This window comes from Pseudophryne corroboree, chromosome 5 (assembly GCF_028390025.1).
Source record: "Pseudophryne corroboree isolate aPseCor3 chromosome 5, aPseCor3.hap2, whole genome shotgun sequence".
Lineage (NCBI taxonomy): Eukaryota > Metazoa > Chordata > Amphibia > Anura > Myobatrachidae > Pseudophryne > Pseudophryne corroboree.
The window spans coordinates 317,135,378-317,207,466 of NC_086448.1; the positions used below are offsets into that span (position 1 = coordinate 317,135,378).

The window sequence follows — 72,089 nt, forward strand, 5'->3', positions numbered from 1 at the left end:
CCGCAAACCTCAAGAAGGCTTGATGAGGAGGGTATATCGGGACGTGCAAGTAAGCATCCTTTATGTCGACTGACGCCATAAAATCCCCCCCTTCGAGGCTGGAGATCACAGCTCGAAGAGACTCCATCTTGAACTTGAAAATTTTCAAGTATGGATTGAGGGATTTTAGGTTCAGAATCGGTCTGACCGAGCCGTCTGGCTTCGGCACGACAAAGAGACTCGAATAGAACCCTTCCCCCCGTTGGGACGGGGGGACCGGCACAACGACCCTCTGTTGACACAACTTTTGTATCGCAGCCTTTACCACTTCTCTTTCGGGAAGAGAAACTGGCAAGGCTGACACGAAAAAGCGACGGGGGGCATCTCCTGAAACTCCAGTTTGTACCCTTGGGACACTATGTCTAAGACCCAAGGATCCAGGGCTGATTGAAACCAGACCTGACTGAAGAATCGGAGACGGCCCCCCACCGGTACGGACTCCCGCAGGGGAGCCCCAGCGTCATGCAGTGGACTTGGTAGAGGCGGGGGAGGACTTTTGGTCTTGGGTGCCTGACACTGCAGGCAACTTCTTTCCCCTTCCTCTACCCTTTGAGGCGAGGAAGGACGAGCCCTTTCCTCTTTTGTATTTATTAGGCCGAAAGAACTGCATCTGCTGATTTTTGTTGTTGTGTGGGAACATAAGGAAGAAAAGATGACTTACCCGCAGTAGCGGTAGACACCAGGTCAGCAAGGCCGTCACCAAACAAGACGCTATCTTTAAAAGGGAGAGCTTCCGAGAGGCGTGGCCACGGCAGCACAGGAGTAGGAAGCAGATCCCGGGAGCTCCCTGGATTAAACATCCTCCTGTAATATCCTGACCCCTTTGGTGTGCCTGAATACCCTGCTTTTCTTCCCTACGCTGCAGGGCACCGGCAGGCGTTTTCCCCGCTCTCCCCGGGGTCCGTACGGCCGAGGAGACATACATCCGGTTTTGCGGCCTATACCTCCTCCGGATCCCCGGCCTCAATTTTTGAAGACTCCCGGCCGCGCTGTACACGGGGCCTCAGAGACGGGCCGCTGTCGCTGCTGGACGCCGCGGGGCAGCCTGGGGACGACGGCTGGTCACCCTCATACTTGTGGGCTGCAGATCGGGGCCCTGACCTTATGGAACGTACCCAGCAAATCCTGGAGGGGAGAAAAGGGCACTGTGTGTGGCGGCCATTTCGTGGATAGCTGCATGAATGGCCCCATTGCTCTGGACTGCGGATTCCAGTCATAGAAGGAATACTCTCACTTAAAGGCTGCCTGGTATGTAACTGGTGAGTGACTTCTACCTCCTGGGATCAAATTGCACTTTGACTTCAGTTGCTGTCTTATTTTACATACTAAATAACTGCATCGCTCCTGCTCTCACCTATATTCTGGGACGCTGCCAGTACTTTCTTTTACATTTGCCTACTACTTTGGAGTCCAACTGCGGATGTGTTTCTGCTTATTACAACCCTAAAATTCACTCATTGCTGATATCTCCTTCTACGCTTTTGATCTGAGATTGTACCGGAGTGTCTGTTACTACCTATTGTCCGTCATGGTTCGGGACGGCCAGCGTACGGCTGCGGCGAAGCTGGAGAAATTTGCCAGACAACCTAACCCACTAAACCAACGGGCCTCGCAAGCCGGTTCGCAGGGAGCCTCTCCGTCCCACTCCTACTCCCCATCTGCAACAGCTGCTGAACCCCCTAACACACCCGCAGCTCCATCCCTTCAACAAGTGCTGGAGGCAATAGCTGGATCGGAACAGCGTCTTTCAGATAAGATGGAGAAAGTGCAGTGTGATCTCTCACTGCTTCGGCAGGACGTCCAGCGCATATGAGAGAGAGTGGGAGAGGCAGAAACCCGTGTCTCGAATCTGGAGGATATGTGCGGTCCTATGAAACAATCTATCTCCACGGTAACCCAGCAAGTAACATCCCTTCAATCCAAATTACTAGACATGGAGGGAAGGCTGCGTAGAAATAATGTGCGTTTTGTGGGCCTGCCGGTGAAGGAGGAGGGCTCCCAGCCTGAGGTCTTCCTGGAGTCATGGCTTAAGGAACTTTACGGCGCTGAATCCTTCACGGCACAGTTTACGGTGGAGCGTGCACACCGGATACCATCTCGTCCTCTACCTCCTGGCACCCCTCCGCGCACCTTCATCGCCAAATTTCTGCATTATAAGGATCGTGACTCGGTCCTTCGGTTGGGACGCACAAAAGGCCCCCTTACCAGGAACGGGGTTACCGTGTCTGCTTTTCCTGATTTTGCCGCGGACGTCCAGAAGGATCGAGCCCAGTTTATGCCTATCAAGAGGCGCCTCAGAGACCTGAACCTCTCCTACTCTATGCTATTCCCCTCCCAACTCCGGGTGGTAGCGGACGGGGAAACCAAATTCTTCAATTCCCCTAGAGAGGCGGCCCAATGGCTGGACAGATATGCACCGGGAGCGCTCCAGATGGCACCAGATTGAGGCCCTGCACTTTCTAATGATCGGTTGGGACCACCAGAGGCATCTACCAATTGTCCAGGGAGCCCCCCCTTGGCGTTGGTGGCTCAGGACTTTTCTTTTCTTTCTCTTGATCGCTTGATTTTGGTTAAGGGTTTTGCTTAGTATTTAGCCCTTGAGAGATAGAAACGGTAGTTTGGGATTTAAGTATGCCGAAGTTAGGGGTGGTATACGGGGAGGGGGGGAGAGTTCAGCGAACAGCTTGTTGCTGTGCCTTACACAAGTTTTTTTCTTTCTATAGTTTGTTATTTTTCTCATGCTTAAATTTGTTTTGGAGTACATTTATTTTGATGTGGGAAGTATGTCTGATGCATTGGATACTGTCGATTAAGAATCAGGGATTGAGTAGTATAGCACTGTTATTACCCTCACTAACAATTTCCAGGAATATTCGCTGGACTGTATCTTTAGGTTACTATATAGAATATTACCAGATCTATGGCTAATTTGAAATTTCTGACATGGAATGTTCGAGGTTTAAATAATAAGATAAAGCGCTCCTTAGTTTTAACTACACTTCGGAAATATGGCCCGGATGTTGCATGTCTCTGCGAGACTCACTTGGAGGGGAATAGGTTACTGTCACTTAGAAGACCCTGGGTGGGCTGGGCCTATCACGCTTCTCACTCCTCTTCCTCCAGGGGTGTGTCAATCCTGATAAAGAAATCGGTCCAATTTGAGCTGGTATCGGTCAAGACTGATAAATACGGTCGATTTGTGTTCCTTGAATGTAGACTAAGTTCCCAACCCTACTACATACTGGCGGTTTATATCCCCCCCCCCCCCCATTCTCGTACGATGTACTACAGCAAGCCGCTTCATTCATGGCCTCCTCTCCGGACACCCCGGTAATCTGCTTGGGTGACTTTAACAATGTCATGAATTTAGCTTTAGACAGATGGCGCTCTCCGCAGGCTACCGGGGTCCGCTCTAGTCCTACTAAATTTGCAGATTTTCTGAATAATTTGCAGTGGGTGGATGTGTGGAGAGTTCGGCACCCTACGACTAGACAGTTTTCATGCTTCTCTGGCACGCATGGCTTGTTCTCCAGGATCGATCTGACCTTACTCTCCCCCGTTCTTCTCCCTAGGGTGGTTGACGTCCAGTACGAGGCCCGGGGTATATCTGATCACTCCCCTATGGTGTTGACTCTCGCTATGGTGAGCCAGAGGGGTCAATCTTATTGGAAACTGCATCCTTCCTGGCTGCTGCAAATAGGTGACTGTTCAGACCAGGTGACTCAGTGGAAGGGATACTTTACTGACAATGTAGGCTCGGCCCCCGGAACAGTGGTTTGGGATTCATTTAAGGCTTTCCTAAGAGGAACGTATATTAGACGTATTTCTGCCCTCAAAATGTCCTGCAGGGAGAGAGAGCGAGCCCTTGAGAGTGACGCCAGGGATTTGGAATCTAGATACTTGGTGGATGGCACCCCTGCGCTGAAGGTACGCTGGCTGGCGGCCCAGTCGGCATGGGTGGCTCATCTGTCTGATAAAAACTCACGCTCGCTTCTATTTCAGGCTACTAATATTTATATGCAGGGCGATAGGCCAGGTGGCCTGTTGGCTCGCTTGGTGCACAGTGACCGACCAGGTTCTACAATTGCTCAGATGACCAGTAGCGATGGCGCCCTTGTGAACACCACGCCGGAAATTGCGCAGCTATTCCGCTCCTACTATGCTGAGGTCTACAGTTCACAACTGGTAGACTCATCATTAGACCTCTCCGCCTACTTAAGTAATATTCCCCTACCCACACTCCCCCCGGAGGCCTCTGAGATGTTGGAGGCACCCTTGACTCTGGAAGAGGTAACGGCGGCTATTGGCTTGTCTCCCAGCGGCAAGGCTCCGGGTTATGACGGCATCCCCTCTGAGGTGTACAAGACCCACATTGATTTCTTCGGTCCTAGGCTTCACGCCCTGTATTCTGATATTTTTGTTAATGATCAACTTCCCCCCTCTATGGCGGAGGCGATTATTATAGTGATCCCGAAGCCCGGAAAAGACCCTAGATCCCCAGAATCCTATAGACCGATATCATTGATTCCCACTGACGCTAAGATCCTGGCAAAGATTTTAGCGGTTCGACTCAACACCGTAATTACTTCCATTATCCACTCCGACCAGACCGGCTTTATGCCAGGGATGTCCACTTCTATTAACCTACGTAGATTATATACCATCTTACAAATCCCATATGACTTCCCCTCTGACTCGGTAGTGGTCTCGCTGGATGCCGCTAAGGCATTTGACAGTATCGAGTGGTCCTATCTATGGGAGGTCATGACAGCTATGGGTTTCGGGCCTAATTTTATAAAATGGATTAAATTGCTTTATCAGCACCCGACTGCCAGGATCTCAGTAAATGGCTATATCTCTCCCTCGTTCCGCCTGTTTCGCGGGACCAGGCAGGGATGTCCTCTGTCCCCAACCTTGTTTGCCCTGGCCATCGAACCCTTGGCCTGTCTAATAAGGTCCCATCCAGGCGTGGTGGGCATTCATACCGGCCCTCGTGAGGATAGGATTGCCCTTTACGCTGACGACATGCTGTTGTTTCTGCAGGATTACACCAGGTCTATGCCTACATTGTTGCAATTGATTGAGGAGTTCGGTGTATATTCAGGCCTTCATATTAACTGGTCTAAGTCCTCTATTATGCCCGTGATTGCCCCCCCCCCCCCTGCTGTTCCTAAAATCTCCCTACCGCTATGTTGGACGGCGAAATTTAAATATCTTGGGATTCAGGTAACCAATGATCCCTCTGACTTTACGCCTTTGAACCTTGATCCGATCATGCAACAAATTACTCGTAAATCCAAGACTTGGTGTAAGCTTCCATTGACTGTATCTGGCAGGGTCAGCCTAGTAAAAATGATAATACTACCTAAGATTCTATATGTGATTCTGCAATCCCCTGTATATATTCATCCATCCTTCTTTAGAAAATTGAATAGTGTCCTGTCTTCTTTAATATGGGCTAGCAAACGTCCTAGAATACAACTGAACACTCTCACCAGGCTGCGCAGCGACGGAGGTCTGGCCTTGCCAAACTTTCAGATGTACTACTATGCCGCTCAGCTGTCTCATATTGGTGCATGGGTGCAGGATACTGGCGTCACTTCTCTACACTGGGTATTTGTCCAATGCTACTTCCCCGACTTATCCCCCCTGCAGGTGTTGCTGAGTGGGAGCTTGGCCCGGTTCCTCCCTCCCCTTATTTACCAAGCCATGAAGGTGTGGCAGGCACTAAAAATTCTTTTGAAATTTGATGGATTGGACCCGGACACCCCCCTCTGGTATTCTAAATGGCTCCCTGAACTGTATGCGCTTGAGGGGAGGGAAGTTTGGGCCCCTAAATCTGTGATTTCCATAAATCATCTTTATACGGATAATACGCTCAAATCCTTCCAACAACTAAAAGATGAGTTTAATTTGCCTAACTCCTATTTTTTTAGATACCTCCAACTCAGACATGCCTTGCAGTCCCAATTCGCCAATTCCCCCCTAAAATTATACCATTTCCCATTAAGACCTTTGTAAGTTTGCTGGGTCGAGTTAAGATGATTTCCCATGCTTATGGTTATCTACTTGCCAAACTCCATATAGATCCTTTAACACGTCTCCGTGTCAAATGGGAGCAGGATCTGGGCCCCATAGATGAAGAGAACTGGGCCCTTGCTTTGGAAACTCCGTGCACGGTTACCAAATCCATCAGATATCAACAGATACAATACTTCCTTTTGCATAGAATATATATGACCCCGGCCAGACTGGCCAAATTCGGGACGGGTAGAGTCGGTGACTGCCCTAAGTGCGGGATGACTGCAGGTACTTTCTGGCACCTCATTTGGGATTGTCCGGTGTTGTGGACTTTCTGGGCGGGGGTCGGATCGATTCTGGGGAACACAGGGGTGGACGAGGCCATGCTTACTCCGCAATTTTGCATCCTGGGAATAGGGGGCTCTGACTTTGTGTCTGGTCCAGAGGGCCTATATGCTCGCAACATATGTGCAATGGCGAAGGTGAGCATTGCGAGGCTATGGATGGCCCCTAAGGGCCCTACACTCCCCGCTCTTAAGGCACTAATAAACGACACTGTTTTTAAGGAGCGATACATTTATATGAAACAAAATGCCTCCGCTAAATTTGAAAGAATTTGGTCTCCATGGCTGTAATCCATATACTCCGTCCCAGACCCTACAAGTTAATGGTGATAGGGTTACTAACAGGTCCTGGATTTGCCAAGTTATGATCTTCTAGGGCCATAGGCTTCCCTCTCACCCATTGGGTTGTGTATGAGAGGGTGGCTCTGTGCCCAGCTAGACAGGGTAGGAGCTAGAGTGCTAGTATCCCCCAATGCGTCCTCTTCCCCCTAATGTTTTTTGTCTCTTTGTTTTTTATTTTTTATCTCTGGGGTTCTCTGTGTTTGGTTTCTGATTGTTTTTTATTTTTATTTTTTATTTTTAAAGGTTTTACTCGGACGGGTTGTCCGTAAGTGTTATATTTGAGGGGGGGGGGGGGGGGGAACAAAACAAAGTAAAATGTGATTTCATGAATACTAGAGTGTACGGATTATGCAAAATAATGGTATATATAACTGTACATTCCTATGCGCCTCTGAGCAAATGACATAGTATGATAATAAGTCGAAAGAGAATGCTGTTCCCCGATGAGGACATGTCATTACGTGTTTATTGTGTTCCTGTTATGCAATGTCTGTATGCAAACTACTCTCCTTCGAAATAAAAATTACTTTATTTAAAAAAAAAAAAAAGGGAGAGCTTCCATATTCTTCTTGGAGTCGGCATCAGCATTCCATTGATGAATCCACAACGCCCTCCTGGCCGAGACCGCAATGGCATTGGCTCTTGATCGCAAGAGGCAAACATCCCTCGCCGCATCCTTTAGGTAATCTGCAGCGTCCTTGATATAACCAAGAGTCAAAAGAATGTTATCCTTATCAAGGGTATCCATATCAGAAGCCAAATTATCAGCCCACTTAGCAATAGCACTACTCACCCATACCGACGCCACAGCAGGTCTGAGCAATGCACCAGTATTAACGAAAATGGACTTCAACGTCGTCTCCAGCTTGCGATCTGCTGGGTCCTTGAGAGCAGCCGTGTCCGGAGACGGAAGCACCACCTTCTTGGACAATCAGGATAGAGCCTTGTCCACATTGGGAGACGACTCCCATTTACCCCTGACGTCAGAGGGGAAAGGATATGCCATCAAAATTCTTTTGGGAATCTGCCACCTTTTGTCAGGCGACTCCCAAGCCTTTTCACAAAGCGCATTAATTTAATGAGAGGGGGGAAATTTTACCTCAGGCCTTTTCCCTTTAAATAAACAAACTCTTGTGTCAGGAACGGCAGGTTCTTCAGATATATGTAAAACATCTTTGATGGCTACAATCATGTACTGAATACTCCTAACAACCCTTGGATGTAAAGAAGCCTCATTGAAATCGACATCGGAATCAGAGTCCGTGTCAGTACCTGTATCTGCCATCTGGGTAAAAGAACGCTTTTGTGACCCTGAGGTGGTCTGTACATGAGACAAAGCCTCCTCCATGGATTTTCTCCATGTTTGTGTCTGCGAATCAGATTTATCCAGTCTCTTAGACAATAAAGCCACATTTGCATTCAGAGTACTCAGCATAGTCACCCAATCAGCAGTCGGCTATGCCGACAGAGTCATACTCAAATCCCTCTCTGCGCCCCCAGTAACTTCCTCTGGGGAGGAACACTCAGCCTCAGACATGTCGACACGGAGTACCGACACACCCACACTCACACTGGCCAAAAACAAGGGGACAGACCCACAGGGATGCCTGTAGAGAGAAACACAGAGGGAGTATGCCAGCTCACACCCCAGCGCCCATATACTAAAAGATATAATATATGTGACCAGCGCTGACTACAATATGATAAAAGCACCAAATTTTATGTGCCCCCCCATTTTTGCCCCCTTATTACTTGAGGGAGCTTGGAGGTCCGGGCCAGCATCTCTGCAGCACTGTAGAGAGAGAGAGAAAATGGCGCTGGTGAGCAATGTGCGTCTAAGCCCCGCCCCTTCCCGGCACAATGTAGCCCGCTCAATTTCAAATTTATTATACTGGCGGGGGTATTCTATACGGTGCCCGGGCACCGTATAATCCTTTCGGCCAGTCCTCAGACCCCAGCAACTGCTGCCCAGGGCACTCCCCCACAACGCCATGCACCCTGTGAGTGCCGTTGGTGAAGTGTGAGCGCTGTACCGTTACTGAAGTCTTCTGCCGTCTGAAGTCTTCGGTTCTTCTAATAATCACCCGGCTTCTTTCTTCTGGCTTCTGTGAGGGGGGTGACGGCGCGGGTCCGGGAACAAGCAGCTAGGCGAACCAAGTGATCGAACCCTCTGGAGCTAATGGTGTCCAGTAGCCTAAGAAGCAGAGCCTTTAACTAAGAAGAAGTAGGTCTGACTTCTCTCCCCTCAGTCCCACGATGCAGGGACTGGAGCCTGCAGGTCTCCCTGAAAATAAAAAACCTAACAAAAGTATTTCTAGAGAAACTCAGTAGAGCTCCCCTAGTGTGTGTCCAGTCTCTCCTGGGCACAAAGTCTAACTGAGGTCTGGGGGAGGGGCATAGAGGGAGGAGCCAGTTCACACCCAGTCAAAGTCTTTTTAGTGTGCCCAAGCTCCAGCGGATCCCGTCTATACCCCATGGTACTTTTGGAGTCCCCAGCATCCTCTAGGACGTAAGAGAAATTTAATTTTCCACAAGAATATACAAGTAAATTGTTTAAAAATCATACAATGTGATTTCCTGTTTTTTTTTTTAGATCGTCTCTCACAGTTGAAGTGTACCTATGATGGAAATTACAGACCTCTCTCAACTTTTTAAGTGGGTCATCTTGCACAATCGGTGGCTGTCCAAATACTTTTTTGCCTGACTGTGTGTGTGTGTGTGTGTGTGTATATATATATATATATATATATATATATATGTATGTGTGTGAGTGTGAGTATGTGTATGTATATATATATATATATATATATATATATACACAGGTTGAGTATCCCTTATCCAAAATGCTTGGCACCAGAAGTATTTTGGATATTGGATTTTTCCGTATTTTGGAATAATTGCATACCATAATGAGATATCATGGCGATGGGACCCAAGTCTAAGCACAGAATGCATTTATGTTTCATATACACCTTATACACACAGCAGGAAGGTAATTTTAGCCAATATTTTTAATAACTTTGTGCATTAAACAAAGTGTGTGTACATTCACACAATTCATTTATGTTTCATATACACCTTATACACACAGCCTGAAGGTCATTTAATACAATATTTTTAATAACTTTGTGTATTAAACAAAGTTTGTGTACATTGATCCATCAGAAAACAAAGTTTTCACTATGTCACTCTCACTCAAAAAATTCCGTATTTCGGAATATTTGGATATGGGATACTCAACCTGTATATATAAAAAATGAGTTTTATGGTAAGAACTTACCCTTGTTAAAACTCTTTCTGCGAGGTACACTGGGCTCCACAAGTCTGGACAATGGGGTGTAGAGTAGGATCTTAATCCGAGGCACCAACAGACTCAAAGCTTTGACTGTTCCCAGAATGCACAGCGCCGCCTCCTCTATAAACCCACCTCCAAGCACAGGAGCTCAGTTTAGTTAACCAGCCCAATGCAGTAGCAGGAAAAGAGACGACAACGGTTAGTAGCCACATACACCACACTCTCACGACAAGAGAAGTATCAGCGGCTAATGCCATATCAACCCTAAGAAGCTAAGTGCGTCAGGGTGGGCGCCTTGTGGAGCCCAGTGTACCTCGCAGAAAGAGTTTTAACAAGGGTAAGTTCTTACCATAAAACTCGTTTTCTGCTGCGGGGTACACTGGGCTCCACAAGTCTAGACAATGGGGATGTCCTAAAGCAGTTCCTTATGGGAGGGGACGCACTGTAGCGGGCACAAGAACCCGGCGTCCAAAGGAAGCATCCTGGGAAGCGGCAGTATCAAAGGCATAGAACCTTATGAACGTGTTCCCGGAGGACCACGTAGCCGCCTTGCACAATTGGTCAAGGGTCGCACCACGTTGGGCCGCCCAAGAAGGTCCAACAGACCGAGTAGAATGGGCCGTAATGTGAACAGGAGCTGACAGACCAGCCTTCACATAAGCATGCGCAATCACCATTCTAATCCACCTGGCCAGGGTCTGCTTGTGAGCAGGCCAGCCACGTTTGTGAAATCCAAACAAAACAAAGAGAGAATCAGACTTTCGAATAGAAGCAGTTCTCTTCACATAGATACGGAGAGCCCGTACCACATCCAAAGACCGCTCTTTGGGAGACAAATCAGGAGAAACAAAAGTTGGAACCACAATCTCCTGATTAAGGTGGAACAAAGAAACCACCTTAGGTAAATATCCGGGACGAGTCCTAACAACCGCCCGGTCATCGTGAAAAATCAGATATGGGGAACTACAAGACAAGGCACCCAAATCCGACACTCTTCTAGCAGAGGCAATAGCCAGCAAGAACACCACCTTAAGGGAAAGCCACTTAAGGTCAGCTTGAACCAAGAGGTTCAAATGGAGGCTCCTGCAACGCCTCCAAAACCGACAAGTCTCAAGGAGCCACAGGCGGGACATAGGGAAGTTGAATACGCAACACACCATGAGTGAAAGTATGAACATCAGGTAAAGTCGCAATTTTTCTCTGAAACCACACCGACAAGGCAGAAATATGAACCTTGAGGGAGGCCAGACGCAGGCCTAAATCTAGGCCCTGCTGTAGAAAAGCCAAAAGTTTGGCTGTACTAAACTTGGAAGCGTCATAATGGTTAGATGCGCACCAAACAAAGTAGGAATGCCAGACCCGATGGTAAATCTGAGCAGAGGCCGGTTTCCGGGCCCGCAACATAGTTTTAATGACCTCTTCAGAAAAACCCTTAGCTCTTAAGACGGAAGCTTCAAGAGCCACGCTGTCAAAGACAGCCGGGCTAGGTCCTGGTAGACACAGGGGCCCTGAACGAGGAGGTCTGGGGGTTGTGGAAGTAGAAGTGGACGCTCTGACGATAGGCCTTGCAGGTCTGAGAACCAGTGCCATCTGGGCCACGCCGGAGCTATGAGAAGCAGATTTCCTTTTTCTTGCTTGAACTATCCGAATTACCCTGGGCAGGAGTGACACCGGAGGGAACACGTACGGCAGCCGAAACCTCCACGACACTGCCAGCGCATCCACGAATGCTGCTTGAGGATCCCTTGTCCTTGCTCCGAAGACCGGAACCTTGTGATTGTGTCGAGACGCCATCAGATCCACATCTGGAAGACCCCACCTTTCCACGAGGAGTTGAAACACTTCTGGATGGAGGCCCCACTCGCCGGCATGCACGTCCTGACGACTGAGAAAGTCCGCTTCCCAATTCAGGACTCCCGGAAAGAATATTGACGATATTGCCGGTAGATGGCGTTCTGCCCAACTTAGAATCCGTGAGGCTTCCTTCATTGACAAACGGCTTTGAGTGCCGCCTTGATGATTTATGTAAGCCACTGTAGAGCGAAGGGTTTCCATACGGAACTTGGAAACCTTCACAATTTTGTTCAGTGCCTTGAGGTTGAGAATGGGCCGGGAGGACCCATTCGGTTTCGGGACTAGAAACAGCGGAGAATAGTACCCCCGGCCCCTCTGAGAAAGAGGCACCTGTACTACGACTCCTGTATCCAGAGGGTCTGTACCACCGAATGCAGCGTGTTTGCCTTTGTCTGGTCCAACGGGACGTCTGTCTGGCAAAATCGATGAGGGGGTCGGTTTTTGAAGGCTATGGCGTAACCTCGAATGACGACTTCCTGTACCCAGGCATCTGAAGTGGTCTTCAACCATTCCTGGGTATACCCTAGAAGCCGGCCCCCCACCCTGGGATCCCCCAGGGGGAGGCCCGCCCCGTCATGCGGCAGGCTTATCGGTCTTGGCTGCTGGCTGACAGGCAGCCCAGGCTCTTTTGGGCTTCGGCTTACCAGGTTTGGAAGTGCGGGCCTGCTTATGGTACGCCTGACCTTTTGCTTTACCTGAAGGACGAAAGGGGCGAAAGGACGTGCCTTTTGCCTTCGACACAGAAGGAGCTGTATTAGGCAGACAGGCAGTTTTGGCAGTAGCCAAGTCAGCCACTATCTTATTTAAGTCCTTCCCAAACAGAATAGCCCCCTTGAAAGTGAGTACCTCCAGGGTTTTTCTAGAGTCCAGATCCACAGACCAGGATCTCAGCCACAATATCCTGCGAGCCAGGACTGACGTAGTAGAGGCCTTGGCTGCTAGGATACCGGCATCAGAAGCCGCCTCTTTAATATAGCGAGAAGCTGTGACAATATATGACAAGCATTGTCTAGCATGGTCAGAGGAGATTTCAGCCTCTAACTCCAAGGCCCATGCTTCAATAGACTCTGCTGCCCACGTAGCTGCAATAGTGGGCCTTTGTGCAGCACCCGTGAGGGTGTAAATCGCTTTTAGACAACCCTCAACACTTTTATCCGTAGGCTCTTTTAGAGAGACGTGACGGTAGTGACAGGTAGAGCTGAGGAAACCACCATCCCAGCCACATGTGAGAGTCTGCTGGAGGAGGCGTTTCCCAATTCTTAGGCAGCTCTGGCGCGAGGGGATAGCGAGCCAGCATCTTCTTTTGAGGCACAAACTTCGTAACCGGGCTTTGCCAGGGTTCCTGACGTATATCCACTAGGTGGTCAGAGTGAGGTAAAACTTGTTTAATCACCTTCCGACGCTTGAACCTATCTGGTTTCTTAGGGGGAACGGATGGCTCGGGATCATCCATAATCTGCAGAATTAACTTAATAGCCTCCAAAAGATTAGGAACATCCACATGTGAACTACCCTCCCCATCAGCCGTATCAGAGTCAGAACCTGTGGGGTCAGTGTATGTGCTGTCTTCATCAGACGAGGTGTCAGTGACAGCAGTGGATTATGAGGAGACAAGCGCTCGCTTAGAGGACCTCTTGGACTTAGGCGAGCGTTGGTCAGACTTTTTAGTAGTCAGGGACTGGTTCAACTTCTTTAATTGAGCAGATAAATCGTCCGCCCACGGTGGGTTAGCTGCAGGGACCACATACGGTTGTACCGGCATTGGGGGTCCCATAGGGGGTATTAGTTTATGAACTAGCATATGCAGAAGCGTGGAAAAAGCGGCCCACGGAGGGTCAGTATGTGCCTCCGTTGCCACAGTCCCACTGGGGGGCAAGGAGCCCCCAGAACCAGAGCCCACAGCTGCTATATTCTCCCCATATGTGCCTGTGGCTTCAGCAACACCAGCAGTGTGTTTCGCCCCAGAACCGTTACCCTCAGAAGCAGACATGATATAACTTGCAGTATGAGGTAACACAGTACAATTATTAGCAGCACTATATCCCTAAACCCAAACCCCTGCGCAGTGTAGTCAGCACCAGAGAAAAATATGTAATACAGTATATCTTTGTGAAAATCCTATATTAAATAACACCTGACGTACCAAGCCCCCTCAGGTTATAGAATATAGGGATAGCAAGTTGAGTGAAAGACACGAGATGGACACCACTCAGCTATCAATACACACACAAATAGTCACAGTTTGTACAATGCAGAGGTTATTACAGACAATAATACTGCACTGGACTAGCTTACACAGCTATATAGTCAATAGATCTAACACTACACAGTAAGAAACTGGATGTATATCACAGGGTAATTGTACTATAAACCCCTGACTAAATGCACTCTTTCTTACTAACACTGACTAAAAAGGCAGGTAGAATACTTAAGTGTCATGTAAAGTCACAGCACTGACAACCAGGCGGCTTTACATAGGAGGATTTGCCCAAGCAGTCCCAGGAACAGTGAGCTGAGGAGTAATGGCGCCGCAGACACTGACAGGGAGTGAGGAAAGACAGAGATGCAGCTCCAGGACGGGAACACTTGCTGGAAATGGTGCCCTGGGGCTGGGGGAGGGGCTTCAGGTCTAAGCCTTATTCCCCTTGCTGGCAAAACTACCGGGTATTGTGGGCGATATTAAAATCGGTTTTAAGAGAAAACCTGATCTGCGCCCATGCCCTGGTGATCTAGTGGGATCGCCTGTATCCACAGTGTCCACTGCCAGCGCGCGCGGCCCGCCTCCCACTGACCGCGCTGGATCACGATAAAGACCTCTTGAGATCCTGGAGAGCCCCAGCCGTGTGTGCCTAACGTAAAGTAAACCGGAGCCTCCGCTGTAGGTACCCGGCAACCAGGGCTCGGGAGTGCACAGCGCCGCTGGGGAGAGCTGGAGCAGTGAATGTCAGAAGACATTTACCCCTGCTGCTGCCATTGAAGTCTTCACTTTTTACCTCATAAAAAGCTTTTCTTAGGGCTGCCTGGAGCAGCCCCTCTGTTAAGTGCCTGCTTACTGCAGCACCAACTGACAAACTGAGCTTCTGTGCTTGGAGGCGGGGTTATAGAGGAGGCGACGCTGTGCATTCTGGGAACAGTCAAAGCTTTGAGCCTGTTGGTGCCTCGGATCAAGATCCTACTCTACACCCCATTGTCCAGACTTGTGGAGCCCAGTGTACCCCGCAGCAGAAATATAACTTCCTTTCTACTCAAGCATTCCCATAAATGTCCCTTTAGTATCTCCATGCTTCTGTATTTTCTGAAAAGCTGTTCTGTACTTCTTATTTTCTGTACTATATTATGCTATGTATCTGTTAAGCGCCTTGAGTCCTATTGGAGAAAAAATTATTATTTAAAAAAAATAATATATATATATATATATATATATATAATATATATATATATATATATATAAAAAAAAAAAAAATATATATATATATATATATATATATATATATATATACTTCCCAAATGGGACTGGCACTCTCCTGTCAGGCGTCTCAGACCTCGGTGCCTTCTGTGGTGATGATGCAAGCTTCCGGAAAGAAACAGCGGCACTCGAGGATTTTGTAAATGGTAAAGAGTGTATTCAAAATCGTTTACATGAAGCCGACGTTTCGGGGCTCACATGCCCCTTTGTCAAGGTGTGTAACAGTGACTGAGTGTGCAGACTTACCTTATATCCCAGTAGAGCCCGCCAGTGCACGGTGTGCGGCCGGAGACGCGACGGAGCCGCTGTACTTCCGGTCGCGGCATAGTGACGTGATTGTGAGTGCGTCCGTTGCGATAGCAACTGAGACGCCAATGTCCAATATAAACAGCGGTGACGTAACATAGATAACATCAGTGCCAGACGTGTCAGTGAACGTGAAAGTAAAAGTGCCAGAAACCTCAGCACCGGAGAAACCTGTCCCCTCTGTAGAGCACGGTGTGACATATGTGTAGGGGGGCCAGGGAAATACATGGTGAATGGATGAACTTGGTAATAAAGGATGCTGGTCACTCCGTTATTGATGGGTGTACGGGGTTTGAGAGCCTGTTAAGGGCTGCTGACATATCAGTCAAACAGCGTGCCTGGGCTATAACTGCTGTTCGCACCATGCTGGCGCTTGTGGTTATGATGCCCACCAGTGATTTAACACTGAGGCACTTGAAACGACAATTGTGTGGAACTTCAGGTGGAAGATCCAGAACCATGCAGTTAGCCTTAAGACTGGACAATAGAGAATCAAATAAGTGTGGCCAGCATCCATTATGCCAAAAGGGCCGAAGAGCACTCCACCTTATGCACATGTGACCGTGCTATGTGACATGCCGACTATGAGTGGCTGTGAGAAGGTACTGGGCTGTCAGGGAGGGACCGGGCAAGTGGACAGTTCATTGCTGGCTTATAGGAAAGTGTTCCAGGAAAATTTCTCATTCAGACCCCCTGGGCTGATGGTTCCCAATTCGTAGATCCATTTGGATTCAATATGCAACAATCTTCGATCTCTGTCTCCTCCTCGGATGTTGCGGGGCACGTGATCGATGATCTGATGCTTAAAGTCGTTCAACGAATGGCCCATGAGTGCGAAGTGTCTGGCCACGGGTTGTTCGGAGGGTTTGCCCATCAGAGCCTGCTTGATTGCGGACCTATGGAGGGCCATCCTCTCTCTGAAAGTTCTGATAGACTTGCCCACGTATACTAGGTGGCAGGGGCAGGTGAGTGTGTACACGATATGCACCTAGCCCCCCAGGGTATAGAATATAGTGATAGCAATATGTGAGATACCCGAGGATGAAATCCACAAAGCAGCTACAGGCGCGCTCAGTCACAGGTACAATGCAGAAGTTATTAGAGATAAACAATAAAACTGCACTGGACAAGTAAAACTACATCATTTATTTATATATATATATATATATATATATATATATATATATATATATACATACATATATACACTGCTCAAAAAAATAAAGGGAACACTAAAATAACACATCCTAGATCTGAATGAATGAAATATTCTTATTAAATACTTTGTTCTTTACATAGTTGAATGTGCTGACAACAAAATCACACAAAAATTATCAATGGAAATCAAATTTATTAACCCATGGAGGTCTGGATTTGGAGTCACACTCAAAATTAAAGTGGAAAAACACACAACAGGCTGATCCAACTTTGATGTAATGTCCTTAAAACAAGTCAAAATGAGGCTCAGTAGTGTGTGTGGCCTCCACGTGCCTGTATGACCTCCCTACAATGCCTGGGCATGCTCCTGATGAGGTGGCGGATGGTTTCCTGAGGGATCTCCTCCCAGACCTGGACTAAAGCATCCGCCAACTCCTGGACAGTCTGTGGTGCAACGTGGCATTGGTGGATGGAGCAAGACATGATGTCCCAGATGTGCTCAATTGGATTCAGGTCTGGGGAATGGGCGGGCCAGTCCATAGCATCAATGCCTTCGTCTTGCAGGAACTGCTGACACACTCCAGCCACATGAGATCTAGCATTGTCTTGCATTAGGAGGAACCCAGGGCCAAGCGCACCAGCATATGGTCTCACAAGGGGTCTGAGGATCTCATCTCGGCACCTAATTGCAGTCAGGCTACCTCTGGCGAGCACATGCAGGGCTGTGCGGCCCCCCAAAGAAATGCCACCCCACACCATTATTGACCCACTGCCAAACCGGTCATGCTGGAGGATATTGCAGGCAGCAGAACGTTCTCCTTGGCATCTCCAGACTCTGTCACATGTGCTCAGTGAGAACCCGCTTTCATCTGTGAAGAGCACAGGGCGCCAGTGGCGAATTTGCCAATCTTGGTGTTCTCTGGCAAATGCCAAACGTCCTGCACGGTGTTGGGCTGTAAGCACAACCCCCACCTGTGGACGTCGGGCCCTCATACCACCCTCATGGAGTCTGTTTCTGATCGTTTGCGTAGACACATGCACATTTGTGGCTTGCTGGAGGTCATTTTGCAGGGCTCTGGCAGTGCTCCTCCTGTTCCTCCTTGCAGAAAGGCGGAGGTAGCGGTCCTGCTGCTGGGTTGTTGCCCTCCTACGGCCTCCTCCACGTCTCCTGATGTACTGGCCTGTCTCCTGGTAGCGCCTCCATGCTCTGGCCACTACGCTGACAGACACAGCAAACCTTCTTGCCACAGCTCGCATTGATGTGCCATCCTGGATGAGCTGCACTACCTGAGCCACTTGTGTGGGTTGTAGACTCCGTCTCATGCTACCACTAGAGTGAAAGCACTGCCAGCTTTCAAAAGTGACCAAAACATCAGCCAGAAAGCATAGGAGCTGAGAAGTGGTCTGTGGTCACCACCTGCAGAACAACTCCTTTATTAGGGGTGTCTTGCTAATTGCCTATAATTTCCACCTGTTGTCTATTCCATTTGCACAACAGCATGTGAAATTGATTGACAATCAGTGTTGCTTGCTCAGTGGGCAGTTTGATTTCACAGAAGTGTGATTGACTTGGAGTTACATTGTGTTGTTTAAGTGTTCCCTTTATTTTTTTGAGCAGTGTATGTATGTATATATGAGTGTGTGTGTGTATATATATATATATATATATATATATATATACATACAAACAGTGCACAGTAGATACTGGATGTATATCTCAGAATCCTTGTACTAAATATTCAGGTAGAAGTACACTTGTTCTCAACTAACATTGTCAAAAATGACATGGTGAATACTTAAGTGCCTGTAAAATCACAGCGCTGATGAGACAGGTGGATTTACAGAGGAGACAATGACCTGCAGGCACGGAGATCAGCCGCAGCTGCTTGTGCAAAGATGGAGCCAAAATCTATGCCAGGGAGTGAGGGAAAGTGAAACACAGCTTCAGGGCGGGAACACAAGCAGTAGTTGGTGCCCGAAGCTAGGGGAGGGGCTACAGGACAGCGCCTTATCCCTTATGCTGGTCCTCACCACCGGGTACTGTGGAGCCAATGTAAAATGGATTTTTGTCAAATCCAACCTGTGCTCCCTGCCCTGGTGGATATAGTGGGGTGCTTGTGCAGTACAGTGTCCACGCCAGCAGTGCAGTCAGTCTCCTGGGACCGCAATTTACCGGCGGGTCCCACCTGGGGGACCCTCTTACCTCCTCCCTGATGTGCAGCCATGCGATCCAGGAGAGCGTCAGCGCTGGTGTGCCTGTGGACCGCTGCACCTCTGCTGCAAGTACCCGGGAACCGGCTGTGGGAGTATGCAGCTCTGCTGGGGAGGTGATGGAGCCGCAGCACAGCATGTCATAATGACACACAGTGCTGCGACCCTTGAAGTCTTCTTAAAAAGCTCTTTTCAGGTCTGCTTAGCGCAGCCCCACCTGTTAAGTGACCTGCAGGCACCAACTTACAAACTGAGCTCCAGTGTCCGGAGGTGGGGGTTATAGAGGAGGCCATGCAATGCATCTTGGGAACAGTCAAAGCTTTAGCCTGTTAGTGCCTCTGGATCAAGATCCAACTCTACACCCCCGATGTATTCCCTGTGGAACACAGTGTACCCCGCTGCAGAAATATATATAACACAGCATGGTCCTACACCGGAGGTATATATCAGAATATCTGTACAATATATCCTGTAATAGGTACACTTTTTCTTAACGAACGCTGTCTGTATAAAGACATGTAGATTACTCAATTGTTTGTAATGTCACAGTGCTGTATATAATAGGATTTTAATACCTACCGGTAAATCCTTTTCTCCTAGTCCGTAGAGGATGCTGGAGACTCCAAAAGGACCATGGGGTATAGACGGGATCCGCAGGAGACATGGGCACACTATAAGACTTTGATTGGGTGTGAACTGGCTCCTCCCTCTATGCCCCTCCTCCAGATCTCAGTTATAGGAACTGTGCCCAGGGAGACGGACATTTCGAGGAAAAGGATTTTTGTTACACTAAGGGTGAGATACATACCAGCTCACACCACAAACACACCGTACAACTGGATCAGCAGGAATACCAGATAACAGTATGAACGAAAAACAGCAACAAGCTGAACATAACCGATACACAACCTTCATGTAACCGAAAACAACAACTAACAATACAACTGCAAGTAACAGTCCGCACTGGGATGGGCGCCCAGCATCCTCTACGGACTAGGAGAAAAGGATTTACCGGTAGGTATTAAAATCCTATTTTCTCTTACGTCCTAGAGGATGCTGGGGACTCCAAAAGGACCATGGGGTCTATACCAAAGCTCAAGACCGGGCGGGAGAGTGCGGACGACTCTGCAGCACCGATTGAGCAAACATGAGGTCCTCATCAGCTAGGGTATCAAACTTGTAGAACTTAACAAAAGTGTTTGAACCCAACCACGTAGCTGCTCGGCAAAGTTGAAGTGCCGAGACCTCTCGGGCAGCCGCCCAAGATGAGCCCACCTTCCTGGTAGAATGGGCCTTCACTGACTTCGGCAACGGTAATCCAGCCGTAGAATGAGCGTGCTGAATCGTATTACAGATCCAGCGTGCAATAGTCTGCTTGGAAGCAGGATTTAAAATCTTGTTGGAAGCGTACAGGTCAAACAGAGCCTCCGTTTTCCTAATACGAGCCGTTCTGGCGATATAAATTCTCAAAGCTCTTACGACATCGAGAGATTTTGGCACCGTCACGGCATCCATAGCGACAGGCACCACAATAGGTTGATTTATGTGAAACGAAGACACCACCTTCGGCAGAAATTGTTGACGAGTCCTCAATTCCGCTCTATCCTCATGGAAAATCAAATATGGGCTCTTGTGAGACAAAGCCGCCAATTCCGACACCCGTCTGGCGGACGCCAAGGCCAAAAGCATGACCACTTTCCAAGTGAGAAATTTAAACTCAACCTTTTGCAAAGATTCAAACCAGTGAGACATAAGATATTGTAACACCACGTCAAGATCACACGGTGCCACGGGGAGCACAAACGGAGGATGGATATGCAGCGCTCCCTTCACGAAAGTCTGAACTTCAGGAAGGGCGGCCAAGTCTTTTTGAAAGAAAATAGATAAAGCTGAAATCTGCACTTTGATGGAACCCAATTTCAGGCCTGCATCCACGCCTGCCTGCAAAAAATGGAGGAAACGACCCAGCTGAAACTCTTCCGTAAGAGCTTTCTTGGCTTCACACCACGACACATATTTTCTCCAAATATGGTGATAATGCTTCGCCGTGACCTCCTTTCTAGCCTTAAGGAGAGTGGGGATGACTTCCCCGGGAATACCTTTTCGAGCTAGGATTTGGCGTTCAGCCTCCACGTCGTCAAACGCAGCCGCGGTAAGTCTTGAAATACGCATGGCCCCTGCAGTAACAGGTCCCCCCTGAGAGGAAGCGGCCACGGATCTTCTATGAGCAATTCCCGAAGATCCGGATACCAGGCCCTCCGTGGCCAATCTGGAACGACGAGTACTGCCGGAACCCGCGTTCGTCTTATGATCCTCAACACCTTTTGGAATGAGAGGAAGTGGAGGGAACACATACACCGACTGAAACACCCACGGAGTTACCAGGGCGTCTACTGCACTGGCTTGGGGGTCCCTTGACCTGGAACAATACCGCGGAAGCTTCTTGTTGAGGCGAGACGCCATCATGTCTATGTGAGGAATTCCCCAATGCCTTGTCACTTTTGCAAATACCTCTTGATGAAGTGCCCACTCTCCTGAATGGAGATCGTGTCTGCTGAGGAAGTCTGCTTCCCAGTTGTCCACGCCCGGAAGGAAGACTGCTGACAGAGCGCTCACGTGTTTTTCCGCCCAGCAGAGAACTCTTGTGGCCTCCGCCATCGCCGCTCTGCTCTTTGTTCCGCCCTAGCGATTTACGTACGCCACAGCTGTTATGTTGTCCGACTGAATCAGGACAGGTAGACCTCGAAGTAGGTGTTCCGCTTGCAGAAGGCCGTTGTAAATGGCTCTTAACTCCAGAACGTTTATGTGGAAATAAGTTACCTGGCTTGACCAATTTCCCTGTAAACTTCTTCCTTGAGTGACTGCTCCCCAGCCTCGGAGACTTGCATCCGTGGTCAGCAGGACCCAATCCTGGATCCCGAACCTGGGTCCCTCTAGAAGGTGAGAACTTTGCAGCCACCACACTAGAGAAATTCTGGTCGTGGAAGATAGACTTATTTTCCGGTGCATGTGCAGGTGAGACCCGGACCATTTGTCCAGCAGGTCCCACTGAAACACCCGGGCATGAAACCTGCCAAACGGAATGGCTTCGTAAGCCGCAACCATCTTCCCTAGCACCCGAGTGCATTGATGAATCGACACTGTTGCCGGTTTCAGAATCTCCTTGACTATGCATTGGATTCCCAGAGCTCTTTCCGTCGGAAGAAACACTCTCTGCAGTTCCGTGTCCAGGATCATGCCCAGGAAGGGCAGCCAAGTTGTCGGGATCAACTGAGACTTTGGCAAATTTAGAATCCAACCATGATGTTGCAGAACCGTCAGGGAGAGTTCCACATTTCTTAGCAACTGCTCCTTCGATCTCGCCTTTATCAGGAGATCGTCCAAGTACGGGATAATTGTGACACCCTGCTTGCGTAGGAGTACCATAATTTCCGCCATCACTTTGGGCTTTCCACGGCCCCGAGGGTCTTCACCAAACGGCAACGTCTGAAATTGGTAATGATAATCCTGCATCCCAAATCTCAGGAAAGCCAGATGTGGAGGCTATATATCGGGACGTGTAAGTAGGCATCTTTTATGTCGACTGACACCATAAAATCCCACCCCCCCTTCTAGACTGGAGATCACTGCTCGAAGAGATTCCATCTTGAAGTTGAAAGTTTTTAAATACAGAATGGGGGGGAATTTTAAGTTCAGGATCGGTCTAACCGAGCCGACCGGCTTCGGCACGACAAAGAGGCTCGAATAAAACCCTTTTCCACGTTGGGACGGGGGTACCGGGACAATGACACTCTGGAGACACAGCTTTTGTATTGCAGCACTCACTACTTCCCTTTCTGGGATAGAAACTGGCAAGGCTGATTTGAAAAATCGGTGGGAAGGCACCTCCTGAAACTCCAGTTCGTACCCTTGGGACACTATGTCTAACACCCAAATATCTAGGCCCGAGTGAAACCAGACCTGACTGAAGAGTCGGAGACGCGCCCCCACCGGGACGGACTCCCATAGGGGAGCCCCAGCGTCATGCGGTGGACTTGGCAGAGGCCGGGGAGGACTTTTGGTCCTGGGAGCCTGAAACAGCAGGCAACCTTTTTCCCCTTCCTCGGCCTTTTGACGCAAGGAAGGACGAGCCTCTTCATTTTTTGTATTTATTAGGCTGAAAGGACTGCATCTGATAATGGGGTGCCTTTTTCTGTTGTGCTGGAACATAAGGAAGAAAAGATGACTTACCCGCTGTAGCGGTAGACACCAGGTCAGCGAGGCCGTCACCAAACAAGACACTACCTTTATAAGGGAGAGCTTCCATAGCTTTCTTTGAGTCCGCATCAGCATTCCATTGATGAATCCACAACGCTCTCCTGGCCGAGACTGCCATGGCATTGGCCCTTGATCTCAAGAGGCCAATATCCCTCGCCGCATCCTTTAGGTAAGCTGCAGCGTCCCTGATATAACCGAGAGTCAAAAGAATGTTATCCCTATCCAGGGTATCCATGTCAGATGCCAAATTATCAGCCCACTTAGCAATAGCACTACTCACCCAAGCCGACGCCACAGCAGGTCTGAGGAGTGCACCCGTAGTGACATAAGTGGCCTTTAATGTTGTTTCCTGCTTACGATCCGCAGGATCCTTGAGGGCAGCAGTGTTGGGAGACGGAAGCGCCACCTTCTTGGACAGCCGGGACAGAGCCTTGTCCACATTGGGAGATGACTCCCACTTTCCCCTGTCGTCAGAGGGGAAAGGATATGCCAGAAGAATTCTTTTGGGAATCTGCCACCTTTTACTAGGCGATTCCCAAGCCTTTTCACAAAGAGCGTTCAGTTCATGAGAGGGGGGAAACGTCACCTCAGGTTTCTTTCCCTTATAAAAACATACCCTTGTATCAGGAACTGCAGGTACTTCAGAAATATGTAAAACATCTTTAATAGCCACAATCATGTACTGAATACTCTTAACCAATTTCGGATGTAAACTGGCCTCACTGTAGTCGACACTGGAGTCAGAGTCCGTGTCGGTATCCGTATCAGCTATTTGGGTAAATGAACGCTTTTGTGATCCTGAGGGGGCCTGTACCTGGGATAAGACGTCCTCCATGGATTTTCTCCACGTTTGTGTCTGAGAATCAGATTTATCCAGCCTCAGACAATAACGCCACATTTGCATTCAATATACTCAACATATTCACCCAATCAGCAAACGGCGGTGCCGACAGAGTCACTCCCAAATCCTTCTCTGCGCCCCCAGTAACTTCCTCCGGGGAGGAGCACTCCGCATCAGACATGTCGACACACCGTACCGACACACACTCTCACACTGGCAATAAGGGACAGACCCACAGGGAAGCCTGTTAGAGAGAACACAGAGGGAGTATACCAGCTCACACCCCAGCGCCCATATACTACTGAAAAAAATAGGATTTTAGTACCTACCGGTAAATCCTTTTCTCTTAGTCCGTAGAGGATGCTGGGGACTCCGTAAGGACCATGGGGTATAGATGGATCCGCAGGAGCTTGGGCACACTATAAAGACTTAAACTGGGTGTGAACTGGCTCCTCCCTCTATGCCCCTCCTCCAGACCTCAGTTAGAAAACTGTGCCCAGGAGAGATGGACATTTCGAGGAAAGAATTTATAAACACGGTGAGTGTCATACCAGCTCACACCACGAACATACCGCAGAACGTGGCATTCAATAGAAAACCAGCCTGCGGCATGAAAAATACACAGCCGCATGCTGAGAGAATATGTAACACAACCTGTGTACCAGCACAACCAATAATAAGACACCTCATGCCATGGCATGAAAAACGTCAGCAATAGTCTGACAGAGAAGAAACACCACTAAAGTGTAACCAAAAGCAATAACTGCAGACACAGTACGCACTGGGACGGGCGCCCAGCATCCTCTACGGACTAAGAGAAAAGGATTTACCGGTAGGTACTAAAATCCTATTTTCTCATACGTCCTAGAGGATGCTGGGGACTCCGTAAGGACCATGGGGATTATACCAAAGCTCCAAAAACGGGCGGGAGAGTGCGGACGACTCTGCAGCACCGATTGAGCAAACATGAGGTCCTCATAAACCAGGGTATCAAACTTGTAAAATTTTGCCAAAATGTTTGAACCCGACCAAGTATCCACTCGGCAAACTTGAACCGCCGAGACTCCTCGGGCATCCGCCCAAGAAGAGCCCATCTTCCCAGTAGAACGGGCCTCCACCGACTTCAGTGACGGCAATCCAGCCGTAGAACGAACATGCCAAATATGCTCACAGATCCAGCGTGTAACAGACTGCGTAACACAGTCACCCAAACCCTGCTGGGGACAAACCAGACAAACAGAGCCTCTGCTTCTCCAAACTGATCCAAATTGGCGACCTAAATATTCAAATCCCTGGCTACATCGAGAGAATTCGAATCAGCTAATGCCTAAGTAACCACCGGCATCAAAATAGGCCGATTTCTGCTAAAGCCAGAAACCACTCTTGGCAGAACTACTAACCGAGTTCTCAATTCCTCTCTATCCACCTGAAAGATCAAACAAGGCTCTTGTGAGACAAAACCACCACTTCCGACACTCGCCTTGAGGATGTCAAAGCCAAGGGCATGACCACTTTCCAAGAGAGAAATTTTTGTAAAGAAATTATTAGGCCACACTGCACAGAAATGGAGCCCAACGTTAGGCTTGCATCCACACCAGTTTGTAAAATATGGATAAGAACTGAAAGCCTTCCTGGATATACATCAAAACACAGAGTTACGCCAACTACGGTGGTAAAGCTTAGCCGTTACTTCTTTCTTAGCCTGAAGAATTGAGGAAATGACGTCACAGGGAACACCCTTTCGGCTTAGGATATGGCATTCAACCGCCACAACGTCGGACGCAGCCGCGGTAAGTCTTGAAACACGCCCTTATCTTGTTGTAACAGATCCTCACGTAGATGAAGAGGGCAGGAATCTTCCATGAGTAATTCATGAAAAACTGGATAGCAAACCCTCCTTGTCTAGACCGGATCCAAGAGGATCGCCTGAACCTTTTTTCATCTCACATTGATCACCTTCAGAAAAAATGAAAGCGGAGAGGCCACATAGACCGACTAAAAGCACCCACGGTGTCCCGAGGGTGTCCACAGTTATAGCTTGAGCGTCCCTTGACCTGGAACAATATTCCTGAGGCCTCTCGTTGAGGCGAGACGCCAGCATATCCAATTGCGACATTCCTCAAAGACTTGTCACGCCTGTGAAAACTTCTCAATGATGACTGAATTTCTGCCGGATGGAGATCGCGCCAGCAGAAGAAATCAATTTCTCCGTCGTTCACCTCCGGAATGAAGACTGCTAATACAGCGTTTACCAGACTTTTCACCCAACGGCAAAACTGTGCATCATCTGCGATTGCCGCTTTGCTCCTTGTTCCGCCATAGTGGTTTACTTACGCCACTGCTGACAAGTCGTCTAGCAGAACTAACACGGGCAAAACATGAAGAATACGTTTGTCGAAACTAACTCTTAATTCAAGAAAGCTTATAGCAGACAAGCTTTCCAACCTGACCTTATCCCTTGGAAACACATCCCTTGCAAGTACTGCTCCCCCGTCTCAGAGATCTGTATGCACGGACACCAGGATCTACACCCGGAACCTTCATCCCTCTAGAAGGAGAGAACCGAGCAGACACCTCAGGAGCGATGTCCTGGCCGTTAGGATTATATTCAGGTGCATGTGCAGGTGAGACCCGGACCACATTTCCAACTGGTCTCTTGAAAGCCACTCTGGCATTAGACCCGCTCACCAAAAAAGGCCTCTCAGGCCGCACCCAAACGGTTTAGTAACGGAACACATTGATGAAGTGTCACAGTAAAGCCGATCCAACTCTGGATCTTCAGACCTCATTCCCCATGGAAAAACACCGAACCTCAACCGGTCATTATCTACTCTGAAACCCACCTCCGACCTCTGTGTCGTTGGAAACAGCCAATCCCTGTGTCGAAGAACAGTCAGAGAGAAACAACGATATGCACCTTTATAGAGGGACAACCGGACAATGTCCTGATCTTGACGCACCTTTGTATGGCGTTGCGTACTATCCTGCCTTCCAGAGTGGAACGGCAAGAACTATTAGAAAAACAGCAAGGGGAAATAACCGTAACTCAGAATGTTCCCCATTGGATTCTATAAATAACCCACAGGTCCTAGTCTATTCCTGGACCAACTGAAAATTAGTAAACGAGTCCCCACCGGAGTGGGGACCAGCCCTATAGACTCAGCGACAAGTGGTGGATGTGGAGGAAACAGAAAACGACATCCACTACTGCGAACCTAACAAGGCTGCAGAACTCTTACCGTTTCAACTTCCACTGTCTGCACAGAAAAGGAAAAAAGAACGGTATCGAACCGGTCAAAATGACTGCATCCCACAAAAGAATGCGTCACCAACCGTTGTGAAGGAGACTAACTCACGAAGTTAGACTTACCAGCGGTATACGCCGAGATTGACTGAACAGAGGCTACACCAAACAGCTGTATACCTCCCTCCAGCATCTCCCGGAGACATCCTCAGCATTTTTCCGGTCACACCTCCTGCTGTCACGTGGCAGCCTGCTGTAATGTTATAAGGTAGAATCAACATAGGCAAGCCTACCCACTCTGGGTAGGGTAATTCTATCGGATGTCTACCCGAATACAACACTCCCTCAAGTGCATACAGTGCCAATAAGGTCAAAGTACAGAAATAAAATTTCACTTAGCTGCCTGTGTATGATCCTTGCGACCGGGCTCTGCGTCGACCAGGAGTTGACTGTTATAAATTTTTGTCCGCGTCATGAAGAGAATAATATTCGGACTCCTTGAGAGGATCGAAAACCAACTCGTCACGGCTAATCTAGAGCTTAACCAACAGAGCGACCAGCACATGATAAGAATACCATTATTTCAGCATTCATGGATATACATCATGTAATACACAATAAAACACATATATCCTAACCATGCATATATAAACCTATATCTACATATATACACATATAGATATAACCTATACGCAAGTGGATTGTCCAGACCTGTCAGGTCCCTAGTGACAGTAATGTGTTGTGAATGTGTATGACCATGTACTGACATGCCCCCGATGTGGATCTACCAGGAACGTTATGGTCGACAGAAACTTAGTAAATGTCGACAGCAAGGAATAGTAAGCGGGCAAAAAATAATAATAATAATCTTGGAACCCCGAGGGGTCTGAGGGAAGCATACAAATACAACTTTGATAACACTCCCCCCACATATATATATATATATATATATATAAAACTGCAGGGGGTACCTTCAATTGTTGTCCATAAAGAAGGAAACCAGGCGGCACTCCAAGGATTTGTTGCAGGCAAAATACTTTATATTAAAGTGACAGTGCAAAATAAATTAGTACAGCATAGTGCGAGCCACCGACGTTTCAACGCCCCTCCGGCGTTTTCTTCAAGGTGCTATGCTTACAAAGTGCAGCGTGATAAACAGCAATAACAAACATATGTTTATCACGCTGCACTTTGTAAGCATAGCACCTTGAAGAAAACGCCGGAGGGGCGTTGAAACGTCGGTGGCTCGCACTATGCTGTACTAATTTATTTTGCACTGTCACTTTAATATAAAGTATTTTGCCTGCAACAAATCCTTGGAGTGCCGCCTGGTTTCCTTCTTTATGGACAACAATTGAAGGTACCCCCTGCAGTTTTATATCATTTGGAGGAGGGCACCCAGGTGGATGACAGCATGATTGGGAGTGCCATAAAAATATAAGGATATATATATATATATATATATATATATACAGGAAAAGAAAGAAGCAGCGGCACTCCGTTGGTATAAACAATCAGATGTGTATTCAAGTCAAATACATAACAGTGGTCACATACAAAACCAACGTTTCGGGGTCCTGAGACCCCTTTGTCAAGGCGTGAACGGTGAAAGAAAGAGACCCACTTACCTTTATAGCACCCTGGTGAATCCCGCACGTGGGTGAAGACACAGGGCCGGGCGCCGTCAATCACGGGGGTCGCCGGAAGTCCTCCGGCGTCTCCAGGAGATGACGTGGTGACGGGTCTGCGGCGCGGTTGCCATGGTAACCAGCGGCGCTTCCCGGAGCACCCGCGCCGGCTCTGTGAGAATTAAAGAGTGCAGCAGTGAAGTTAAAATGTAGCAGCCATAGCAGGGGCACAGTGTAAAATGAATACATGGGGGGCAGAGCTGGAAACAAATAGAGGAAAAAAATATAATCCCATGCAAAAATAATGCATGAGCCTGTTGTGAAACTGCATGATGAGCACGCTTTGTGAAATCAGTAGAATCATTATGATACATGTTGGAAGAAGCAGTTGCCAGGGGTACAGAAAGGGGGAATTATCAAGAAAGATGGAAGGAAAGATTAATAGTAAAACCATGGGACAATCTTAGTGAAGCAGAGAGGAGCCGACGGAGGGGGTAAAAAAGGGTTAGCGCAGTGAGGACGGAGAAAGGAAAACTGACAGGAACAAATTAATGAGAGAAAGAAAGGGGGGGGGGAATCAGTTGTGTACTGCGTGTAGAATAAAGTTGGGACGTGGGAAACTGAAAATAGGGGGTTACGTGAACCCAAAACAATGGGGAGAAAAGAAGGGGAACTGTGACGAAGAGACGTGTCATTGACCTGCTGTGTAGTGTACTAAATCAATGTGTAACTGTAAAGAAATGGAGATGTGGTAGGCGTGATATGCACAAGAAGAGTGTGAGTGGGACAGTAAGACTGGGAATGTAAAGTAAAGGGGTGAGTCCTACCAAAGTGCAGGACAAGAAAAGCTAGGGCCCACATGCATCTGGAAAAGGGAACAAGATAGGTGCTAAAAAGCCTAACCGTGATTAAAGACAATATTGTCCACATGTACATTAAATCTAGACCGAGTTGGGCATAAAATAATTATCCGAATTAGAGACTGTTCCACTGGATTTTGTCGTTGAGACCCTTAGGTGGAAAAGTTTCCAGTTTGAAGATCCAGCGGGCCTCCAACTTCAATAGAGCACCGCTCCTGTCACCTCCTCTGAGATTTGCTGGAACGTGATCGATGATAAAATGTTTTAGTTTATCTGCTGAATGTCCCTTGGCTACAAAGTGCTGCGCCACTGGTTGACCAGAACTTCCCTTCTTGATAGCCATGTTGATGGCTGATCTATGTTGAGCCATCCTCGTTCTGAAGCTGGTGATGGCCTTGCCGACATATCCTAGCCCACACGGGCAGGTGATGAGGTATACCACATAAGAGGACGTGCAGGTCATAACATGCTTTAAATGGAACACAAAGTCCTTAGATGGATGTTTGAAGGATGATCCACTGATCATATTCTTGCAGGTAGTGCACCCCAGACATTTATAACAGCCGGGCTGTTTGGTGAGGAAATGTGACGGTGCAGGGCTGGTAAACCCCGTGATGTCAGCGTGCACGATGGTGTCTTTAATGTTTCTGGCCCTCATGAAGCAGTTCACGGGCCTCTTGTTTTTGAAACAGGCAAGTTTTTCATCAGTGGCCACAATGGGCCAAAGCGCCCGAGTGGCCCGTTGGACCACCGGGCTGGACGTGCAGAACTGACTTTTTCAAGGTATTATACCTTCTTTCCTTCTTACTGTTGGGTGCAGCAGATCCTTCCTATCCATCATCATGACCTCATTCTTGTGCTTCAGCAAATCAGCCTTATTATAACCTCTCTGGAGAAATTTGTCAATGACTTTATCCAGTTGGACTCCCAAAGTGTTATGAGTACTGTGGATCCTGGCTGTGCGTATTAGCTGCGACCGAGGTAGACCTCTTATGAGGGGTTTGGGGTGATGGCTGCTCGCCAAAAGCATCGTATTTTTATCCGTTGGTTTAATATAGATGGAAGTACTGATGTTGTTGTTGTGGATAGTGACCTGTACGTCCAAATAGCTGATAGTGGACGTATCGCATTGGTAAGTGAATTTGATATGGACCGCTGCTTGATTGATGTCTTCGGACCGCTGCTTGATTGATGTCTTCCATCATACTGGTAAACTCATCTTTGCTGCAAGTCCACAGCATGAAGACATCGTCGATGTAACGACAGTACGCTAGAATGTTCTGGGAATATGATGGATTAGAGAAGAAAATTTTCTGTTCTTCTTTGAACATGTAAATATTAGCGTATGACGGCGCCACATTACTGCCCATGGCGCATCCCGTTAATTGGAGATAAATTTTCCATCAAAATAAGATTTTACTCACCGGTAAATCTATTTCTCGTAGTCCATAGTGGATGCTGGGGACTCCGTAAGGACCATGGGGAATAGCGGCTCCGCAGGAGACTGGGCACAGCTAAGAAAGATTTAGGACTACCTGGTGTGCACTGGCTCCTCCCACTATGACCCTCCTCCAGACCTCAGTTAGGATACTGTGCCCGGAAGAGCTGACACAATAAGGAAGGAATTTGAATCCCGGGTAAGACTCATACCAGCCACACCAATCACACCGTATAACTCATGATATGATACCCAGTTAACAGTATGAACATAACAGAGCCTCTCAACAGATGGCTCAACAATAACCCTTTTAGTTAACGATAACTATATACAAGTATTGCAGACAGTACGCACTTGGGACGGGCGCCCAGCATCCACTACGGACTACGAGAAATAGATTTACCGGTGAGTAAAATCTTATTTTCTCTGACGTCCTAGTGGATGCTGGGGACTCCGTAAGGACCATGGGGATTATACCAAAGCTCCCAAACGGGCGGGAGAGTGCGGATGACTCTGCAGCACCGAATGAGAGAACTCAAGGTCCTTCTCAGCCAGGGTATCAAATTTGTAGAATTTTGCAAACGTGTTTGCCCCTGACCAAGTAGCAGCTCGGCAAAGTTGTAAAGCCGAGACCCCTCGGGCAGCCGCCCAAGAAGAGCCCACTTTCCTCGTGGAATGGGCTTTTACAGATTTAGGGTGCGGCAGTCCAGCCGCAGAATGTGCAAGTTGAATCGTGCTACAGATCCAGCGAGCAATCGTCTGCTTAGAAGCAGGAGCACCCAGCTTGTTGGGTGCATACAGGATAAATAGCGAGTCAGTCTTCCTGACTCCAGCTGTCCTGGAAACATATACTTTTCAGGGCCCTGACTACGTCCAGTAACTTGGAATCCTCCAAGTCCCAAGTAGCCGCAGGCACCACAATAGGTTGGTTCACATGAAAAACTGATACCACCTTAGGAAGGAATTGAGAACGAGTCCTCAATTCCGCCTTTCCCATATAAAATACAGATAAGGGCTTTTGTATGACAAAACCGCCAATTCTGATACACGCCTGGCCGACGCCAAGGCCCACAGAATGACCACTTTCCACGTGAGGTATTATAGCTCCACGGATTTAAGTGGCTCAACCCAATGCGACTTCAGGAAATCCAACACCACGTTGAGATCCCACGGTGCCACTGGAGGCATAAACGGGGGCTGACTATGCAGCACTCCCTTAACAAAAGTCTGAACTTCAGGCAGTGAAGCCAGTTCCATTTTGGAAGAAAATCGATAGAGCCGAAATCTGGACCTTAATGGAACCCATTTGTAGGCCCATAGTCACCTCTGACTGTAGGTAGTGCAGAAATCGACCTAGCTGAAATTTCTCCTTTGTGGCCTTCCTGGCCTCACAGTATGCAACATATTTCCGCCATATGCGGTGATAATGGTTAGCGTTCACTTCTTTCCTAGCTTTAAATAGCGTAGGGATAACTTCCTCCGGAATTCCCTTTTCCTTCAGGATCCGGCGTTCAACCGCCATGCCGTCCAACGCAGCCGCGGTACGTCTTGGAACAGACAGGCCCCCTGCTGCAGCAGGTCCTGTCTGAGCGGCAGAGGCCATGGGTCCTCTGAGATCATTTCTTGGAGTTCTGGTTACCAAGCTCTTCTTGGCCAACCCGGAACAATGAGTATAGTTCTTACTCCTCTCCTTCTTATTATTCTCATTACCCTGGATAAGAGAGGCAGAGAAGGGAACACATACACCGACTGGTACACCCACGGTGTTACCAGAGCGTCCACAGCTATCGCCTGAGGGTCCTTGACCTGGCGCAATATCTTTGTAACTTTTAGTTGAGGCGGGACGCCATCATGTCCACCTGTGGCCTTTCCCAACGGTGTACAATCATTTGGAAGACTTCTGGATGAAGTCCCCACTCTCCCGGGTGGAGGTCGTGTCTTCTGAGAAAGTCTGCTTCTCAGTTGTCCACTCCGGGAATGAACACTGCTGACAGTGCTAACACATGATTTTCCGCCCATCGGAGAATCCTTGTGGCTTCTGCCATCGCCATCCTGCTTCTTGTGCCGCCCTGTCGTTTACATGAGCGACCGCCGTGATGTTGTCTGACTGGATCAGTACCGGCCGGTGTTGAAGCAGGGGTCTAGCCTGACTTAGGGCATTGTAAATGGCCCTTAGTTCCAGAATATTTATGTGTAGGGAAGTCTCCTGACTTTTCCATAGCCTTGGAAGTTTCTTCCCTGTGTGACTGCCCCCCAGCCTCGAAGGCTGGCATCCGTTGTCACCAGGACCCAGTCCTGTATGCCGAATCTGCGGCCCCCTAGAAGATGAGCACTCTGTAGCCACCACAACAGCGACACCCTGGCCCTTGGAGACAGGGTTATCCGTCGATGCATCTGAAGATGCGACCCGGACCACATGTCCAACAGATCCCACTGGAAAATCCTTGCATGGGACCTGGCGAATGGAATTTCTTCGTAAGAAGCTACCATCCTTCCCAGGGCTCGCGTGCATTGATGCACCGACACCTGTATACGTATTAGGAGGTCTCTGTCTAGAGACGACAACTCCTTGGACTTCTCCTCTGGGAGAAACCCTTTTTATCCTGTTCTGTGTCCAGAACCATACTCAGGAACAGTAGACGCGTCGTAGGAACCAGCTGCGACTTTGGAATATTCAGAATCCAGCCGTGCTGTTGTAGCACTTCCCGAGATAGTGCTACTCCGCCGAACAACTGCTCCCTGGACCTCGCCTTTATAAGGAGATCGTCCAAGTACGGGATAATTATTTCGGCCATTACCTTGGTAAATACCTCGGTGCCGGGGACAGACCAACGGCAACGTCTGGAATTGGTAATGACAATCCTGTACCACAATTTTGAGGTACTCCTGGTGAAGAGGGTAAATAGGGACATGCAGGTAAGCATCCTTGATGTCCAGTGATACCATGAAATTCTCCAGGCTTGCAATAATCGCCCTGAGCGATTCCATTTCGAACTTGAACCTTCGTATATAAGTGTTCAAGGCTTTCAATTTTAGAATGGGTCTCACCGAACCGTCTGGTTTCGGTACCACAACATTTTGGAATAGTAACCCCGGCCTTGTTGAAGGAGGGGTACCTTGATTTCACCTGCTGGAAGTACAGCTTGTGAATTGCCGCCAGTACTACCTTTCTCCGAGGGCAGCAGGCAAGGCTGATGTGAGGTAACGGCGAGGGGGAGTCGCCTCGAACTCCAGCCTGTATCCCTGTGATACTATTTGCAGAACCTAGGGATCCACCTGTGGGCAAACCCACTGGTCCCTAAAGTTCCCGAGACGCGCCCCTACCGCACCTGTCTCCACCTGTGGAGCCCCAACGTCATGCGGTGGACTCAGAGGAAGCGGGGGAAGATTTTTGATCCTGGGAACTGGCTGCTGGTGCAGCTTTTTCCTTCTTCCCTTGTCTCTGTGCAGAAAGGAAGCGCCTTTGACCCGCTTGCTTTTCTGAAGCCGAAAGGACTGTACCTGAAAATACGGTGCTTTCTTAGGCTGTGAGGAAACCTGAGGTAAAAAAAATTTCTTCCCAGCTTTTGCTGTGGATACGAGGTCCCAGAGAGCATCCCCAAACAATTCCTCACCCTTATAAGGCAGAATCTCCATGTGCCTTTTATAGGCAGCATCACCTGTCCACTGCCGGGTTTCTAATACCCTCCTGGCAGAATGGACATTGCATTAATTCTGGATGCCAGCCGGCAAATATCCCTCTGTGCATCCTTTATATATAAGACGACGTCTTTAATATGCTCTATGTTAGCAAACTATTATCCCTGTCTTAGAGTATTAATATTATCTGACAGGGTATCAGACCACGCTGCAGCAGCACTATTTATGCTGAGGCAATTGCAGGTCTCAGTATATAACCTGAGTGTGTATATACAGACTTCAGGATAGCCTCCTGCTTTTTATCAGCAGGCTCCTTCAAGGTGGCCGTATCCTAAGATGGCAGTGCCACCTTTTTTGACAAACGTGTGAGCGCCTTATCCACCCTAAGGGATATCTCCCAACGTGACCTATCCTCTGGCGGGAAAGGGTACGCCATCAGTAACTTTTTAGAAATTACCAGTTTCTTATTGGGGGAACCCACGCTACTTTTCACACTTCATTCATACATCTGATGGGGGAACAAAACACTGGCTGCTTTTTCTCCCCAAAAATAAAACCCCTTTTATGTGGTACTTGGGTTCATGTCAGAAATGCGTAACACATTTTTCATTGCCGATCTCATGTAACGGATGTTCCTAGTGGATTGTGTATATGTCTCAACCTCGTCGACACTGGAGTCAGACTCCGTGTCGACATCTGTGTCTGCCATCTGAGGTAACGGGCGCTTTTTTGAGCCCCTGATGGCCTTTGAGACGCCTGGGCAGGCGCGGGCTGAGAAGCCGGCTGTCCCACAGCTGTTTTACGTCATCCAGCCTTGTAAGGAGTTGACATTGTCGGTTAATACCTTCCACCTATCCATCCACTCTCGTGTCGGCCCCACAGGGGACAACATCCCATTTATCGGCCTCTGCTCCACCTCCACGTAACCTTCCTCATCCCACATGTCGACACAGCCGTAGCGACACACAGCACACACACAGGGAATGCTCTGACTGAGGACAGGACCCCACAAAGTCCTTTGGGGAGACAGAGAGAATGCCAGCACACACCAGAGCGCTATATAATGCAGGGATTAACACTATAACTGAGTGATTTTTCCCCCAATAGCTGCTTGTATAAACAATATTGCGCCTAAATTTAGTGCCCCCCCTCTCTTTTTAACCCTTTGAGCCTGAAAACTACAGGGGAGAGCCTGGGGAGCTGTCTTCCAGTTGCACTGTGAAGAGAAAATGGCGCCAGTGTGCTGAGGGAGATAGCTCCGCCCCTTTTTCGCGGACTTTTCTCCCGCTTTTTTATGGATTCTGGCAGGGGTATTTATCACATATATAGCCTCTGGGGCTATATATTGTGATATATTTGCCAGCCAAGGTGTTTTTATTGCTGCTCAGGGCGCCCCCCCCAGCGCCCTGCACCCTCAGTGACCGAAGTGTGTATGAGGAGCAATGGCGCACAGCTGCAGTGCTGTGCGCTACCTTGGTGAAGACTGATGTCTTCTGCCGCCGATTTTCCGGACTCTTCTTGCTTCTGGCTCTGTAAGGGGGCCGGCGGCGCGGCTCTGGGACCGAACATCAATGGCCAGTTCCATGCGGTCGATCCCTCTGGAGCTAATGGTGTCCAGTAGCCTAAGAAGCCCAAGCTACCACCAGTTAGGTAGGTTCGCTTCTTCTCCCCTTAGTCCCTCGCTGCAGTGAGTCTGTTGCCAGCAGATCTCACTGTAAAATAAAAAACCTAAAATATACTTTCTTTCTAGGAGCTCAGGAGAGCCCCTAGTGTGCATCCAGCTCAGCCGGGCACAGGATTCTAACTGAGGTCTGGAGGATGGTCATAGTGGGAGGAGCCAGTGCACACCAGGTAGTCCTAAATCTTTCTTAGCTGTGCCCAGTCTCCTGCGGAGCCGCTATTCCCCATGGTCCTTACGGAGTCCCCAGCATCCACTAGGACGTCAGAGAAATAGGAAATAGTTTCTTTTTAAGGTGAGTTCCAGTAAGCGTACAAACAGCGTTCTGTCCACATCCTGCGTGTTATTTTGCACTAGAAATTCTTGCATAGCGGCCAGGCCTCCTTCATGTGGTATACTGGTGTAAAGATTGCAAATGTCCATAACACACAATAGAGTACCTGTGGGGACAGCAGAAATGTCATCCAATAAATTGAGGAAATCTGTGGTTTCCTTGATATATGACTGTTGTTTGATGACCAGTGGTTGGAGTATGCTATCCAAAAACTGGGATATGGGTTGGTATAGTGTCGATCTGGCAGAGATAATAGGCCTGCCCGGGGGCCTATGAGCATCTTTGTGAATCTTGGGGGTCGTGAAGAAGACTGGCGAAACTGGGTGCTCTTTCTTCAGTATCCGGTGTAGTTTAAATGTAATCTGTTTTCTTTCTAGAGCTTCATCCAGGATTAGATCGAATTCCCGCTTGTAGCCAGCAGTGGGGTCCGAAGTTAGTTCCTGGTACGTTTGGGCATCTGTTAACTGTCGTAAGGCCTCTGTGCGGTAATCCTCTAGATTCTGGATAACCAGGCCACCCCCCTTGTCGGCAGGGCGGAAGATAATGTCCCTGGCATCGCCCAGATCCTTTAGGGCGCTCCGTTCTGCCCTGGTTAAATTGTTACGCTGTGTTACCGGAGTGGCATTGTAACGTTGAACTGAATTGGCCAGTAGTCGAGAAAAGGTTTTGAGGGATGGGTTTGAGGATTGGGGATCAAACCTAGAGGTAGCATGTTGTCTCTCAAAGTTGTCAAAGACAGAAGTGGGTTGTTCAGGTTGATGGTGTTGGAAGTATTCCTGGAGTCGTAGCTTCCGCGAAAAGCGGTGTAAGTCCATCTTCCAAGTAAATTCATCATGTCTACTGGTAGGGATGTAAGATAAGCCTTTATTTAGTACAGCTATTTCTGTTGGAGTGAAAACTCTATCAGAGAGATTGAAAATTAAGTCTTCCGTTTGTTGGAGGAGTTTTTGTTGCTGCCTCTTGTTTTGGACCCCCTGCGGGTGGGCGTCCTTTTGTCTTGGGGTCCCCTGAATTGGTAGAAGCCCCGCCTAAAGGGGTCCCATCTTGTATCGGGGATTCCTCTGGCTCGGGGACTGGAAACTCGCTGTCGCTATTAGACGATTGAGCCGAATACGTGGAATCATCCCTACGTTTCCGCCAATTTCTTCTGAAAGTAAACCTGGGTTGTTCCTCTCTTCGTCCATCACCTCCCATAAGCCAGCGGTACACCTTATTCTCTTCATAGTCTGATTTCACTATGAGATGCTTATTTCTCTTAAATCTGACAAGTTCCCGTTTGTACTGGTCGACTTGTGTCTGCAACTTTAGTACCCAGTCTTGTGTGGTGTTTTCCTGCAGAGTCTTCAAACATTGCTTCTCAAAGGTAGTAATTTTCTCTCTAGTCGTTCTTAGTTCTCGGCCCACCTCCTCTATTACTAGAAGGACTAAGTCCAAACTGCACTTGTTCAGGATGGCCGTCCATTTGCGGCAGAACTCCGGATTATATCTTCCCAGTGTGGGTACATTTCTTATCCTGAAGCCGCGTGGGATCATTTGTTCGCGATGGTAATCGGACAAGGAGATACCATGCATGAGGAAGTCCGTTTCTTTCTTTTTTAAACGCAATAATTGGTGAAAGATGTCCTGTGCTTCCAGGTGCGTATCCAACAGAGGCAGGCTCTCTTTGAAGCGTAGCCTTTCGGCGTCCTCCGTGTTGAAGCTGAACATATCCCCTTTAAGTGCTGTAGCGGTCTGACAACCCGCCTGGTGGCCATTTCCGGATCCTTGCAGCTTGTCCATACTGTGCTTATGGTATATGTGCTGCTTAAGAAGATGGTGTCAGAGAGTGAAAAGTGTCCAATAGTGCTGGATGACACCGCCTTGCTACTAAGGTGTCCTAATAATACTGTACCATTGTAGATATTAAATTGTAAGTGGGTGCCTTGGCTCGGGTGGGCAACAGAGAAGGAACCTTGGAGCCCGTTTATATAAAGTATAAGAATGCCCGGCACTCCCAGTGTACTGTGGCAAAAAACCGGGTGCCCTCCGCAGTCGGCAGTAATGCAGGAAAAGAAAAAAGCAGCGGCACTCCGTTGGTATAAACAATCAGATGTGTATTCAAGTCAAATACATAACAGTGGTCACATACAAAACCAACGTTTCGGGGTCCTGAGACCCCTTTGTCAAGGCGTGAACGGTGAAAGAAAGAGACCCACTTACCTTTATAGCACCCTGGTGAATCCCGCACGTGGGTGAAGACACAGGGCCGGGCGCCGTCAATCACGGGGGTCGCCGGAAGTCCTCCGGCGTCTCCAGGAGATGACGTGGTGACGGGTCTGCGGCGCGGTTGCCATGGTAACCAGCGGCGCTTCCCGGAGCACCCGCACCGGCTCTGTGAGAATTAAAGAGTGCAGCAGTGAAGTTAAAATGTAGCAGCCATAGCAGGGGCACAGTGTAAAATGAATACATGGGGGGCAGAGCTGGAAACAAATAGAGGAAAAAAATATAATCCCATGCAAAAATAATGCATGAGCCTGTTGTGAAACTGCATGATGAGCACGCTTTGTGAAATCAGTAGAATCATTATGATACATGTTGGAAGAAGCAGTTGCCAGGGGTACAGAAAGGGGGAATTATCAAGAAAGATGGAAGGAAAGATTAATAGTAAGACCATGGGACAATCTTAGTGAAGCAGAGAGGAGCCGACGGAGGGGGTAAAAAGGGTTAGCGCAGTGAGGACGGAGAAGGAAAGGAAAACTGACAGGAACAAATTAATGAGAGAAAGAAAGATGGGGGAATCAGTTGTGTACTGCGTGTAGAATAAAGTTGGGACGTGGGAAACTGAAAATAGGGGTTTTTCTCTAATCCATCATATTCCCAGAACATTCTAGCGTACTGTCGTTACATCGACGATGTCTTCATGCTGTGGACTGGCAGCAAAGATGAGTTTACCAGTATGATGGAAGACATCAATCAAGCAGCGGTCCGAAGACATCAATCAAGCAGCGGTCCATATCAAATTCACTTACCAATGCGATACGTCCACTATCAGCTATTTGGACGTACAGGTCACTATCCACAACAACAACATCAGTACTTCCATCTATATTAAACCAACGGATAAAAATACGATGCTTTTGGCGAGCAGCCATCACCCCAAACCCCTCATAAGAGGTCTACCTCGGTCGCTGCTAATACGCACAGCCAGGATCCACAGTACTCATAACACTTTGGGAGTCCAACTGGATAAAGTCATTGACAAATTTCTCCAGAGAGGTTATAATAAGGCTGATTTGCTGAAGCACAAGAATGAGGTCATGATGATGGATAGGAAGGATCTGCTGCACCCAACAGTAAGAAGGAAAGAAGGTATAATACCTTGGAAAAGTCAGTTCTGCACGTCCAGCCCGGTGGTCCAATGGGCCACGCGGGCGCTTTGGCCCATTGTGGCCACTGATGAAAAACTTGCCTGTTTCAAAAACAAGAGGCCCATGAACTGCTTCATGAGGGCCAGAAACATTAAAGACACCATCGTGCACGCTGACATCACGGGGTTTACCAGCCCTGCACCGTCACATTTCCTCACCAAACAGCCCGGCTGTTATAAATGTCTGGGGTGCACTACCTGCAAGAATATGATCAGTGGATCATCCTTCAAACATCCATCTAAGGACTTTGTGTTCCATTTAAAGCATGTTATGACCTGCACGTCCTCTTATGTGGTATACCTCATCACCTGCCCGTGTGGGCTAGGATATGTCGGCAAGACCATCACCAGCTTCAGAACGAGGATGGCGCAACATAGATCAGCCATCAACATGGCTATCAAGAAGGGAAGTTCTGATCAACCAGTGGCGCAGCACTTTGTAGCCAAGGGACATTCAGCAGATACACTAAAACATTTGATCATCGATCACGTTCCAGCAAATCTCAGAGGAGGTGACAGGAGCGGCGCTCTATTGAAGTTGGAGGCCCGCTGGATCTTCAAACTGGAAACTTTTCCACCTAAGGGTCTCAACGACAAAATCCAGTGGAACAGTCTCTAATTCGGATAATTATTTTATGCCCAACTCGGTCTAGATTTAATGTACATGTGGACAATATTGTCTTTAATCACGGTTAGGCTTTTTAGCACCTATCTTGTTCCCTTTTCCAGATGCATGTGGGCCCTAGCTTTTCTTGTCCTGCACTTTGGTAGGACTCACCCCTTTACTTTACATTCCCAGTCTTACTGTCCCACTCACACTCTTCTTGTGCATATCACGCCTACCACATCTCCATTTCTTTACAGTTGCACATTGATTTAGTACACTACACAGCAGGTCAATGACACGTCTCTTCGTCACAGTTCCCCTTCTTTTCTCCCCATTGTTTTGGGTTCACGTAACCCCCTATTTTCAGTTTCCCACGTCACAACTTTATTCTACACGCAGTACACAACTGATTCCCCCCCCCTTTCTTTCTCTCATTAATTTGTTCCTGTCAGTTTTCCTTTCCTTCTCCGTCCTCACTGCGCTAACCCTTTTTACCCCCTCCGTCGGCTCCTCTCTGCTTCACTAAGATTGTCCCATGGTCTTACTATTAATCTTTCCTTCCATCTTTCTTGATAATTCCCCCTTTCTGTACCCCTGGCAACTGCTTCTTCCAACATGTATCATAATGATTCTACTGATTTCACAAAGCGTGCTCATCATGCAGTTTCACAACAGGCTCATGCATTATTTTTGCATGGGATTATATTTTTTTCCTCTATTTGTTTCCAGCTCTGCCCCCCATGTATTCATTTTACACTGTGCCCCTGCTATGGCTGCTACATTTTAACTTCACTGCTGCACTCTTTAATTCTCACAGAGCCGGCGCGGGTGCTCCGGGAAGCGCCACTGGTTATCATGGCAACCGCGCCGCAGACCCGTCACCACGTCATATCCTGGAGACGCCGGAGAACTTCCGGCGACCCCCGTGATTGACGGCGCCCGGCCCTGTGTCTTCATCCACGTGCGGGATTCACCAGGGTGCTATAAAGTTAAGTGGGTCTCTTTCTTTCACCGTTCACGCCTTGACAAAGGGGTCTCACGACCCCGAAACGTTGGTTTTGTATGTGACCACTGTTATGTATTTGACTTGAATACACATCTGATTGTTTATACCAACGGAGTGCCGCTGCTTCTTTCTTTTCCTGCATTACTGCCGACTGCGGAGAGCACCCGGTTTTTTGCCACAGTACACTGGGAGTGCCGGGCATTCTTATACTTATATATATATATATATATATATATAATTTCTAGAAGAAGAGTAAGAAGGGGCGCCTCAGTGCATTAATCAGTTAAAATGTATTTATTTTCTTACTCTTCTTCTAGAAATCAGTTTGCCTTTTGGATACTGGCAAAAGGGAGACGCCGTTCTGAAGGATACTAAGTGCTGCTCAGACCGAATATAATCATTGGATACACGTGGACGGTCTTGGACATTACACTGCTAGTGTTGGGACTTGTGGTTCCACGCGTTGGAAAGTACACTGCTAGTGCTGGGACTTGTGGTTCCACGTGTTGGAAAATTCATTGAGCACTGTTTTTTACTATATATATATATATATATATATATATATATACATACACACACACAGGTACAAGGCAATAACAGCCTGATAATTTTCCTTTCTTTTTATTTGTATTTTTTTTACCCAGGAAATACCATTGATGCAGACAACTGTATCTCCCCTATCGTGTTTACTGTTTTAGGCACACAAACACCAATTTGCTAATACTTAATTTACCGAATCAAGTATCGCCATGCGCCGGCGAAGCCGACAGTTATCCCCACAGCAGCTCGTGACAAAGCCCTCACACCTGCCGACTAACCGATAGTGGGTAAACAAACAGGGAAACAGTGAATTTATGTATTACAACAAGGATTATGCGTCCATTATCAAACATAATGCTATATGACCCCCATATAGCATTAAAACACTGTGTCCCCCCCCCCCCCCTCCATCTTACTATACAGCAAGTCCTGGAGGGGATCTGAGGAAAATGGTGCCGACTCCTCTATGAGGACTAAGCTCCGCCCCTTCCCGGCACGCTCTAGCCCCTTATCAAAAATGTACAGGCTGGACTCGTATATAGTGTAAATACACTATATACTATCGAAAACTGCCGTTCAGGGCGCCCCCCCCTGCGCCCTGCACCCAAGTAGAACGTTGGTGTGTGGGAGCACCGACGTGGCGCGCGACCACCGCTATGACTGGCGGAATCACGCGCGGCGCTGGGGGCTCATATCTACATATTATATATGCTGCCCAGGGCTCCCCCTCCCCAGGCGCCCTGCACCCACAGAAGCCGGCGGTGGGGGAGAAAAGGCGGCAGTGTGCTAACACGCGCTGGCGGGGGTTCGGGACACGGAGCCCCGGCAGCGCCAACATAAAACACTTTTTGCCCTCAACAAAGAAATGGTAACTTGCTGCTCAGGGTGCTCCCCCTCCCCAGCGCCCTGCACCCATGAAAGCCGGCGGCGGGGGATTAATGGCGCGAAGCGCGCTCTAACATGCTGGCGGGGGAATGGGACACGGTGCCCAGGCACCGAAAACGCTTTCAAAGCCAGTCTTAGTAAAACAACAGTAACCTGCATCCCAGGGCGCTCCCCCCCCCAGCGCCCTGCACGTGCCGTTGGTGTGTGGAAGCATGAAACGCAGCGCGACCGCTGTACCTCCGTTACTGAAGTCTTCTGCCGTCACTGAAGTCTTCTGTTCTTCTAATACTCAACCAGCTTCTTTCTTCTGGCTTCTGTGAGGGGGTTGACGGCGCGGCTCCGGGAACAAGCAGCTAGGCGCACCAAGTGATTGAACCCTCTGGAGCTAATGGTGTCCAGTAGCCGAGAAGCAGAGCCCTTGTACTAAGAAGAAGCAGGTCCTGCTTCTCCCCCCTCACTACCACGCTGCAGGGAGCCTGTAGTCGGCAGGTCTACCTGAAAATAAAAAACCTAACAAAGTCTTTTAGAGAAACTCAGGAGAGCTCCCCTAGTGTGTGACCCATCACTCCTGAGCACAAAGTCTAACTGAGGTCTGGAGGAGGGGCATAGAGGGAGGAGCCAGTTCACACCCAGTTTAAGTCTTTATAGTGTGCCCAAGCTCCTGCGGATCCGTCTATACCCTATGGTCCTTACGGAGTCCCCAGCATCCTCTAGGACGTATGAGAAATAATATATGATCACTGCGCTGTTTAAATAGCACCAATTGACCGTGCCCCCCCCACCCCTTTTGCTCCCTGTACTTAATAAGGAGAGTGGAGGTCCGGGCCAGCGTCTCTGCAGTGTCTGTGAAGAGAGAAAATGGCGCTGGTAAGCTGTGAGGGCTAAGCCACGCCCCCTTCCGGCGCGCTGTAGTCCCACTCAATTTCAAATATTTATACTGGCGGGGGTCTTCTATTTAGTGCCTAGGCACTTAAAATATGCTCCTTGCCAGTGTTAAACAACCTCAGTAACTGTTGCCCAGGGCGCCCCCTCCGTTACCGAAGTCTTCTGCCGTCACTGAAGTCTTCTTTCTTCTGTGATGGGGTTGACGGCGTGGCTCCGGGAACAAGCAGTTAGGCGCACCAAGTGATCGAACCCTCTGGAGCTAATGGTGTCCAGTAGCCTAAGAAGCAGAGCCTTTGAACTAAGAAGAAGTAGGTCTGACTTCTCTCCCCTCAGTCCAACGATGCAGGGAGCCTGTAGCCAGCAGGTCTCCCTGAAAATAAAAAACCTAACAAAAGTCTTTTCAGAGAAACTCAGGAGAGCTCCCCTTGTGTGTGTCCAGTCACTCCTGGGCACAAAGTCTAACTGAGGTCTGGAGGAGGGGCATAGAGGGAGGAGCCAGTTCACACTCATTCAAAGTCTTATAGTGTGCCCATGTCTCCTGCAGATCCCGTCTATACCCCATGGTCCTTTTGGAGTCCCCAGCATCCTCTAGGACGTAAGAGAAAGACGACTTTACATGGGAGACAAGCCGCAACTATGCTTATAAGATGGCACCCAGCATCTCAGTCAGGGAGCGAGGGAGAATGAGGCAGCTCCAGGGCACGAAAATGTATATTAAATGTCGCCCTGGGCTGGGGAGAGGCTACAGGTCAAGCGCCAGCTCCCCTATGCTGGACTTCCACCCCAGGTATTAGCGAACCTTATTAAATGGGGCGTTAGTACACCCGACCTGTGCTCTATTGCCCTGGTGGTCTAGTGGGGTCCCTGCTCGGTGACAGTGTCCACGGCAGCGCTGCAAGCCGACTCCCTAGGTCGCGGACGGAACGTGATTTAATGGCGGGTCCCGCCTGGGGGACCCTCTTACCTCCTCCCCATAGCAGCCACGCAAACCAGGAGAGCGACTGCGTGCTTTAACCCGGAGCGTCTCAGTCGCAAGAACCTGGGAACAGGGGGTGGAGTATGCAACGCCGCTTGGGAGGGGATGGCGCTGCAGCGCTGAATTGTCACCATGACATACAGCGCTGACAGCCCAGTTTTGAAGATATTTTCTGTCATAAAAAGCTTTTCCAGGGCTGCCCAGTGCAGCCCACCTGTTAAGTGAGCAACTTAAACTGAGCTCTCAGTGCCTTGAGGCGGGGTTATAGAAGAGGCCCCAATGCATCCTGGGACAGCCTAAAGCTTTACCCTGTTGCTGCCTCTGGATCAAGATCCACTCTACACCCCGATGATTCCCTGTGGAAACCAATGTAACCTGCTGCAGAAATTGTTACTCTTGCCTTTTATTTCCCTGTGCTCAGTTGAGGTGAGCTCCAAGATGCACAGAACAGCTGCATCTACCAAATTTATCTGCACATATGTGGAGCTAAATAGGAAATGGCCATTTATGTTATTTCTAACACAATGTACATTAGATATAGCAAATCTAAACCTATAAATGGAAGTCCCCATCTGTGGTTTGCTATCCATCCTTTAGGTCCCACAATGGTATAGATATACAGAATTTTAATGCACATTGCTGTGCAGATCTTACACAAACAGAAAACACAAACATCAGATGTTCTGTATTACATTTAATGTAGAATCTTAATGGTTGGATACCATAGACAGCTAATAAGGTACCACCATTCATTTGACATGTAAAATTTGAAGTCCAGCCAGAGATGCCTGCCATGTAAAGGGCCCTACACACTTGCAGATGTTCGATCTGAATGATGATCGTTCATTGTCCAAATTTACTTGCATTGCAAAGCGACGGAGAACCAACTATGAACGACCGCGGGGCCACGCATCGTTCATCGTTGGTGCATACACACGAGGGATATGAACAATTTCTCGTTCATATCGCCCGCACACATTGGCAAATGTGTAGGGCGCTTAAGACCTGGCAGAAGCAGTGCTATTCCAAGGGAGGGACTTACACTAGTGTATTATATGGGGAACAACAGATGAACAAATCCCTCTATGAAATGGTCCCCTTGAAGTGGTAGTATACCTTTTAGGAGGGTAAACTCAAGAAACGATAGTACCGAGAGACATACCTGACTTGAGAGCACTGTGACTCCGACATTGCTTTTAATAAATACACCTCTTAAACGACACTTCGTTCAATGCATTTCGGTACACATACTACATATCATTACAGTTCCTTTTAGTACATACTCTCAAACCACGAACCCCTTAATTATTTATTAGATCCTGAGCTGCACTATACCACACCATCTGATCAATGTTTAAATGGAAACTACTATATGTTGAGCATGGTGCTCCAAGTTAATGCAGAAAACCCCCTAAAACCTGTAAAAAGCAGAGTTCCAAGCATACTGATTAAAGATCAGATATCTGTGTTAGAATTATCAATTCGCCCACGGATAACTATGCTTTTCAGTGTTTACGGAATTAAAGTTCCTATATACTAAAGAAGAAACATTTTCCAGCCTAGGCACTGGACGGAAGAACTTGCAAGAAACAAACCAAATTTAATGGCTATTCATAATCTAATATTGCTATATAACCATTCCAGGGCAGAGATATCGGACAAATAGTTTCTCCTGTTGATAAAACATAACTAGAACAGTGCTGAAATAAAGCAGCAGAAAATTCAAGATGTTAAATACATTGTTTTCAGAGATTGCAAATAATAAAGTAGATCTTCAGACATGTTCAGCTGTTGAGCTATAGCATGGGTATCTCCCAGAATCCGGCTAAGTTCCTGTTTCACTACATCACTCAGCTGCTGTGTAGTCCTACAACCGCTAAGCAGTGAAGATGGCAGAGATTCCTGGTTGTGGCAGCAATCCTGACCCGCACTACAGGACCTCTTATCTGCCTCATGTATGTGGCTGGCGAGATCCATGTCCTCCAAAGAGCTTGATAAATCTGTAGGGTGAGCGACCTGGTGAATGGAAGACAAGACCTTCACGATGTGGTCTTCACATTGACACACTGAAGTCAGTAGCTCCCCAAGCTGTGTGGTCATGGAAGGTTCCAACTGGTGAACTTGACACCAAGTGACAAGAGCACTAAGGAAAATAAAAGTCAGCATTACTCTCCTGTTAACAGATGAAAATGGGTTTGCAAAACCAATCCTAAGAATTCTAATACAATGAAAATGTAAGGCTCTGATTACAAGAACTTTGCATCACAACAAATTCTGATCAAAAGACTGCCCACAAATGAGTAATACCAGCTGAAAATGACTCCGGTGATGCACTTTACAGCAATCTGAATTGTAATCAAGTTATTTAGCAATACATTACAAACAAGTGAATGCAAAGACTATTTTATAAATGGGTTTTGGCATACCTTAATGTTCCTCTAAGTTCTCCACAGGGCATAAGCATGCTCACTCCCAGCTTGTAACCTGAATTAAACCCTGTTTGCAAAGAGTTTTCCTTTCCAGCTTCTATCCCATCAAGATAGCCCTCCTGCAATAACACAGATACAGAGGTGTCAATGCTTTATAAATTTGCTACATGTAACTTCTGTCACAGCAGGTATTGGCTGATACATTTATTTGAATCAATCATTTTATAAGGTTAGGAGAATAGCATAAATCACAATTGTAAATTAAGTGGTAATATTTATTTCACATAATTGTTTTTATGGCTGATGTTGGTGGAAACTGCAGCAACATAAAGTGAGAAAAATCAAATTTCAAGCACTAGAAAAGAATTTAACACCTCGAACGCAGATTAGTTTGTGATATCAGGTCAGTCCATTGTCACCAAGAGTTCCATTTTTTTCTTCTCCGATTATTATGCATGTGTTAAAGTTTATTAGACATTACTACTAAATATTCAGTAGAACTTTATTACGCCTATGTCCAGTGGTCACGTATGGTAAGTGAACGGTCCTATAACATTTCTACTGGTCCAGGTAATTAGCAGTATTCTATGTAGAATGTAATCTATGTGCAGTTATCTTTTACATATAATTCAACATTTTCATCTCAAAGGAGCTGCAGCATGTTGTGGTACCTACAACTCATAACTACTCTTCTTGTGCTGCAATGATGTCCAGCAGTCACAGCACGTTTGATATGTGCAGCATCATGTGAATGTCCTAGATCTCTATTAACTTTACGTGTTGTTCAGGGTACACTTGAAAATTTGGAAGACATTTCTTCTTTATCAACGGTGCAGGGAACAGGTCACTGTCATGTAGAATGAGAGCAGGGGGAGGGGGGGAGAGAATCATCTGTTGGGAGGACACACAGATCTATTCTGCTTACTTATGTTCCTGGACACTTGTAAATGTCAGTGATACTTTATATAACAATATGTGGGTACTGCTTGCCACACAGCCAGCAGCAGTATGTTCCTGATTTACCCACTGATGTGCACTTACCGCCATCACCTACATAAGTGAGGGCGCATCCCCTGTATTGCCATATACACGCCTTTATATACACACTTCTGTATGGCCCGTGTGCGCGCCCCCCCGACCGGCCATGCCACTACAGGCGCCCCTATTGTTACCCTCAGTCTCTGCTCCATGGATCTCTTCCACTCCCTCTGAACAAGCTCCATCTCGTCCTGCCCTTCATCAAACACCTCGGCCTCCTCCTCACTAGCCGGATGCAGCTCCGCGGCCGCCCGCAACCACGACATCTCCCACTGACACTAATTCTATTATACCGCACTACACTGCTATTAGCAACCGAGCTCAGCTCCTGTCTGTGTCGTGACGTATCTTCACCGCGCCTGCTGCCAGTGCCCAGGCGCCGTGTGACACACAAAGAACGCGACGTGACTTTTTACATAAACTGACCTTCAAATATAAAACATGAGCGCCACCTAGTGTCTACCTGACAGAATACAGGCTTACAAGCGGGTATGGTCGAAACGGATATTTTACTAATTTATTGTTTAATTTCTACCAACATTATAACTCCGCAGATTAAAAAGATAGAACCGAAAGCTCTGAATTCTATTACTTTACAATTAAAAAGAGTGAGTAAACATAACTGATGTAAAAGGAAAGCATAATTCCTTGACTGGCAGCTTTAGGTTGCGCCTAGATTGAATAACCATATTTGGCTGACCATATTATCGTCCGTTTAGCCTGGGACACTCATGAATTACACAGGTTGTAATTCAGAGGTAACAAGAGGTAATGTCAGAGGTAACAAGAATTCTCCTCTGGGCAGAAAGACACGTGGTGGCACTGTCGGCAATCTTCATTCCGGGAGTAGACAACTGGGAAGCAGACTTCCTCAGCAGACACGACCTCCACCCAGGAGAGTGGGGCCTTCACCCGCTGGTGTTCGAGTCCTTAACACGTCGGTGGGGAATTCCACAGATAGACATGATGGCCTCTCGTCTCAACAAGAAGCTAAAGCGGTATTGTTCCAGGTCGAGGGACCCGCAAGCAGTGACGGTGGACGCTCTGGTAACTTCATGGGTCTACCAAATGGTTTACGTGTTTCCACATCTTCCACTGATCCCAAGAATTCTCAAAAAAATAAAAAAGGAAAAGGTTCAAGCAATTCTCATTGCTCCGGATTGGCCAAGAAGGGCCTGGTACGCGGATCTACTGGAGATGCTCCTGGAGGACCCATGGCCTCTGCCTCTTTCGAGAGGAACTTCTACAACAGTGGCCATTCGTCTATCATGACTTACATCGGCTACGTTTGATGGCATGGAAGTTGAGCGTCAAATTCTAGCCTGGAAAGGCATTCCGGACAGGGTTATTCCAACCCTGATCCAAGCCAGGAAAGGGGTAACGTCTAAACATTACCACCGTATTTGGAAAAAATATGTCTCGTGGTGTGAAAACAGGAAATTTCCTGCAGTGGAATTTCAACTGGAACGTTTTCTCCTTTTTCTACAGTCAGGTGTGGATATGGGCCTACGTTTGGGCTCGTTGAAGGTCCAGATTTCAGCCTTATCCATTTTCTTCCAGAAACAATTGGCTTCCCTCCCTGAGGTTCAGACGTTCTTGAAGGGTGTTCTTTACATCCAACCGCCCTTTGTCCCTCCCACGGCACCTTGGGATCTGAACGTGGTGTTGCAGTTCCTACAATCGGAATGGTTTGAGCCTTTACAGGAGGTTGACGCAAAGTTTCTTACATGGAAGACCGTTACACTGTTGGCCTTAGCTTCTGCAAGGCGTGTGTCTGAACTGGGGGCGTTGTCTCACAATAGCCCCTATTTGATTTTTCATGAAGATAGAGCTGAACTCAGAACTCGTCAGCAATTTCTTCCTAAGTTGGTGTCTGCGTTTCATATCAACCAACCTATTGTGGTTCCGGTGCTTACTGACACCTCCTCTACATCAAAGTCTTTGGATGTTGTGAGGGCTTTGAAGATCTACGTGAAGCGGACAGCCTGTCACAGGAAATTTGACTCGCTGTTTGTTTTCTATGATCCCAAGAAAATTGGGTGTCCTGCTTCAAAGCAGTCTATTGCTCGCTGGATCAGGCTTACTGTCCAGCATGCTTATTCATCGGCAGGATTGCCGGTTCCTAAAGTACAAGCCCACTCTACTAGGTCGGTGGGTTCTTCCTGGGCGGCTGCCCTGGGTGTCTCGGCTTTACAACTCTGCTGCGCAGCTACTTGGTCGGGTTCGAACACGTTTGCTAAGTTCTACAAGTTCGATACTTTGACCTCTGAAGACCTTCAGTTTGGTCAGTCAGTTCTGCAGGAACCTCAGCACTCTCCCACCCAGTTTGGGAGCTTTGGTACATCCCCATGGTACTAACGTGGACCCCAGTATCCTCTAGGACACAAGAGAAATTAGGATTTTAATTACCTACCGGTAAATCCTTTTCTCATAGTCCGTAGAGGATACTGGGTGCCCGCCCAGTGCTTCGTTTTTCCTGCACTGTTACTTTGTTAAGTAATGTTGTTGGTTCAGCTGTTGCTGTTCCTGTTCAAGTTGGTTAGTATGACTTTCCTCTTGTTTGTGTGTGCTGGTTCGAATCTCACCACTGTTCTGTTACATCTTTCCTCAGGATATGTCCTTCTCCTCGGGCACAGTTTCTAGACTGAGTCTGGTAAGAGGGGCATAGAGGAAGGAGCCAGTGCACACTATTGATTTCTTAAAGTGCCCAAGGCTTCTAGTGGACCCATCTATACCCCATGGTACTAATGTGGACCCCAGTATACTCTACGGGCTACGAGAAAAGGATTTACCGGTATATAATTCAAATCCTAAAAGCAGTTAGAAAGGACCTCACTGTGGACTTTCCTATGAGACCACTGCTTCATACCATCCTGAAGGTCCGCAATAAGCCTCAGGAACCCCTGGACAGACCCAGTATCCCTGCCCGGGGGATCCTTGCTTCAGCCTATTTATACCTATCTTAATTAATATTACTACTCTCCTATTACATTTGGTTAAATTATTTGATGTTCAAACTGAATACAGTCTGTTTAGCATTGACATGTGCAGTTTGTACATGTCTATTATTATTATTATTATTATTATCCTTTATTTATATGGCGTCACAAGGGTTTCGCTGCGCCCAATTACAGAGTACATATGCACATAATCAAAACAGGAAAACAGTGATTTACAGTTGAAGACAATATAGGACAAGTACAGGGTAAGCATAACTACACCAGTAAACGACATAGAGATAAGTTCCAAGGTGGCCGCAAAACTGCGGGATTTGGCCAGCTGAGGATTATTAAAGAAAGAAAAGGATAAGCACATGAGGGAAGTGGGCCCTACTTGGGAGAGCTTACATTCTAAGGGGAGGGGTAGACAGACAGTGGTGACACAGATGGGGTACATAGAGAGCGTGGAACAGAGGGTTAGGATGAGATTTGGCTGGGTTTGGTAAAGAAGTGGGTCTTAAGAGCCCGTTTGAAGTCTTGTAGAGAGGTGGAGACTCTGAGGGGGAGAGGTAAAGAATTCCAGAGAAAGGGAGCAGCACGTGAAAAATCTTGGAGGTAGGAGTGGGAGGAAATAATCAGAAGACAGGAGAGTTGGTGTGTATTAGCAGAGCAAAGAGGACGGGTGGGAGAGAAAAGGGAGATAAGGTCAGAGATGTAAATGGGAGAGGAGTGGGTGAATGCTTTGTAAGTGATTGTGAGAAGTTTGAATTGGATTCTGAAAGGTAAGGGAAGCCAGTGAAGGGCTTGTAGGAGAGGGGAGGTGGATGTAGTGCGTTTGGTGAAGATGATGAGCTGGGCTGCAGCACTGAGGATAGATTGGAGTGGAGAGAGGTAATTGTCAGGGAGGCCAGTTAGGAGGAGATTACAGTAGTCCAGTCTGGAAATAATCAGTGATTGAATAATGATCTTAGTGGTATCCTGGGTGAGAAAAGGTCTGATCCTGGAAATGTTTTTTAGATGAAAATGACAGGTTTGTGAGAGGTGCTGAATGTGTGGTTTGAAGGACAGGGAGGAGTCAAGGATTACACCAAGACAGCGTACTTGGGGGCTAAAGGAGCTAGTCGTGCCATCAATGGATAATGAGATTGTGGGAGGTGAGGTTGTGTGGGAGGGTGGGAAGATGATAAGCTCAGTCTTAGACATGTTGAGTTTAAGAAAGTTCTGGGACATTGATAATGCCGATTTATTACCTTATAACATTCACTATATATGGGTAAGAGACTCAGTACGCAATTGGCGTATGGGGTACCGTAAGGGTACGCACTTAGCGTAGCAGACGCTTAACCGTGGTCGAGACGCACACGTGGCACGCTCGCTCACAGCTTAACGCTTGGTGTCGAGCACGCTATAGGCGGCCGACTACCGTAATGCTACGCTACCAGCAAAGCGGACGCTCGTGACCACGAGGGGAACACGAGCGGCGCAGACGCTCACGGGATGACACTCAGTAAACCTTGTATGCAACACACTGAAAGATTGAGTTTGTACTGTAAACCTTACTACTGAAATACTGTAGCGATATAACGCTGCTTGACCTTGTTAATGTGAAAGCTGTTTGAGCGATTGAGACGCTCCAAATACCCTCAGTAATGTAATAAACACACAATACCTTGCTAAGGTTCCAACACCTTTACTAACAATATTTAGCTATGTAAAAAGGGGAAAACAGTTAACAGTTCATACACTACAGACTAACATCAATATCTAAGCAGAATAACTACACATAAATATACAATAGCGGCACAATCGCAAACAATAACATACAATGAGAGAGAGAAAGAGAACGTGGCAAAATACAGTCAGAGAATAAGTTGGTTACAGAGAATAACTTACACACCGGGGAACGATCGCTGCGCAGTCCTGGTACCAGCTCTCTAGTTAGTCAATGATGAAAACCGTTGTGGAGAGAAGACTGAGCTGGCCAGGCTGGCTGTTCTTATATACACTGCGTACAGTACACTACAAAGGGACCTATAATCTCATTGTTCATTGGACACAGGAATGTCTCCCCGCATTATAACAAAAGGTCATAGGTTAGTTTGAACAGGTGGGTTGTGACTATATCGAACTGAGCAAGAAAAAAGGGCAATTGGTTTCCCCCAGCACCCTGAATGATAACCGTAACCAGATATAAATCCCACATGATAATAGAATTCAGAGATCTTCGTTACACATATTTGCGCAAATGTGTGGTTAAGCCCCAAAGCCGCATCAAGGCGTCTATCACTAAGCTAATTGAGCATCTACCAATATATATGTTTGTTGTGAGAGGCAGAGAGGTTCCTGCATTAGGAGGAGGTGCAGGCCCTGACATGCCACATGGAGCATTATGGGGTTGCTCCAATGGTAGGTAGCTCTTAGCTTAGACATATTGTAGTAAGGAGCCATTATCATGTGGCTCCTTGCTGGTTAATCTTAGACCCAGATTGGGGTAATGGAGGTGTGAGGTGTGGTGCCTCTGGACTGGCTGAGCTGGATGGCTTTAGTGTGGCATACCTTTACATTCTATTAACACTTTTCACTTATTAATTTCTTAACACTATTTCTCTATTTTAATTGCATTTCATTTTTGTATCACTTTCTCTATAGCTTCGGCTTCCTAAATACTAATTTATTAACACTATAGTTTTCTCACTGGTATGCTACGCTGGGCTTTATGGCTTATGCTGGTGTTTTCGGGTGCCACACCCTGCACCTAGATATAGCGCTAGGGACCCCAAATATACAGAGACGCCTTGATGCGGCTTTGGGGCTTATTCACACATTTGCGCAAATATGTGTAATGAAGATCTCTGAATTCTATTATCATGTGGGATTTATATCTGGTTACGGTTATCATTCAGGGTGCTGGGGGAAACCAATTGCCCTTTTTTCTTGCTCAGAAATACCCCTCCCTTTCGAGCACCTGAATGATATCACTAAGCTAATTGAGCATCTACCAATATATATGACTATATCGAACTGCTCAGGTGGGAGGGAATCTCAGGATTCCCGCCGCATGGATAATGAACCGCAAATATAGTAAATGTCCAGAAACTACTAATAGACATAACTATACGCAGGAGCGATTAATCTTTACCTAACCAGCACCGGATTGTTTCTAATAAAATGTTCTTTAGTTAGGTACCAAACACCACTGCTCAAACCCTGTCTGACCCTTCGTATCATGCAAAGAGGAATTCCTCTGTCCAGGGACCAGTTATAATAAACAAACTTACAGTTATCATCAAGGGGAACATTATCTATAAAACATACTATTTGGATTTACTATGTAACGATTGAGTCGCCCGCCAGACGCACACAAACTCTACCGTAAATGCACATACCACGCGCCCGAGCGCACGCCCGTGGAGGTGTCGTCACGCAACTGCAAATATGCACACGCACGGGAGAAAATGTGCATGTGCAGCGGGCAAGTGCATGGGGTGAATATATGGCAACGTGTAGCATGATATTTTTCCGACTTTGACAGTCCACCCTTTGGCAGTCATCAATAACTGCCACTTCCTAAAACTGTTCAAAAAAAGAAAAATATATGGCATCATGTAAATACCTTTTTATGATTGGGTAAAGGGAGGAGAGGAGAAGGTGGGAAAAAGGTATGACCTAGTGAGATAGTAGAAGCATGTGTGTATGAATCCATGTTTGAGGGGTCATGTATCATCGTGCCGTACGTGTTTTAAATCAAGCTTCGAGGTATTGCGAAGTATACATTTGAATCCTTCTTATTCCGTATTAAGGGTCTGTGGATGGGCTGTCAAACTTTACCGAGCTCTTTTCGGCTTTTGGTTGCAACAAATGGGGGAGCACATTTAGTTGATGATACATGAAGGGGGGAACATGTGAATGCTGATATATGTGTCTATATTCCCTGTCGACTATGTGTGTCATTACCTGGAGGTTGTAGAGGTGAAGATAAGAAGCAATTATTATAAATGCAGTCATAAACTATGTGAGTTTAATATGCATTCGCCGATTGAGGTCTTGTCTGATGTCTTGTCTTGATGTACATGTTGTCTAATGTCTCTCGATGCTTTTGCTATAAATGGTGACAAAAGCTTTTCCATTGTCCAGAAAATTACAGTCACTAAAATATTTGGGCTTTCGTAAAAGTTAAAGTCACTAGGGATATTGGGGGCTTGTAGCATTAGTTCATCAATGGTCTGTATAAAAGAGGTTGTCAAATTCTTCTTCCAAGCGGATGTCTTTGTACCTTGGAGGAAAACAAAGGAGAAACGGGTGAAAGAAACGGACCGTGGAATCACATTTTCATCACAACATTGTCTCTATCGTTGGGTCATAAATCAAATTAGTTGTTGTTATTACAGTGTCCTCGCTCCTCAGACTCATCACTCTGGTACTACCTTTACACTTCGTTAAAGTCCGAACGCATCTAAATATCAGGCCAACCAATATGACGACTCCCAGAATACACAAGAGAAATTTCCCTACGTCCATTATAATGCCTTGGGTCCATTCTCCTAAACCAGAGAACCAATTTCGTGGGTTCAACCATGACACCCAACTGGTCAGCTCATTACCCACAGCAGCGAGTGTGAGATTGTGTTTCCTTCGAAACTCCCACTTCAATTGCAAAATGTCATCCATCTTTTGGTCTATGACCTCGGCCGGGTCCTCAGTGCTGTTTGTAGTATACGTGCAGCACTTTACACCATACTGAGTTGCTAGGGTAACACAATACCCGCCTGTCACAGCTGTGAGGTAATTGAGAATCATCCTATGCTGAACCAGTTCTGTTTTGTAGGCTTGTAACTCTTTCCCAGTGTACCTGAACGTGTCGTCATACATTTCGGTGATATTGTCTAACAAATTTGCAAGCGCAGATATATTTATAATTTATCACTCCTCTGGCGGTATGAGTGATATCTAACGCGAGTAGGAATTGAATCCCGGTGGATTCATGGATCAGATCAGAGGCCGGATGCTCTGTCCTCTCTATCAGGTGCCGTTTAACGACGTGCTCGTAATGAGTGTGAGTATAAGGAGCTTGGGCACTGCGGTGAATATCTTTCATTTTGTTATGGGTTACAGTCATTACTTCAGGCAGTACTTTTCCAATATAACACAATACCTCTGAGTTTGGGGCAAGCCACTTATACGCCTTCCTCCCGCATATGAAATATGCATCATCGGGGAGAACATATGGGACTGAGTATGACATTACCATTTTACAAACTTTCCATGTGAAACCTCCTAACCCTAATTCTCCCATCTGTTTAGTACACGTATCTGTTTGTACGATATGTGCACAGTATCCTGGTGATACTTCTCCAACTCGCATGGTCCTACTTCCTAAAGTGTACCTATACCGGAAAAATCTTCCATGGTCGGCTATCTGGCGTATAAGTTCTGTGTCTATGGGCATTCTGTCGGCTCTGTATGAAAAGGTCATGGTTTGATTACTCCATGACACTTCCCAATTTCCCGGCTTTCAGGGATTGGAAATGTTAAAGCATACTAAGGACCTATCCACATGATATTGGTGGAGCTTCAAACTAGGAGGACTAGAGATATTAAACCTCTTGTCCACCGGCCTCCCACCACTTAGCTCAAGTACCTCTCCTACAGTTAAAGGGAATGGTACTAGTCCTGATTTGCTATGACCTTGAGGTACTTGAGAGCATACCCAACAGTCTGTCTGGTTTAACACTTTACCCACTAAGGAGTGATAGTCACTCAATGGATGCCGGTCCATGTGGACATTAAAACTGGACTGACATTTCTTGATGCACCCATCCTCAACTATGCTGTCACAATGCCTACAGATGCAGTTCTCCTCAGCTAACAATCCTTCACAATTCCTTCTATTGTCAATGCTACCAGATCGTTTTCTGATACTCGCCTTTACTCGGTGATTATGTTGTTCTTGGAAATTTACGCCTCCATCCTGGTCATCAGAACCCATTCCAGATCCTTTCTCGACCTCCATGGTACTCTCACCGAAACAGACTGCTCTGGTCAACATCATGGTCAACAGGAAATCCAGATCACAGTCTCTTGGGGCAAGTCCATCTTATAGGAGGAAAAAAAGAAATTTGTAATGGGGGTACAAAAAAAAATAATTGAGGGGAAAGAAAATTGTTACGATGTCTTTTGTCCTCTAGTCTTGTTGTTCTTTTTTGCTCTGCTGTCATCTCAAAGGTGCTATTTCTCAGTCTTCCAAACGAACATTCTGGCGATACAACATTACTTCCAAATCTGCGATCTTTCTGTAAGGAGCAAAAATCTTGCATTGCCATTTGTCTAACTGATGTGTGACATACCATCTTTAAAGCATGAGAACATGAGAGAGAAGAGGAAGAAAAAAAAACAAACGAGAGAGAGAACAATTCATATATATGTTACCTAAAACAACAAACAAAAAAAACATTGTCAGATCTTCCGTTTACCATCAGGCTGTCACACCAACACATCCATTGGTATCTTTGCGCAGTCCCCTCCCCACCTGTATTTCCACACTCCACCCTTTTGTGCCTGGCCAGGACACACCGATGTCGGTAGGTCACACTGGGGTTAGGTAGACTTCTGCAAAGACCAAGTAGCTATGTGATGTTTGAGTACTGCCGATGAACGTTAGAGATGGGGAAAAAAGAAACATTTACAGACAAATTACAACGTTTTACCCGGCCGTTCCTGTGTCTACAAGGAACTGACCTCCTAACATCATTAACTGTACCTTCAGGCTTACTATCAGTCCTAATGATCACCTTTCCTGACTGCATCTTATGGGTGTAGATCAAAATTTTACATATGTGGTACCTGATTACAATTTTGTGTATCCCGACTTTGCTCATGTTCTTGTCTAGGGGGTCTGACTTTATGTGGGCTGTTACAGTTGCTGGCGTAATGCCCTTCCCTTTTACACAAATAACAAACCTTGGGCTTCCTCCAAGTGCCAGTGACCTGGGGTCTTGGTTGATTTGATGCCTCCTCAAACGCTTGGATGCTCATCACCATCAACCACTTTCCCTGTACTTCTCTGATTCCTTGGATACCATGGTTATGTTGTTGTCTAGGGGGTTGATATGACTTTTGTCTACTTCTTGATCTACAATCTCTTGCAAAATGTCCCTCTTTGTGACAATGGTAACAAACTACCACATTTGAATTTCTCACAGGGGTTTGGGTCTTAAGCTGGTGTGGCTTCGTTGTCAGGGCTTGTCTACTGATTGTCGTTTGCTTACTGCCCTGTGACTCCAGGTGTCTTTTGATGTTCCACTCGACAACGGCTGGGAAATATTTTCCTAACTGTCGGTTGATCTGCTTAATACATTCCTGACATACATTACTTCTGTGTCTAATTTACAATCAGTAATAAATTTTGCAGGGTCAACACTGGAGGGCAAACATGCCCTCAGCACTGTCTGCCAACCTTTGTTGGAGGGGTTCTGTGGAGTTTCCTAGTTCTTTAATGAACCTCTGACATGCAACTAGATCTGTCCTAGGATCAGGGAATTCAGACATAATTGCTCTCAATTCCATCCGGGACCAGGGACGGCGCATTGCACTGTCCCTGACGGGAATGATTCCCTGAGCGTCAGTCTTCCCATTGGGGACTGTGATCACCCTGACAGGATTAAATTCAATTACATCATCTTGTGTTGGTTCTACAATATGAGGTACATTTGTTTGTGCGTGATATATAACACCGTACGTACCTGTGGACACAACCTCACCTGACCCTCCGTTAGGGGGTTTGATTACTGCCTTTACCGATTTGGTCGCGTCCACCTGGATGTCTTGTATGATGGCTGCTGGAAAAGGTGCCGACATCGTGCTGGGCTCACTTTCTTGCTGGTAATCCTGAGGGAAGTTTAACATGGAGTGCAACTTGCACGGGTTAACAGTTGTACATTTAACAGTTTTACTTTTATCTTTGTTACATTTGTTACTTTTATCATTGTTACATTTGTTACTTTTATCATTGTTACATTTGTTACTTTTGTCATTGTTACATGTGTTACTTTTATCATCAATAATACAGTTGCTAAGTGCATTTTTATCATACACCAGTGTGCCACTCTCTGTAACCACCTTCTCTCTTGTTGCCATATTTTTCTTACCACAGTGAGAGTCAGCTGTGTAAGCTAATCCTCCTTGTCGCTCACCTTTCCGTTGCCATAACTGTAAACAATCATAATGTCTGGTTCGTCTCTTTGCAGATTTAATGAGACCTATCCTTCTTTTTAGATTTTGCAATACCTCAGGGTTCAAACTGCCTACCCGGGGAAGAAAAAACAAAGAAAAAGCGCCCTACTGAGCCTAGGTTGAAAATGCTGCCTGCTGCTCTCAAGGGAAAAGGGTATTAGCACACCCTAAACAATTGGAAGAAAAAAAGAAGAAGAGAGAGCGCAAGCAGACTACATGTACATTTGAACAAATTTATTCATAAAATAAGTTAAATCACAATCAGTTAAAAAATGACATTAGTTAGAACTAATAATATATTCAATTCAACAAAGAATCCACACTCGGCATATGATATATAATAGTCCCACAGTACTAGTGCACTAGTAAATGATGCAATATTCGGTATACGTTCTTTGTTAGAACCAATGATCCATCAGTCTGGTGTGATTAATAGTGGCTGATAATTTGATATGCAAATTTTTTTGACCATGAACCGGGCGCCGCTCTTTCTAGCGGCTCGACCTCCCGTTCTCCTGCCGGACCAGTATGGCAGGATATCTCTTTCACTGCCGCCTCCAAAACGGAACGCTGGTGCTCCAGATGATTTGAGCACTGTAGATTCCGAATGAATCAAATGAAAGCCACGGTCCCCGTATAGCAAGCGGGACCAATGCAGGTGGCTACGGAGCTGGTCAATCAATTCCGGCAGAGATTGAGGGTATAGAATAAATAAACTCGTAGGACTGACGAGTGCCTGGATCCTTTGAGCCCTGACGCGTTTCTCGACCGACAACACTGGTCGTTTCCTCAGAAGGTTGAAGTAATTGTGCTCTCCTAGGTCTCCATATTTAAAGGGAAACCAATTAAATCATTAAATCATAAGCACCTGTAGAGCTCCTGTCACATTCATTCTCAGGAGTATGTGTGTATAAAATCACCAGAAATCTACCTAATAATATATCAATTAAGAAACATAAAACAAATATATAAAAAATAAATAAATAGAAAAACATTTGTTCTCTGCAAATCTATTACTTGGTTGTCTGTCATTCTTAATTTTTTATTTTAAACTTTTAACAACTCCATCAATTATACTTTGTGGCTACATCAGATTTAGCTTAAAGTAAATTAATTAATTAGCTTCATATCCATATGTGTTCACAGCGAAGAAAGGGACAGCAGAATAGTTAATACATGAATGTGTGGACCATACATACATATAATACATATATATATATATATATATATATATATAGACACACACATACGTATGTATTTTATAGCGCACCACATGTGCACCTACAAAGGTTAAACTCCAAATTAGTATATAAAGTCAAATCAGGGGACAACATATAAATCTGTATCTTATTCACTGAAATCCTATTCAAATAATACTTCAAAGCAGGGACACAAGAAGAAATTCAATCTCCTCAAACAAATTAATACATACAATAATATAATAATATAATAATAAATAAAATAAAATAAACAGAAGTATAGATCTTAAACTGAGGTCTTCATAGTACTTAACAAAATATATTAGTGAATTAATAAATTAACATAATAATATAATAAATAATATAATACACTAGTATATTATATTGAAATAATATTAAAATATTGCAATAATAAGTGGTTGGTACTGATTGGTCTGGTGGGCTGATGAGCATGTACCCCACAGGGGCAGAGAGATATATTTAAACTCAATCTGCCCTGAGGGGCAGACGCCCCACACCCCACTCAGACCAACAGACACCATTGAAAAAACAATAAATTGACAAAACCTAACTAATATCAGGATTTCCCAGTACTTTTAATGACTAAAACCTTTGATAACAGCTAGACAGTATTGAGCTCCACAGTGTCATTAAGACCATGTGGGCTCAGGGTATGTAACTGAAATATCCAGAAGGCTTCGCGCATGCAGAGTCTTCTGTACCTATCTCCTCCTCTCGCTGTGGCTCCGATGTGTTCGACCGCTCTAATGGTCAAACCACTTAGGTTACCTTTCTGACATCCAGAGACATGACTTGACAGGCTATGGGTCTTAATGTTCTTTGTAATATTCCTCTTATGTTCCATGAACCTTTCATGCAGGGGACGGATTGTGCGGCCTACATATTGTATGCCGCACCTACATTGGATAACATATATCACATAATTAGTCCTGCAATTCATAAAACCCCTGATCTCGAATTCATCTGATCTACTATGGGACTTGATCTTAGTACATTTATTATCTGCAAAGAGGCAGGTTACACATCTATCCTTACCACACTTAAAAAACCCATTCGGTTTCGGAGGAAGTCTCAAGGTACTTCCTGTAACTTCTTTCGGTCCTCTTTTGAATAGACTAGGTGCTAATTTCTGCTTTAAAGAATTAGCTTTTCTGAATATAACCAAATTCCTTCCAGTTAATGTTGTTTCTAGCAATTTGTCTGATTTCAGAATGGCAGAATTTTTTGTAATTATCTTTTTAATATCCCTTGCAGCTGTATTATATTGTGTAATAAAGGACAGTGACTTGTCACTCCCTCCTTGTCTATATTTACTGACTGCTGAATGAATCAGTGTGGCTCTTGATTTCAGTTTAGTCTCTGTAAGGGCCATATCTAAAATATGTTTAGGATATCCCTGTTTCATAAATGCAGTATACATAACTTCTGCTTGTTTGTTAAAGGCCTCTTCTGTAGAGCAGTTTCTACGTAACCGCTGAAACTGTCCTTTGGGTATGTTTAATCTCCATGGTTTATAGTGACTACTTGCAAAGTGTAAAAAATTGTTACAATCCACATCTTTAATATATGTGGAGGTGAGAATAGCATTATCTTGAATTGTAACCGTGATATCAAGATAATTAATAGATACTTTGCTCGAAGTGTTGGTGAATTTCAAACCTATTGTGTTTGAGTTTAAACAGCCAGTAAAATGTGAAAAGGGTGAAACATCCTCATCCCAAATAAAAAACAAATCATCTATGTATCTTCCATAGAGGACCAGGCCCGCACCGAGATCACCACCCCAGATGTTAGACTCCTCAAACCAACCTAAAAAAAGGTTGGCAAAACTCGGTGCGAACCTGGTCCCCATGGCAGTGCCCTTGACCTGTAAATAGAACTGTGAATCAAAAGAAAAATAGTTGTGCTCCAAAATAAACCTTATGGCTGATAAAATAAAAGTGCGAAAAGAAATATCCACCTCAGTGTCGTGGTATAGATAATGATTAACTGCAAGAAGACCCAAATCATGTGTTATATTGGTATAAAGGGATTCTACATCATATGTTAGTAATATATATGAATCCTTCCAACATATACCATCTAATTTTTGGAGGAAATGTGTAGTGTCCCTGATATAGGAAGGAAGAGCCTGAACATATTTCTGTAGATGTGCATCTACAAAAGCCGATAGATTAGATGTCAGGGATCCCACCCCTGAAATAATTGGACGCCCCGGAGGAGAAATTATTGACTTATGTACCTTTGGCATGTGGTAATAGATGGAAATAATGGGGTATTTAACCATCAAAAAGAGAAATGTTTCCTTATTGATGTTTCCCTCGTCTAATGCCATCTCCAATAAGGGCCTAAGTTCATCCTGATAGATACCTGTGGGATCTCTTGAGATTTTTCTATAAAAGGTATTGTCATTGAGCTGTCTATAAGCCTCAGAGAGGTAATCCTCAAGATTCTGGATAACTAAACCTCCGCCTTTATCGGCTTGTTTTATAATGATCTCTTTATCATTAATGAGTCTTTTGAGGGCCATTCTCTCAGATCTTGACAGATTATCTCTCAGGGCTAAAGTATCCTGTCTGGTACATAACTCTCTGAACTCCCTCATAGTTGTAGTGTAGAAGCCTTCAATAAAAGGACCTCTATACTGAAGAGGGTAAAATTCAGATGGTATTTTGAATTTCTTTGAATCTATTCCATTAATGTCATATACCTTTCTTGGTCTAGTGGCCTCTTTGGTGTTATCTATCTCCTCATTTTCACCTAAAAGTGATTCTAAAATCCCAAGACAAGCATCATCTTGTCTGTCTAAGCAGATTGGTGACCCATTGATATTCTGTTTGTGTAGTGATTTTTTTATAAAATATCTCTTTCTACTCAGAGTACGTACAAATCTGTTTAGATCAACAAAAAGCGTAAAGAGGTTCGGTTTTTCTTCTGGGGCAAATTTTAAGCCCTTATTTAGTAAAGAGATTTCAGCTGGTGTCAAGATTTTTTTAGAAAGATTAAATATACTTTTGGTACTTAGAACCTTCTTACGTTTTTTGTAGGTATTCTTGATTCCTCCCCTGCAGCCTCTAGCTCTTCCTCTCTTCTTCTTTTTGGAGTAAGCATCACTCTTTGGTTTTCCCACGAGTTGTTCTGTGGGTCCCCCGGTGAGTGATGGCGTCTCTCTAAAAAATTCACCTTTGATGACTTAATGGGACGATCTTCTCTTACACCTGTGTTACTCGGAGGAGTCAAATCCTTGGTCCTTATAACCTCATATCTATTTCTGTAGTTCTCATCCCTCCATGTATCTCTACTGTCAGGTCTCTGTCTTTGAAATCGCTGTCTCTGAGGCTTATTAGGATAATTCCTATTACCTGAATAAAATTGTTTCTGTACCTCCCTAGAATCTCTATATGAATTGAACCTATTTCTATTCTTATCATTGTGTCTCCCTTGGAATCTAGGGGAAGATATACTCGACCGCCTCTTTTCTGATGGAGTGCGATCTCTCTTATTGTATGTTCGTACTTGATCCCTATTGTAATCCTCTCTATCTCGATTCAATTTTTTATGTTTCAAAGAGATAAGAGTTTTCTCAAAATCCTGAACCTTCTTATTCACCCTCTGGTCCTTTCCCTCAAAATCTGGATGATTTGAGTGGATCAGTAGGGCTTCTTGTATTTTCTCTATATTAACCTGGATAATTTGCATTTTGTGTTCTCTATGTTTAATAAGAAGCTTCATCAGATTCCGTGAACAACTGTCCAGAGTTTCATTCCATTCAGTTAAAAACTCAGGATCATCTTGAAACGAACAGGATTTAAATAATCTCAGACCTCTCGGGATCATGGTTTTATCCAAATACTTCTGTAATGTAACTTTATCCCACCAATGTCTGGTCTCTGCAATGAACAAATCCTCTAATTCATTGAAGAGACCAAACATGTCCACACAGCTATCTGTGGAAAACTGTTCCTTATGACTAGTCTCTTCAGACATATAATGCTGTCTCCTCTCAAGGCGTTCCGCCATACATCTCAAAACAGGCATAATTAATAGACCAATGCAGATAAAAATAATAATAAATAACGATTAGCAGAGAACAAAGTGTTATTTCAATCCAATTTAAAATTAATACACACAAAACATCAACCGTGGTTCAGATAGGCTGCCTTAATGCTAATAAGCAATAATGGAAGAAAAAACAAAGAAAAAGCGCCCTACTGAGCCTAGGTTGAAAATGCTGCCTGCTGCTCTCAAGGGAAAAGGGTATTAGCACACCCTAAACAATTGGAAGAAAAAAAGAAGAAGAGAGAGCGCAAGCAGACTACATGTACATTTGAACAAATTTATTCATAAAATAAGTTAAATCACAATCAGTTAAAAAATGACATTAGTTAGAACTAATAATATATTCAATTCAACAAAGAATCCACACTCGGCATATGATATATAATAGTCCCACAGTACTAGTGCACTAGTAAATGATGCAATATTCGGTATACGTTCTTTGTTAGAACCAATGATCCATCAGTCTGGTGTGATTAATAGTGGCTGATAATTTGATATGCAAATTTTTTTTTTTTTTTTTTTTAAATATATAGCACTTTAGAAACAGTTCCAAAATGAATGTTTTCCTTTATTCTATATAGTAGTGATATTCTTGCTATTGGATAAACCGGTTTGGTAAAGATATCATACTGGAATTAGGTGAAGTAAAGTGCATGAGCTCCGTCTGTCACTCTCTCACTGTGACTAGTATACGGAGCTGAATTGCTTACCGCTTCCACAGATGTCCCAGCGGTACTGACCATGAACCGGGCGCCGCTCTTTCTAGCGGCTCGACCTCCCGTTCTCCTGCCGGACCAGTATGGCAGGATATCTCTTTCACTGCCGCCTCCAAAACGGAACGCTGGTGCTCCAGATGATTTGAGCACTGTAGATTCCGAATGAATCAAATGAAAGCCACGGTCCCCGTATAGCAAGCGGGACCAATGCAGGTGGCTACGGAGCTGGTCAATCAATTCCGGCAGAGATTGAGGGTATAGAATAAATAAACTCGTAGGACTGACGAGTGCCTGGATCCTTTGAGCCCTGACGCGTTTCTCGACCGACAACACTGGTCGTTTCCTCAGAGGGTTGAAGTAATTGTGCTCTCCTAGGTCTCCATATTTAAAGGGAAACCAATTAAATCATTAAATCATAAGCACCTGTAGAGCTCCTGTCACATTCATTCTCAGGAGTATGTGTGTATAAAATCACCAGAAATCTACCTAATAATATATCAATTAAGAAACATAAAACAAATATATAAAAAATAAATAAATAGAAAAACATTTGTTCTCTGCAAATCTATTACTTGGTTGTCTGTCATTCTTAATTTTTTATTTTAAACTTTTAACAACTCCATCAATTATACTTTGTGGCTACATCAGATTTAGCTTAAAGTAAATTAATTAATTAGCTTCATATCCATATGTGTTCACAGTGAAGAAAGGGACAGCAGAATAGTTAATACATGAATGTGTGGACCATACATACATATAATACATATATATATATATAGACACACATACGTATGTATTTTATAGCGCACCACATGTGCACCTACAAAGGTTAAACTCCAAATTAGTATATAAAGTCAAATCAGGGGACAACATATAAATCTGTATCTTATTCACTGAAATCCTATTCAAATAATACTTCAAAGCAGGGACACAAGAAGAAATTCAATCTCCTCAAACAAATTAATACATACAATAATATAATAATATAATAATAAATAAAATAAAATAAACAGAAGTATAGATCTTAAACTGAGGTCTTCATAGTACTTAACAAAATATATTAGTGAATTAATAAATTAACATAATAATATAATAAATAATATAATACACTAGTATATTATATTGAAATAATATTAAAATATTGCAATAATAAGTGGTTGGTACTGATTGGTCTGGTGGGCTGATGAGCATGTACCCCACAGGGGCAGAGAGATATATTTAAACTCAATCTGCCCTGAGGGGCAGACTCCCCACACCCCACTCAGACCAACAGACACCATTGAAAAAACAATAAATTGACAAAACCTAACTAATATCAGGATTTCCCAGTACTTTTAATGACTAAAACCTTTGATAACAGCTAGACAGTATTGAGCTCCACAGTGTCATTAAGACCATGTGGGCTCAGGGTATGTAACTGAAATATCCAGAAGGCTTCGCGCATGCAGAGTCTTCTGTACCTATCTCCTCCTCTCGCTGTGGCTCCGATGTGTTCGACCGCTCTAATGGTCAAACCACTTAGGTTACCTTTCTGACATCCAGAGACATGACTTGACAGGCTATGGGTCTTAATGTTCTTTGTAATATTCCTCTTATGTTCCATGAACCTTTCATGCAGGGGACGGATTGTGCGGCCTACATATTGTACGCCGCACCTACATTGGATAACATATATCACATAATTAGTCCTGCAATTCATAAAACCCCTGATCTCGAATTCATCTGATCTACTATGGGACTTGATCTTAGTACATTTATTATCTGCAAAGAGGCAGGTTACACATCTATCCTTACCACACTTAAAAAACCCATTCGGTTTCGGAGGAAGTCTCAAGGTACTTCCTGTAACTTCTTTCGGTCCTCTTTTGAATAGACTAGGTGCTAATTTCTGCTTTAAAGAATTAGCTTTTCTGAATATAACCAAATTCCTTCCAGTTAATGTTGTTTCTAGCAATTTGTCTGATTTCAGAATGGCAGAATTTTTTGTAATTATCTTTTTAATATCCCTTGCAGCTGTATTATATTGTGTAATAAAGGACAGTGACTTGTCACTCCCTCCTTGTCTATATTTACTGACTGCTGAATGAATCAGTGTGGCTCTTGATTTCAGTTTAGTCTCTGTAAGGGCCATATCTAAAATATGTTTAGGATATCCCTGTTTCATAAAAGCAGTATACATAACTTCTGCTTGTTTGTTAAAGGCCTCTTCTGTAGAGCAGTTTCTACGTAACCGCTGAAACTGTCCTTTGGGTATGTTTAATCTCCATGGTTTATAGTGACTACTTGCAAAGTGTAAAAAATTGTTACAATCCACATCTTTAATATATGTGGAGGTGAGAATAGCATTATCTTGAATTGTAACCGTGATATCAAGATAATTAATAGATACTTTGCTCGAAGTGTTGGTGAATTTCAAACCTATTGTGTTTGAGTTTAAACAGCCAGTAAGATGTGAAAAGGGTGAACCATCCTCATCCCAAATAAAAAACAAATCATCTATGTATCTTCCATAGAGGACCAGGCCCGCACCGAGATCACCACCCCAGATGTTAGACTCCTCAAACCAACCTAAAAAAAGGTTGGCAAAACTCGGTGCGAACCTGGTCCCCATGGCAGTGCCCTTGACCTGTAAATAGAACTGTGAATCAAAAGAAAAATAGTTGTGCTCCAAAATAAACCTTATGGCTGATAAAATAAAAGTGCGAAAAGAAATATCCACCTCAGTGTCGTGGTATAGATAATGATTAACTGCAAGAAGACCCAAATCATGTGTTATATTGGTATAAAGGGATTCTACATCATATGTTAGTAATATATATGAATCCTTCCAACATATACCATCTAATTTTTGGAGGAAATGTGTAGTGTCCCTGATATAGGAAGGAAGAGCCTGAACATATTTCTGTAGATGTGCATCTACAAAAGCCGATAGATTAGATGTCAGGGATCCCACCCCTGAAATAATTGGACGCCCCGGAGGAGAAATTATTGACTTATGTACCTTTGGCATGTGGTAATAGATGGAAATAATGGGGTATTTAACCATCAAAAAGAGAAATGTTTCCTTATTGATGTTTCCCTCGTCTAATGCCATCTCCAATAAGGGCCTAAGTTCATCCTGATAGATACCTGTGGGATCTCTTGAGATTTTTCTATAAAAGGTATTGTCATTGAGCTGTCTATAAGCCTCAGAGAGGTAATCCTCAAGATTCTGGATAACTAAACCTCCGCCTTTATCGGCTTGTTTTATAATGATCTCTTTATCATTAATGAGTCTTTTGAGGGCCATTCTCTCAGATCTTGACAGATTATCTCTCAGGGCTAAAGTATCCTGTCTGGTACATAACTCTCTGAACTCCCTCATAGTTGTAGTGTAGAAGCCTTCAATAAAAGGACCTCTATACTGAAGAGGGTAAAATTCAGATGGTATTTTGAATTTCTTTGAATCTATTCCATTAATGTCATATACCTTTCTTGGTCTAGTGGCCTCTTTGGTGTTATCTATCTCCTCATTTTCACCTAAAAGTGATTCTAAAATCCCAAGACAAGCATCATCTTGTCTGTCTAAGCAGATTGGTGACCCATTGATATTCTGTTTGTGTAGTGATTTTTTTATAAAATATCTCTTTCTACTCAGAGTACGTACAAATCTGTTTAGATCAACAAAAAGCGTAAAGAGGTTCGGTTTTTCTTCTGGGGCAAATTTTGGAGGCGGCAGTGAAAGAGATATCCTGCCATACTGGTCCGGCAGGAGAACGGGAGGTCGAGCCGCTAGAAAGAGCGGCGCCCGGTTCATGGTCAGTACCGCTGGGACATCTGTGGAAGCGGTAAGCAATTCAGCTCCGGATACTAGTCACAGTGAGAGAGTGACAGACGGAGCTCATGCACTTTACTTCACCTAATTCCAGTATGATATCTTTACCAAACCGGTTTATCCAATAGCAAGAATATCACTACTATATAGAATAAAGGAAAACATTCATTTTGGAACTGTTTCTAAAGTGCTATATATTTAAAAAAAAAAAAATTTGCATATCAAATTATCAGCCACTATTAATCACACCAGACTGATGGATCATTGGTTCTAACAAAGAACGTATACCGAATATTGCATCATTTACTAGTGCACTAGTACTGTGGGACTATTATATATCATATGCCGAGTGTGGATTCTTTGTTGAATTGAATATATTATTAGTTCTAACTAATGTCATTTTTTAACTGATTGTGATTTAACTTATTTTATGAATAAATTTGTTCAAATGTACATGTAGTCTGCTTGCGCTCTCTCTTCTTCTTTTTTGCCTACCCGGGGAGACTGTTCCCCATCATCCTCAGTCATTCGTTCCCATTCTTTGACCTGTGTGTGTGATTTTTCACACATTATACTGTATACCGTGCTGACCCTTTGGGCCAACAAATACCAACGTGAACCCTTGTTGGACGTCCCTTCTTTGAGCAATTGGCCCCCATCGTTTGCAGATATCGCTGTCTCAGCGAATTCTTACAAAACAAACCAAGGTTGCCCGCGGTAAGGCGACGGTGAAAGTTCAACTAGTGCCTTCACTCACTTTACGCCCCAATTGGCCAATACGAGTTCCAGCAATGTGCCCACCACTGGTCGTACCCAATTCGCGGGATCTTTTTGTAACCTCTATTTACTGGGGCGTGTGGGAGTATGCTACCCTCCCCAGTAAGTATTGGTTGTTGGAGATTTCCTGAGTGTACAGCGAAACTCCCTTAAAATTACAAAAACCTACACAAATCACGTTAGAATGTACAAATAGCGTTTATGATCCCACAGTAAATTTTAATGGGTATCAAGGTAACAAACTAATGCACACAATTACGTGCGGTCCAGTCGCACTGCGCATAAGTAACTTAATATTTATACGCTGTACGACCAACGGAATCGGTTGTTTAGGCTGCGAAACCTTCAGCCGGAGCTCAATCTATATGGGTACTACACAAAACCCCCCGGGCTGCGCTTAAACCTTCGCAGTCCTTTTGTCTGCGGATACTACTTGCTCCTTTTACCTTGTATAATGTTAACGCGGGCAAGCCAGTCCCACGCCACCAAGTGTCCACTCACCTGATGTGGTCTCCGACGGGATCCCGATTTCTGGGTTCACAAAATAATACCTTTATTTACACACTCACTCCTGTTCATTCATATACACTCTAATCTTTCTGTACAGAAATTCCTTTCATACAGGCAGTAGTCCAATCCCAGAGGAGTTGCAACTAGAGAAGGATCTTATTAGCTTAAAATTTTGGACACTGAGATTGATTTTGCGCTATTATCGCGTTGCCTCCGTATCGCCTACTAAAACAATACTGATTTGTGTGATTTGTGTGATTTGTATTATGTGGGCGTACCCAGATGCTCCGTTGCGTTATATACGCTCCGTGCGTCGGCCCTTGCGTCACGTACGCTAGTCCCGCCCTTTGTTAGAGGCACGTGTACGCAAGCCAGGTATATCCACAGAAATACAACTAACACGTTTATATCAATGTAGATGATCTTTAACTGTAATCATCTACTGAACACCACACAGATCTTTCCTTGTATCTTTAGGTAAAGCCGTGTGCGTGTTTTACAAATTACCCCTTAACGTATTATTTTTACTTTTAACTACCAATAGCAACAAATCTTTCTCAGCACGTTATCAATTATAAATGGCAAACAGGAAGGTGAGATGGGAAAATACACGAATGAAAAGAAATACGGGTGTGTGCGTGCGTGCGTGTGTGCGTACGCAATGTGTATCAAACAGAAATAAAACAGTTTTAAAAGACAATAGCGTTTTGTTCTTACCTTCCACCTTCCGGATTCCACCAGCACTCCTACAGCGTAGCGTAACAGACGCTTATCTAGTCAGCACTACTGTATCCCTCACCACCAATACGGATACGAAGGGATACTGCCTTCCCGCCCTTGCTGACAGATAAAGTCTGTGTTCGCTAGTGCGGATATGTGGTGAACGGACGAGGCTCCAATTGATAATGCCGATTTATTACCTTATAACATTCACTATATATGGGTAAGAGACTCAGTACGCAATTGGCGTATGGGGTACCGTAAGGGTACACACTTAGCGTAGCAGACGCTTAGCCGTGGTCGAGACGCACATGCGGCACGCTCGCTCACAGCTTAACGCTTGGTGTCGAGCACGCTATAGGCGGCCGACTACCGTAA

At 45.7% G+C, this 72,089-nt stretch overlaps 1 protein-coding gene across 1 annotated transcript; it reads right to left on the minus strand.

Annotated features, from left to right (window-relative positions):
* Positions 1–45,941: 45,941 nt before the first annotated feature.
* On the minus strand, positions 45,942–49,109 carry YAE1 (YAE1 maturation factor of ABCE1). Its single transcript, XM_063922494.1, has 3 exons — positions 48,862–49,109; positions 47,687–47,808; positions 45,942–47,403 (listed from the first exon to the last, which is right to left on the minus strand). Exons 1-3 carry the CDS (start codon positions 48,991–48,993, stop codon positions 46,983–46,985), a joined length of 675 nt encoding a protein of 224 aa, XP_063778564.1. The 5' UTR covers positions 48,994–49,109; the 3' UTR covers positions 45,942–46,982.
* Positions 49,110–72,089: the final 22,980 nt, after the last annotated feature.

Coding starts and splice junctions, on each gene's coding strand:
- YAE1 (XM_063922494.1), bottom strand. CDS start 48,993: ATGTCGTGGTTGCGGGCGGCCGCGGAGCTGCATCCGGCTAGTGAGGAG. Junction 47,809..48,861: donor CCATGGAGCAGAGACTGAGG/GTAACAATAGGG, acceptor GTGTTATTGCAG/GAGGGCTATCTTGATGGGAT. Junction 47,404..47,686: donor GAACTTAGAGGAACATTAAG/GTATGCCAAAAC, acceptor TATTTTCCTTAG/TGCTCTTGTCACTTGGTGTC.